This window comes from Plectropomus leopardus, chromosome 5, assembly GCF_026936395.1.
Source record: "Plectropomus leopardus strain MGB_pleo_1.0 chromosome 5, ASM2693639v1, whole genome shotgun sequence".
NCBI classification, from domain to species: Eukaryota; Metazoa; Chordata; class Actinopteri; order Perciformes; family Serranidae; genus Plectropomus; species Plectropomus leopardus.
The window spans coordinates 16,237,964-16,293,298 of record NC_142180.1 but is presented as its reverse complement, the minus strand read 5'-3'; the positions used below and the strand labels follow the sequence as shown (position 1 = coordinate 16,293,298).

The 55,335-nt window shown below is 38.4% G+C and overlaps 3 protein-coding genes across 11 annotated transcripts; 2 read left to right on the top strand and 1 right to left on the bottom strand.

The window, feature by feature from the left end:
• The first annotated feature begins 6,970 nt into the window (after window positions 1–6,970).
• dazap1 (DAZ associated protein 1) lies at window positions 6,971–32,739 on the top strand. 9 transcript variants are annotated; one of them, XM_088077611.1, is made up of 14 exons: window positions 6,972–7,126; window positions 8,799–8,839; window positions 10,974–11,140; window positions 11,705–11,770; window positions 14,162–14,269; window positions 14,502–14,550; window positions 18,972–19,054; window positions 22,511–22,658; window positions 22,829–22,861; window positions 23,454–23,624; window positions 25,328–25,492; window positions 29,649–29,741; window positions 30,196–30,243; window positions 31,853–32,739. In XM_088077611.1, the coding sequence occupies exons 1-14, from the start codon at window positions 7,095–7,097 to the stop codon at window positions 32,023–32,025; spliced, it is 1,377 nt and encodes a 458-aa protein (XP_087933737.1). In that variant the 5' UTR covers window positions 6,972–7,094; the 3' UTR covers window positions 32,026–32,739. The 9 variants fall into 9 exon arrangements, with proteins under 9 accessions (XP_042371349.1, XP_042371341.1, XP_087933737.1 ...); XM_088077610.1 differs by lacking the exon at window positions 31,853–32,739 and adding an exon at window positions 30,420–31,846; XM_042515415.2 differs by lacking the exon at window positions 31,853–32,739 and having other exon boundaries at window positions 6,971–7,126; window positions 14,165–14,269; window positions 30,196–31,846.
• Window positions 32,740–33,577: 838 nt separating this feature from the next.
• LOC121965223 (dipeptidyl peptidase 9-like) lies at window positions 33,578–49,556 on the top strand. The gene is made up of 21 exons (XM_042515384.2): window positions 33,578–33,755; window positions 35,674–35,764; window positions 36,611–36,855; window positions 37,449–37,561; window positions 38,117–38,290; window positions 39,077–39,245; window positions 39,351–39,461; window positions 40,305–40,433; window positions 40,933–40,994; window positions 41,083–41,183; window positions 41,821–41,998; window positions 42,650–42,809; window positions 43,426–43,505; window positions 44,212–44,382; window positions 44,950–45,085; window positions 45,335–45,480; window positions 46,234–46,380; window positions 46,895–47,047; window positions 47,419–47,561; window positions 47,711–47,822; window positions 48,302–49,556. Exons 2-21 carry the CDS (start codon window positions 35,709–35,711, stop codon window positions 48,392–48,394), a joined length of 2,679 nt encoding a protein of 892 aa, XP_042371318.2. The 5' UTR covers window positions 33,578–33,755; window positions 35,674–35,708; the 3' UTR covers window positions 48,395–49,556.
• A 1,875-nt stretch (window positions 49,557–51,431) lies between these two features.
• Window positions 51,432–54,854, bottom strand: LOC121965234 (angiopoietin-related protein 4-like). Its single transcript, XM_042515396.2, has 7 exons — window positions 54,293–54,854; window positions 53,897–54,007; window positions 53,655–53,745; window positions 52,845–52,958; window positions 52,425–52,520; window positions 52,049–52,333; window positions 51,432–51,936 (listed from the first exon to the last, which is right to left on the bottom strand). The coding sequence occupies exons 1-7, from the start codon at window positions 54,773–54,775 to the stop codon at window positions 51,758–51,760; spliced, it is 1,359 nt and encodes a 452-aa protein (XP_042371330.2). The 5' UTR covers window positions 54,776–54,854; the 3' UTR covers window positions 51,432–51,757.
• Between the last annotated feature and the right edge of the window lie 481 nt (window positions 54,855–55,335).

The window sequence follows — 55,335 nt, the reverse complement described above, 5'->3', positions numbered from 1 at the left end:
TGTTGGATAAATGTTATACATATTATATTATTAAAGAAGTTCAAACAACATAAAAACAAAAATTAGGCTTAAAATTAAATACTCTTAAGGTTTTAGTCATTATTGGCCCTTATTGATTTCATTAAAAAACTGGAATGGTTGAATGCCTCTGCAGACCATTCAAGTTACACTTAAGTTAAGTCCACGTCTGTGAAAACATGGATGCTTCACACACATCTCACACCCCCAGCAGCTCAGATCATCGATGCAGTCAGCACAGTTAAGATTAGTATGTCTCCCCTCTGTTTCTGAGTAATGGCCAGGGATGTGTTTTTGCAGAACACTATGATGTCACAGTGAAGTTGATCTTTTACCTTTTGGATATTAAACATATAACGTCATTATTTTATTGTTAGATATTTGTGTGAAATTTTAGTCATAATTAGCATATGAGGTCTTGACCTTTGACCTTCGACTACCAGATTCCTATCAGTTCATTCTTGAGTCTAAATGAATGTTTTTGCTAAATTTGAAGAAATTCCATAGGTGCGTTCTTTTGATATCATGTTTCAGAGAGTTGGAAGGACAGACGGACAACCTGAAAACATAATGTATAAAAATTGCAAATTAAAAAAAAGACACCTTCAAAGACTTCTCAATAACTCCTAAAACTTACTTGATGTTCATCTCTTCTGCTGCCCCAACATTACTTTAATTTCCCTGTAAAGACAGCATCATGTTTCAATAGCAGTTATCACATATTCTCATGGACCAGTTTCGTTACTTTTTTTGTTACCTTCTAAAACATCATAGATGTTCAGGAGGGCACAAACAGCATGCGGTTTATCATACTGCATCTTTGTTGTACTCTCACATAATTATCTCAAGACTACTTTCTTTATCGTGTGACCTGTTTCATCACAGGTGCTCTTTCACCGTTTCCTCAAATAACATGCTGCTGCCCTCAGCATTTCTCCACCGCTCAAACTAAAGGTAACGTCCAGCTGTGAAGAGTCAAAGGGCAGAAGGAGGTTGTTTGTTTATTAAAGATCCTTATTAGCTTTTGCATTGCAGCAGCTTTTCTTCTGAGGGTCTACAGTTACATGGTGACAATAAAAAAAACAACACAACACAACACAACACAACACAACACAACACAACACAACACAACACAACACAACACAACACACAGACAACACATCATAATGCATGTCTGCTGTGAACAACAACAATATACAAAGTTTAACACAGCACAGCTGAAAGAAAATAGATTTGTCTCCCACAGGTCAACCAGATAAAAATCCCTCATTTCATTATCAGTAAGTTCAGAGTTACTCTGTGTTTTTCAGCTCACATGCTGACAGATTTACTGATAGAACGTGATATAACTTTGGTTATTGTTTAAAAATAAATCATTTAAGGAACTAAAAGCTTCAGGAGAACTTACAGAAAATTTGTGGTGAATTACTAAATTGGCCATGTCTTTGATGAAGAAAATCGTATTATATATGGATTAAGTTTAACAGACCATGTCCTCCCATCTAAATCAAATATTTCTAGCTAGTCTAACTGCAGCAAAAGAATAAATAGCATAAATAAATGTTGGCTTTACGTTGGAGCTCTCCACACATGCTAACAAAACCCCATTGGTTAAATGCTTATATTGATATATTAATGTTATGTTATATATTAATATGGAAATTTCACAATTTCTGTAATTTTATAAGCTTGATGTGATCAAGGACACTCCTGCAATGTTAAAGGTTTTTTTTTTCTCCCCCCCAGACACATATTCTCCTTTTTAGTAATGTAGAGTTTTAATATCCTTTCTGTCATTATCTATGCTTATCTTAAAACTAAAGAAAAAAATCATCACAAAAAATTTTTAACCATCCACCAGGTTTATAAAACACTGTTTATGGTTAAAAACCACATTACACATTCATGTCTTGTCAAATTTTATGAAAATTCTTTCTTAACCAGAACAAACTGGACATCTGCCCCCTGGTGGTGGTTACTACAGGTTAAGACAGGATTTGATGGTTGCCAAATCCACATATACCTTGACAAAATCAAAATGATCTGTTGTATGGACTCAGACTACCAACAACCAACACCCCGAATATTATTTGCAAGTTCAATTTGAATACCAGATATGCCCACCGCTCCCTTATGAGCACTTTAAGGCGGCATACAGGATGTTGTATGTGCTACTATGGAGAAAAAGTATTAAGTCAACAGTGAACATTAGTAAGATTTCAGTTTCCAGTTGTCCATAGCTATACACTGGATTATTGAACAGTGTTTAAGCCGTGATTTTTGTGTAACGCTGTGTTACATTTAAAATACATTTGATATTGAGGTTACCACATTTTTTTTTCCTTTTCAAATCAACATCTTGCGGGATAGGGGTTATCTCCAGATTGCAATATATGCAGGAAATACCCAGTCATATCAGTTCTATCAAGCGCCTGAAAATAATTTTGTTGTATTCACACAGTAAAACAAACATTTATAACTTCAGCACCCATTTAACAGCTTATTAGTGTATTCATGTTAACAATATGAAATACATAACATGCTTTTTTCAATGTACACTAGCTGCTATACTTTTACATTTTGTTTTACATTTTATTCTGTAGATCATTTTGTTACAGTACATACAGTAATCAGTTTAGTTTCGAAGATTTTTTCAAAAGTGTCAAAGTGTGATCTGTGATATCTAGACAAGTAATTAGGATACTGTTTTTTAAGAGATGTTGATGTTGAATTTTTCACCACAAACAAAATGAAATTTACCTTCACTGTATGTGGGTGGCACCATGAATATCAAAGATGGCTAGATAATGCCACAAGTGAGAGATTGATTTCTGTGTAAGGTATGCTGACATCTTTTATGGTGGCATCTCTGTTACAGAATTACTAACAGTGGTGACTTGACATGGTAACCCATGTTCACCGCGTGGCAGATTGTTGTTGAGGGACAGAATTTGTATAACACATGTTGACCAATTAACATACATGTATATTGTACTGATTCTTATATTGCTGTTTTCAACACAGTGGATTTGGTGCCATTGGTGCAGATTTCTGGGGAAATCTGCCAGATTGCTGTGCAGCTCACAACAGGAAGAGGGTACTTTTTTTTCTAAATCCATTGAAGTTTAAACTTTAGATACAATTTCTGACAGCGAAAAGGCAGTCTGTGACTCTATGCAGTGGTGGAATGTAACTATGTACATTTACTCAAGTACTGTGATTAAGTAGAATTTTGATACACTTGTGCTTTACCTAAGTATTTCCATTTTATGTCACTTTATATTTCACTACATCTCAGAGGGAAATTTTGTACCTGTATTTATTTGACAGATACATACGTATTAGTAACATATGATATTGAAAAAAAAATTTGCTTATATGATGTGATGCAGTAATAGATTTAATTTACTAACTAATATACCCAGTGGTATACAAAGTGTCTAAAGTTGGCTCTACATTGACAAAAATAATTGAAATGCTCTTAGATGTATTCATAAGTGATAAAAATAAATAAATAATTCTATATAATTCTGTAATAAATGAGCTTTATTTGGGGAGTACTTTTACCAAGAGACAATTTTATTTTTGCTTTTACCTAAAGGGATAAAAATACATATTTTTCCTCTTACCCGTCATGCTATTGATCAGTTCAGATATTATCGCCTTAGAATGAATCATTTATACCTACATAGCGGGACCTCTTCATTGTGTCCACCATGTAACTCTAAGGTGGCCCATCATGGACAAACCAAACACTGGCTATAGATAAATTCTTGCATTTGCTCATTGGCTGTAGTTCTCCTACATGCATAATGACACACTGGAGAGGTTTCAGTTTTGCAACCTCACCACTGGGTGCCACTGAATCCTACATACTGGACCTTTTAGCTAACTCTGATAGAATACATGCAGTGTTAACATTTTATTTTCTTATTGTATATGGTCCCTTACAAATAAAATACATATCATAAACAGAGTTTAAAAACAACTAAGACATAAAATAGTTGCTAGCAACTTAGAGGACATCATGCCTCCTCCTGTTCTATTTTGACTCTTTATTATCAATAAGAGACCCATTTTAAGCGAGTTGATCTCCTCTGAGGAACATGATCAAGCTTTCTTCCCCAAATACACTTTAATTTGAAAAACCTTGTTTTGATGGACTCCAGTCCCAGTGGAGAGTCTGTTATAAATCTTTACACACTGATGTGTGACCTCATTTTGTCCTCTAAAAATGACAATAAATAGATAAAGAGAAACAAGAAGACTGAATTAGAGGGTGAATCTCATTCTGACATTGATAGTGCCCACTGGGAGCTGTGCTTAAGCCCGGGGAATACTCCAAAATGAATACCTGCACTCATTTTCTACAGTTATTGCATGGATTAAGCTACATATTGGACTCTGCATATGCCTGTAATGACACACTAATTATAAACAGGCAGACAAACAGATAGCATATGTATGAATGTGGTGGTCTTGTTTTTGCAATTAAGCGGTGACATAATATATAAAGATATTATCTTAAAGACCGTGCAAAGCCAATTTTAGTAGATTTGCTGCCATAATTGCCAAGTTTGTGCCAGTAGAGGCTGATATGAAGTTTTTTTTCCCCCCATTTTGAAAAACATTTCTTTACTAAATCTGACATGAATTGAATGCAGGCATTGTTTAACCATCAGGAAGTGTTTCAGCATTGAATCAATAAAACATCTATGATAGGATGTTACACTATTCAAAAACTCAAAAGCGCTTCCCTCCAAAACACAATATGAGTTTGTGGAACACAGTTTTACCCTGAAAATAAAAGCCTTCCTGTTCATGACACAAGAAGCTAAAATGTGACTAAATAATTCAGTCCGGTGTACCACTGTAAACTTAGCTACTACAAATAATAACTGCAAATCAAAAAGAGAGCAAAGTAAAGAAAGTATGATAAGTAAATAAGATTATTCACAACCACAAAGGAAAAGCTATTTTCACTGGTGGAAAAAGTAAACCAAGTAGCATTACCAAAAAAATACTCAAGTACAAGTAAAAATAAAAATTGAGACGTTGTCAGTAACATTTACAAAAAGTATCAAAATGAAGTACTTCTTTTGTAAAGTAGTTTCCAGTTAGTACTCTTATTGTGGGAAGATTATCATTGATGCATTAACATGTTGGACTTTAATGCTGTAGTAACTATTGTTGTGCCATAAAAATTGTGAAATAAAAAGTATATATTACTGAAATGTCATGGAGTGTAAAATAGGCTAGAAACTGAAAATACTAATGTACAAGTACTCAAAATTGTACTCTAAGGTCCAGTGTCTAGGCTCACTGTGGGTAATGTGTGTAACAATGAGTGAAAATGTGATTGTGTAAATGTTGTATAGTCAGTTTCTTTATTCATTATAATTCTTCATCATAAGTCTTCATATCTCCCTCTGGAAATAAAGTATCTTAGTACTACTGTGTGCTTGTGGCTTGTTAACACGAGTACAGTTTTACACACTTTGTATTGTGCAGGACTTTCAGACTTCAGTCGCTCATGTCCTCACATGCTATTTTTAAGAAAATTGGTAGGCATTGTGCCTGAAAGGTGTTATTTAATCACACCACATTATGTGTCACCTCTGTCACTTAGATTTGCATTTGGTGATTTAAATGTTACTGTTTAATGCTTGTCACTTCACTTGTGAGGTGTTGTATTAAGTCAGCTAAAGAGTGGCTGTCATGTGATCATCTCAGATCAGCAACAGAAATGTAACGGGTGGATGTGCAAGAATTTGTTTTGCACATTCATGCCGACCAGAGGACATCGCTTGATTTTAAATGCTGTAATTCTTTTTAGGATCCTTGCGCTATCACTCTAACTAGTTACATGTAACTAGTTACTCCTTAACACTGATGGTAGCTTTTGTGACATATTCTGTACTCAGTACTAATTACTAACAGCAACATATATTTTTCTCAGAACAATTTATAATAAACTGGAGTGTTAAAAGAACAGTTTTTAAGGGTAAAGAAGATGTCAAAGTCCATAAAAAAGCCATCAAAATAGAAATTATTCATAAAAAAGATTCCTGGTAAAGGATCCCCCTGGACCCCCCTACTGATATCTGGGCTTAGGCCCTCAATGTCTTCAAATCCTAGAAATTTTTCCTTTTAAAAGCAATTTCCTGATAGGAATAGTTAATGAACTACTGCTGTCAGTCCGTTCATACTTTAACTTGAATAAATGTTGTTAGTTACATTCGACCACCATCAATTACATACATTTCACTATTTTTGACTTTCGTTTTAACTATAGTTAATACATTTGTAATGCTAACATTTGTGAAGTATTCTGTTCTGTCCTCAATTATAATTACTAACAACTACTAATATTTTTCTCATTGCAATTCATGGTTAATCTGGAGAGTAAAAAAAACAAGTTTTCATCGGCTATTAAGAAGCCAGAGTGCATGAAAGTATCAAAAAAGAGCTTGTTCATAAAAAATAAAATTAAAAAAAAAACATCCCCCCATACTGATGTCTGGGCTAAGCCCCCGGTGTCATCAAGTACTAGAATTTAGGAGTTTAAAAACAATTTTAAATAGGGAAAAATGTATGATTATTATTATCGTTATTATTATTAATAACTATTTTATCTAAAAAAAAATGTTAATGTTATGTTATATCATCTTCTAAGAATGTATATTCTTAGGTTTTTTTTCTTTCCTTTTCTTTTTCGCTGAATTACAGATAATTTTCTTGTAACTTCTTCCCATGTTTTGAATGAAATCAAGTCAATTTGCACAAGTTTCAAAGGTTTAAAATAGTAAACGACAGTGAATGCGGACCTTTAAAAATAGTGGAGAGAGTGAGTGTGCGCCATGGATTTAGTTCTAACACACATGTAATGTCTGCATGGTGCGGACTGGTTGGTGTAATGTTCCTTTAAAGGCCGCTGCCCCCTGCAGCGTCGTCATTGCGCAGAGCAGTTTGAACCAAAAAGCGGAGTGACCTTCCTCCGCTCTCAGTCTGAGAGGGGCAGCACTGAAGCAATAAGCCGGTCACAGCTCCTACAGCCCCCCGCTCTAGCCTCAGAAATGAACAACAACTTAGTCGGAGATGAAGTCGGGTAAGATCCATTTAACAACGCTTTCCACTGCGGCCGGGTGAAACTGTAAACTGCATCGTAACTTATAATTAGCGTGCTCTCGTCTCAAGCTGTCATCTGACAGCTAACGTTAGCTAGCAGGCTAAGCTAGCCGTAGTAACTTAGCGAGAACGCTAGCCCGAGAAAAGACGGCCAAAAAGTGAAAGTAGTCACCAAAGTAGCTCAGTTATCAGTGGTATTGCTTACGGTAGACTGCACCATGTTTGTCTGGCGTGCTGCCAGTTAGCTTGTCACGGGAATGTGTGAAAGTGTAGTTACTTATTTCAGTGTTGTTTTCAGTTAGCACCCGAGCTAGCATAGCTAACGCTTGCCAGCGAAGCGAAAGTCTCCTCTTCTTGACTTCGTCAATGCGAGGACATTTAGCGGACACTGCTGGAGGATGGAGCATCCTCGTCCGCAGTAACCCTCCACTTTTACCACAGCCGCTATATTCAGCACCGATATGTTTCAGCGGGGATCTTAATCATTAATAAACTCGCTAACTTGGCTAGTTTGATATTAGTGCCGCTTTAACTGCCGTTAAACTTCCAGTTTGGCAGCCGGCATCAGCAGCTCACCGCTCCGCATGCAGGGAGCCGAGCAGCCGCTCTCCGGTTCTTCGCTTCGCTCTGACTGGAGCATGATCGGGGTCTCAGTGTAGGAGGCTGGAGCCGGGGGTAGACAGTAGCTGCTCCTGGACTCAGTTTGTCAGCTGAATGCTGTGTTAGCTTGCTAAACGCTATGGCTCTGTCCCGGGGTAACTTACGTGGCAGGAGGTTCATAAAAGGACCGTTATTGTCGAGGCCACTGCAGTCAGTGTTAAAAAACCAAAGTGACACCTACGACCAAGACTGGACCATGAAATGAGTCACATCAGATACCCGCATTTTAACTGAGGCTGTGTGTATATTTCCCTGCGCTGCACCAGCTTTGGTGGCAGCGTTGCCTCCTGTTGTATAATATCTGTGTACTTAGCTGTTCAGTCAGCTGTAGCGTTGTTATGGCTCTGAAACTGTGCTGTCAATCTACACTGTCTGTGTTTTCAGTATTTTAAGGCCTCTGGACAACCAAAAATGTCTCCATGCTTGTTGTCATTCGTTTTGCTTGTGACTTGTGTAATAGTTTATAAGGAACCAGCATTGGTTTTCATTAATATAAAGAGCTTTTAAACAGATGCTTCCACCTGATTTTTCATCACTTTTAAGTCACATAATAACCTGTTAATCAGAACTGAACGAGGGACATATTATTCACACAGTGCACCTAATACATGGAATAATCTGCAATGACACTGTACTAAACGTGGACACTCTTCCACCGTTACCGCTGTTTAAATGCCTATTTTAGATTTAGAGTCTAAATGTTTAGAAGTAATTCTACTCCATAACGTTTATTATCCTGTATTTTTATTTTTAACTGTTATACATTGCTATTATTGCTTGTTGTCTTGTATGATTTTTATTTATATTTTAATTGTTAATGGTTTGCTTATTGATTGTTTTTAATGTCTTTGTTTATGCTCAGCATGATTGAAAATTAGGGTCTCCCTCAATTGATTTCCCGAGTCTTAAATAAAGGTTTAAATGAATAATTTACTCTTACTCAAAGTGATGATCAATGACTGACTTAATGGCCATTCATCTACTCTTTTCAGGAAACTTTTTGTGGGTGGATTGGACTGGAGTACCACACAAGGTAAGTCACACTGTTTAACCTGTAAAGGATCATTCACTTCAGACACACCGTGTTGTTAATTAATGGGTATTTGTCAAGGTGACACTGATGTAGCTGCATAGATTTGTTGTCAGGCTGGAGGATCTGGTTGATAGCTTGTTGAGACTTTGAATCAAATATTAATAAACTCTTTTAAAACTATCAGATCATATTTAGCTATGAAATGCAGTGTAGAGCTTGGCAATACTGCCAAAATACAAAACTTAAGTATTGTTACCCCTGACTTGATGCCAGTAGTGGTATCAGTATATGATCATTTTTCATATGACAGTTGGTGCTTTTAAACAGTAATTAAAGTAAAGGAGCATGGTATTCTCTCTGAGAGAATCATTATTAACGTGGCTGTTATGGTCTAGCAGATATAGATAGTCTTCCTTATTTATTATTTGATCAGATATTGCTTAATTATATTACTGTTTTGTTCATATTAAATTTATAATAATTTGACATTGTTACACTAACCATAATTTCAGATGCAATCAAGTGTTGCATGATGATGTTGATGTGCTGGTATGATGCAAATCGGACAGTATAACATCACTGACTGATGCATATTAATATTCATAAAATATCAAGTCATGGTATTGATATCCTTTTTCACTGCCCTGCTATTTTTGTTGTCTTTACGGGGGGTCGGGGGGCAGGGGGTCTTTAGGGAGAGATAGTGGGTCAACAGCATATTCCAGATAGAAGTGGCATACATCATCTGAAAGCAGGGAACCATAAAATTAATTTGAGATGCAGCTAAGTGTTGTGTTTCAACTTTTTCTAGTCATAAGTGTGTAATACACATGTTAATTTGGTTAGGCGCTCATTCAAATTTTGAAAGTTTAGAGGGTGTAGGTTGGACTTATATTATTGCTGTTCCCTTGCTCATTATGTCTCATAAGTTGCAAAAATTTCCAGGTTGATAACATGCATTACATAGTTACTGCTTTAGAAGTCAGTCTGCTACAGCCTGTGAAAGACAGATGTTGGCCGAGGATGCCAGCCTCCTTTAGGAGTGGACGAGGTTGATATCACGGTATGATGTTAAGTAGAAACGTATTAATACAGTGAAACAGCCCTGAAGAAAACTGCATTGGTGCAGCTTTACAGTTTATTTTTTGAGTGTCTGTTTTTGCAGTGTATTCATGCAAATATTCCAAGAAGTGTCCTCCAGACAGTGTTAGTTGATTCTACTTGTGGCCACTGATGCTCTTTATTAATGCAGTTTTTCTGTGTTTGGATGTCGTTGGGATTTTTAAAAATATTTCCTCCCTTTTTATATTGCATAATTACTGATGTTGAGTTGCAAACACAGGAAGTGGAGTCTACATTATGCAGTCTACATTGGCTGTGCATACATATCCCCCTCCCCAGATTTATCCAGAGATGGTCTAGATTGTCTCAAGCCCTTTACTGGCTCATGCTTGGTTAGCCATTGTGTAACTTTGAACAAGGGATGGTCTGTGCTAACAGCACTGTTAACATTAAGATCTGAACTACAGCACTGTGAGCTGGTTTCCCTAGCCAATGCCCAAGGGCTTCCCTGCAATGAGAAAAGCAATTACGATAACCTCCAATGTGGCTCCTCATTTGTTCAAACTTGCATGCTTTGCTTCTGTGGGCGTGTGCAGACGTTATGGTAGTTGGGTGTATATTTGGTGCTCTTTAACATGGCAATAGGTCAGTGCTTTGTCTGCTCTTTAGGAGTGCCAACATGTGAATCTCGAATGAATGTTGTGTTTTTACGTTAAAACAAAGTTAGAATTCCCTATATTCTGCCATGAAAAACAATCAAGGTCACTGAATGACGTGTAGTGTTCCCTGTGTAATATCATGGAGTGGTGCTCATGTTTTTTTTCCCCCTACACCTGTTTGGTCCTAGTTACAGTTTTAGTACAGGTGGAAGTGCTGAAGATATTTTCTTAGCATCATTTATCATAATGAAAGCATGAGCTCTAGAAATCATGACTAAACGTCTTTGTATTCACAAGGCAAACGGTGCTGAGTTATATCTTTCATGATAATTCCACATTCGCAGCATTGTATGTTTCTGTGCTTGTTTTTATGAAGCACCACTGTTATGTAATTACTTTCTTTCTTTTCTCAGAGACACTTAGGAACTACTTCTCACAGTATGGGGAAGTAGTAGATTGTGTCATCATGAAGGACAAAACTACAAATCAGTCGCGAGGCTTCGGCTTTGTCAAATTCAAAGACCCCAATTGTGTACGGACAGTGCTGGAGACAAAGCCGCATAATCTTGATGGGAGAAATGTGAGTATCTTAAATCAAAGGCGCAGATAGACAAATCAACCCCAGTAATCTGCCTGCGCTTTGTGTGAGCAGTGTGGGAAAAAACGCATACTGTGTTTCGCCACTCTTGGTAGTTAGAAGTTATTCAAGGAGAAGCACAGTTCTGCTTTAGGTTGTACTTGCCTGCAGACATTAGTACAAGCGATGCACTTTGCAAAATGTTGACATTTGTTTGCCCAACTAGGATTACCTGTTTAAAGTCAATTTAGCAAAAGTGGCAGCTAAACCTGGATTTATCTGAGATGGGTGAAAAGAAATGAGCGGTTTTTAATCTTCCTTGCTGCATTAATGCATTCGTAAAGTCAGCTCATTATGGATTATATTTTGCCACTTTTGTTCTGTTAAAGGAGGTGGAGAAAGGCATAAAACATTTTTGGCCGCATAGTCAAATTAATGTCAGTACATTTATTTCATTGTGATGTCAGGCAAGTAAATATACTGTAATGGTATCAGTGATGAAGAGCATTTGAAGGTGCCTTTTTATTTGAGGCTAATGTCAAGCATTTTCTCTCTCTCTACTGTCAGATTGACCCGAAGCCTTGCACTCCCAGAGGAATGCAGCCTGAAAAGTCTCGAACCAAGGAGGGCTGGGTAAGAGGAATCTGATTTCTACTGGGAAGGCTATGCTAGGTGTTTCTGCTGGAATAAGACTCAGGCCGTCAGTCTCTGCATCCCCTCCTCCTGAGGCTGGACTCTTTTTTTGTGGGCCACAAGGAGACCTTGAGCTTCATTTATAAAAGCCGTTTGACTTTGACCTACATTTTTTTTCTTCAGAGAGTGCAATTTAAAAAAATGATCCCAGTGTGAAGCCATAATAATTTTTTTTAAAGATTATTCTTTGGGCTTTTAAATGCCTTTATTCGACAGGACACTGTAGCATGAAGAGGGGAGGGGGGGGTGACATGCATCATAGGGCCAAGGCTGGAATCGAACCTGCAGTCGCTGCAGCGAGGACACAGTCTCTATACATGGGGTGTCCGCTCTATCCACTGAGCCGCCAGGCGCACCCTTCATAACTTTGATAATGCTAGAAATTACTTTGGTTTGGTAAATCAAAGAAGCATTAAACAATTAATGACTTGTAATGACCTCTATTTGTAATTCAGGGACTGCAACAATAACAGCAGATATTTGGTACTGCTTATACTGGCCGAGGATTAACGCATGATGAGGTCACATTTTCCCAGATCAAGTGTGACTCATGAAGAGGTCATAGGCCTATATCACCATGCTGAACACTTATGCATTACTTTTTTATGTAGAACATCATTTTGAAAATTTGTTCAAAATATTCTTGCTGTCTTAGCAGAAACGTTTTTATCGTAAAACACAAGTAGAACTAGGCTAGTGTAGTATACAAAATAAAGTGCTGCCCGGCTGCTTTTTATTTATTTTTAGTACACCAGCATGGAAGTTGGCATCGCTCTGGTTCCATTAAACTGACAAACGTTTATAATAATTAAATGTTCTGTCCAGCAAGATAATCTTCACAAATGAACACTTAAAGCATAAATGCAATCACATTAACAAAAAAGCTAATGTTTAGCTATAAATGAACTACACCATGATGGCATGACTTAAACATCGCCAACTAAGCTTCAAACGTGTAATATGATTTTGTGTGCTTAGCTCTTCTACAGAAGCCTTTCCCTCAGCATGACCTGATCTAGCTAGTGGTCAAAAGTGCGAATGTGAACACAACTAGGCTGTAGGGCGGACTAGTAAGCAGGGTTTATAGTAGATGTTTTTACATTTTTAAAATGACAAGGATGTGCATATGCTTTAAAGAAGCAGGGATGCACTCTGTATGTCTTAATGGATGGATAAATGGATCCATCCATAATTAAAATCCTAAATCTGTTCTGTATAACAGACATTTGTAATTAAGCTGTTTTGCGGCATATCATATAGGTCACACAATATCAGGCTACTTAATATGCTATAATGAATTTATTTTTTATTTGTCATATTGTCCATTGGACATTTTGTCTGTTGGTATTTTCATCTGCTGGACTACTCCACATCAAACCAGCACATGCTGGCTAACATAAACCCAAAAATGAGCAGAGTTAGGGTTAGAGTATCCGTGTTGGGTTTGATGACATTTACAATCCCCGACAACCTCAGTAGTCTCATCTAGCTACTTGTTAGCATCCATTTTTTAAACATATGTGAAAGGCTTTAAAATTTAAGGAAAAAAAGTTTATTTACTGATTTATTTTATATCGTAGAGCACAACATGAAAATTTCTGAAGCTTGTGTTACCCACAGATCTTATTTCAGGCATCTAACAAAAATGGCATTAAAAAAAACCCAAAAACATTGACTTTGTGAAGAGGGAACCTGAAGTGCGAAAATGCTAACTTAACTCTTGGTTTTAGGAGTCATTCCTGCAGCACCTCATTGCTTTCAGCAGTGAATTTTTAAAGGCACAAATCTCTGCAGCAACTTGGGTAATTTGTGGTTTGATCAACAAGCCACTGCAGATCTATTATGGTCATTTTGTCCCTTTGGGCAGCCAAGGTTTTAGTTATTGCACCTTTGCAGTCCATAAAACATTTTTATATGTCATATATTTGGCTTTAGGCATACATTTTAAGTCAGAAGCTTTTATAAATGAGGCTCGTAGCCTGAATGGTTTTCACTGACTTTAAGTAGCTGCTGCCGAATGTTTTCCTAACAAAGCAGAAGATTTAATTGTTAAAAATCATTGTTGTAGGCAGCCTTTAGCCTTTGCAGCATGAGTGCAGTGCACAGCAATGGTGAAATGCTTAGTGGTTGAGAGTAAGTGGAGGAAGCCGTGCTCTCTGATCTGTGGAGACTAGTGTTTGCATTGACATGACATGTTAAGAATTATACCCCAGGGCAAGAGGAGAACCTAATTTCTTCTGCACTGTCTGAATAGATGATGGCTAACTGGCCCCTTCCCAGAGTGATCCTTTAACAGATATTGAAATCCATACACTCCCTGTTTTCTTTCAGAAGGGCAGCAAAGCTGATAGCAATAAATCAAAGAAGATATTTGTAGGTGGAATCCCCCATAACTGCGGCGAGCCTGAACTCAGGGACTATTTCAATAGATTCGGAGTGGTGAGTATTGCCAAGTGCATAATGCTGTTCATACCGTCATTAATACTGCTTGAATGGATGTGACATTGAACAGGGTCCATAATAGAGTATTTAAAAAAAATTTAAAAATTAGTGGGACGGGACTGGATAATTAATTATTCGTTAAAACTGTGGCAGAATATTTAATTTGTTTAAGGACAGACCCTGTCTAGTTTTCTAAATGGAGCCACTGTTTCCTTTTGTCCCATTCAAGGTCACAGAGGTGGTAATGATCTATGATGCGGAGAAGCAGAGGCCCCGAGGTAAAAGCTGATCCTGTTTTTTCTCTCCCCTCTCCATACCTTACCATCTTAAATCTCATGACAAACTATTCTGGCCCAAAGAGAAACAGTCCATTCAGCCACAGATATTCAATTCAATTTAAACACTGTAACCCATAACAGGAATTTTATGTGTGGTGAAGACACACAATAAATCACAAAAGGCATGCTGGATAAAACCTCGAACAAAGGCATCACACTGTACAATCAAATGGAAAATCTGACTTGACATTTCTAGAGGTGGAATGAAAAGCTCAGTGAAATACAAAATATACCTCTCTCCTGTGAAATACATGAAATTATTAAGCAGGCATTATATGTAATGGTTACACATTTAGCCATGCTACATGTATGTAGCATGCCCACGTAGCATAATGGGTTCAACCTTTGTCACATGCTCAAATGAGAGTGTTTTCACAAATTGCAGGCTGTATGATTTGGACTGATGCATTGTCCTTTATGACCTTGTGTGACAACATGAGTCTGCTCCATGGACACATTTCTACTCAGTTAAATAGACAGCGCAAGAAGAAAATTTAGCATTAGTCAAGAATAATGGTTAACAACAGACTGGTTTTAGCCTCGCAGGGTTTTCACTTGGGCAGAAATACTAAGAATGGTCAACTTTAAGAGCACCTTAAGGTTTCCTGGACTTACTACATGAGAAGTATTCCCGATGGGGTGATTACGATTACTACATCAAAACTCGTAACCAGTATGGCACAGAGGCACAGAGGGCCCTCATACATGTGATGAAACCTCTGAGGAAGACTAGTCTCATTTAAACAGATTTGTTTAAGGATGCATGAAGAATTTCTAACTTCTTATCTAGTAGCATCTCCTGTGTCAAACGTCTTAAAACAGTATGGCCATATGAATATTTTGTGTATTTGCTTTATTGTAATTGTAATTATTTCCTCCTGTTCATATTGGCTGTTAAAAGATAACCTTTCTAACATGTTTTGAGCCTAAGCGATGCACCAGTGAAATCCAGTGTCCTCACTCTTTGTAAAAATTATTTAAGTGTTTATTTTAAGTTTTTTAAGACTCTTAACTAACTCATCTCTTACACTGGATCCCCATTAGGAATGGATCCTGTAAAGGCCAGTATGAACAGGTGGAATAATTACAACAAGCATAACCTGTTTTAATGTTCAAGTGGGCACCTGACTATTGTTTAAAGACAGACTTGAAAAATTATTAACCTTACCTTGAGAGGACAAATACTAGTGTTGGCAAATTACAGAAAAATGTGTGTCACAATTTTGCTTGTATTGTTAAAGTAAAAGTCCATCTTCAGTGAATTTTTGGCATATTGCTCTAATAAATAACTTAAAAAATGAATTAAAAAGCAAGATCTGATCAATCTATTTAAGTTTGGCAAAATGCAAATTTTAAGCTATTTTAACCATCAAAGATTAACATAAAAAAAAGAAAAGCTAAATTTCAGAAGTGCCAGTTTGTCCTCACAGTTGCCTCAATAGCAAATTGCAGTACAGCTTCAAGATGTGTCATTATTTAGGGAGTGCAAGCCCTGAAGTACTAGTGAATTTCTTCACTAAAAGGTTGTTAAAAGGCGTGGAAAGGGAATGACTAACCAAAGGGGAGGAGGCAAGTTGCAGAAAAGTAGGTGCTCCAAAAAATACAGTACTTCATCATAACATGCAACTGGCATGTTGAGAACAGTTTGAGTATCTAAAGGGGGGATTTGTCCTTCAAAGAGGCTGGTTTCAGCCCAAGCGCTGAAGGTGAATATTACATTGTTATCACCAGAACAATGGAACCATTTTAAAAGGTTTCACTTTGCTGCTCCAAAAGTCTCTTTAACCTATTTCCTGACAGTAGAGCTGACAGACCTTTAAAGTCTCAGAAGAATTTGTCCATTTAATCATAAATGTAGCATGGATGGCCTCACTGGGAATCAGACCCTGTGCCACTGGCAGTGTTGGTGTCAGACTCTGCCCGCTGAGTTACAATCACAGCTGTTTCATCTGCGTTTGTCCTACATAGCAATGATGCAGCGGCCACCGACCCACAACATGTATTACTGCTCTCCCCCCAAAACCCCCATACATTCTCTATTGGGAGAAACCCAGAATAGTTTGTCATTGGAATTTAACATGATGTATTGCACCAGTAGTAACCATTACATAATCTGTAATAGTATAAACAGTTTCTTTTACTAAAACCATTAGACTTTCAACATTGGAATAAGTTTTCTTTGCCTTGATTTAGCTGTAACTGATACATGTATCTTAAATGGCATAGTATGTGTTTTCCCATATGTAGAAAGTTAAGTATTTTTGTAAGTAAGCCCTTTCTATTTTTCTTTCTTCTGTCCCCCTTCTCCTTGTGAATGGTTTGAATGTGATTAACAGTGTCTCTTAAGATTTGTCTTTTCTCCTTTAGGTTACTGTGCATTGACTGGTAGCACAGAGGTACAGGCCAAATGTAAAAGTACCTAAATTTATTAGTTGGTCAAAATGGGGTGTGTACAAAGTTGCATCAAATTGTGATACTGGCTGAAGGCTTACCTAGTTTCTGTGATTAGAGGGAAGTCGTTTGTTGAGGAGTTGCCCCCATAGTTTAGCAGCAAGTGAAGTTGTAATTGTTAAATCGGTTTGATTGATGACTAATAGGCATCGGATTTTGTCTTAAGAGTTTAACATACTGTAATCACACAATTATTTCTATGATTAATAGATTCATTGAAGAAAAAATAGGAATTGTTGCACTGTGTCAAGAAATGAGGTGATTGTACAAAATCCCATGCTCTTCAAAGACAGCAAAAGTATTTGAATAAAAAACAGTAACTGTGTGGCTTACTTAATGTAGAAGTTGATGGTTCTGTACAGTGTGGCAGACTGAAAAAGCGTCCGAGGCACTCGGATTGTTATTAGAAAAACATTATTAATACAGAGATGACAATGCGTGTCAACTTTAACAGTCTATATCAGTTTAATAGATTGATTTTTTGGTGCATAAATTGTATTTGTAAATTGTATGTATATTCAGTTTATAATCATAAAAAAGTAAAATAGAAAGAAATAGAAAAAAATGTATTTAATAAGCCAAAAGAAGTGATTTTTGGTCGTGTAATTTCTGTGTAAAAAAAAAAAACAACCCAAAACACATGAATAAATATTTGATTATCAAAGTTGTTTTGGTTCTATTAATGACAATATCAAATTATTTCCCGGTTTTTCGTCTAGTAGTCTGAGCAATAGTCAGTCCACAGTAAGTTTTATTTTCCTGTCATCAAACATTTTTAAAAACCAGTTTAATCAGAAGTTGAAATCTGATTTGAGTAACAAGTCTTTAAATTTTCAGTTTGAGTGTGACCAAGACATGTTGCTGTAACCGAGACATGTCAGACTCTTTGATGTGTCAACTTGGTATAAATTTAGATGAAGGACGGGCCATTGACAGATGTTATTAATAGCAATAGATCACGAGGTTTGGGGATGCTTGGCATGATACTAGAGGTCTCCTAAATCTCAGTTGTCTCGCAGGGCATTTAATTGGATTCAGGTTAGGTCCCCAAGTAGAGATGTGCACACAACCCAATTCTGCCATCGTGGAAAGTTAATCAAGTTGAAAGTAGATCACTGCAGCATGCCGCGGCCTGCTAACGCTCTGAAAAGTTCTGCTAGAAATAGTTGGATGAGCTAACTGAGCCGAAATGTGCCAGAAATGTCTCACTCTTGTTGAAGAACTTTGTATATCCTCCATGAAAACTCTTGATCAAAATCAGCAGCTCGTCACCTTGGAAAACTAGTTGTGGCCTATATCTTTGTGTTACCATTGTGAGCCAGTATTTTAATTGTCCATTGTAGGCTTATCCTTGCTGACTCAAAAGTAAATTACAGAATTTGGGAAAGCTTGGAGAAAGCTTTAGGCATTTTACAGTTTGTGTTTCTCCATGTTTTTGTGATGCATTAACAATGGCTGCTGCGAGTGTGTGCTCCACAGCAATATACCAAGGGACAGATCAAGGTGGGGTTTGGATGAAACGGCATGAAGTAACAAAACGTAGTATTGGTTCAATTGGCATTTATTAGTGTTAAAGGGTGGAAGATAGACATCATTGACCTGTTTTATGTGACATTTCACATCAAAGCGATTGCTGCTCTCATCATTCATCACGTTTAGCAGTTAAGCAGTCCTGTTTTGTCATCTTCACAAAACATTTCCCTGCACAGTAAAGAGAAAAGTTTCCTTCAATCCCCCAGGCTTTAGTCTTGGATTTGTGTTGTTCTGCAAGTCTGCGACATCATCCGAACCCCAGGAGCCTCTTGCTCAGTCTTGACGGATCCTCACTCTGCTGAAGCCCAATACTGTTCTTCATCTTGTGTTGTCACAACCCCCCCTGCTACCTTGATTCACTCTTGGTCGTTGGCTAGGTTTTGGATTTATTACTTTCGAGGCCGAACAATCAGTGGACCAGGCTGTCAACATGCATTTTCACGACATCATGGGCAAAAAAGTGTGTAGTTGTAGTTTTATTTTACCCTTAAGATCAAACAGAGGCTTGGGCGACGGAGTGAGAATTATACTATGATGTTGCTTTATTGGTTCATTTTCCAGTGGCTTCCTCATTAGTGACTGCAGCATCATATAACGCAAAATTATCTTTTAACATCTTAAATTTATCAGGCCACTAATTCATTTGCTCATTTTATTATTATTATATTTTGCTCTCAACATGTATTACCCTCACACTTGTTGCTATGACTTAAAGTTTCCAGAAGTACAATGATCCTTCATTAACGCTGCTATCTTACAATTTCTATAGTCGCCTAAGGCTTTGTTTAAATTGACCACTCCTTTAGGATGTCTAAAGTGCATTAGATTGTACTTAAAAAATTAAAGGGACATAATATTTGTTGATATCAAGATAAAACAAAGCACAAACAAAAGAAAAGATAAAAAGCTTCAAAGCTCAAAGAATTTCTCTGAATAGAAAACACCTAAAGGATTGGTCCAATCAGTTCTGTTTCTTTTTGTTTTCTGATATTTTGTTGGCAGGTCACTTACACGTCAACATGTTTTTTTTTGTTTGTTTCTTTCTTTTTGGGGTTTTTTTCTTTTGAAAAGTTAAAGAAAAAGCTCAACTCAGTGACCTCAGTTGAAGAATCTCCACACTGTGTCGTTCAGCTCTCTAGATAAAAAAATGACAGTTCTCTGTGAAATGCTGCTCAGGATGAGACACGAGTCGTACAATAATATTTGCACGTCACTTCTTAGTGTTTGTTTTAACTCAGTGGGTGTACCAGATGGATGGGGTTTACTGCACAAAGGCAATTCAGATAGTGTCAGGTAAGCTGTCCATCCGGGAGGAAACTATAAAAGCATTATGATGTTGCGTTTAAGATACACCTCCTAACCCTCTGGCATTTCTGTTATTGTTCTTTTGCATGTGGCAAACACCACCCACCTGGCACATCATCGAGTTAAACAAACAATTAAAAAAATAAAATACGACATGGCACATATCTGTCTACGATTGGTCTTGACACTAGGGTTTTAAAAGCACTTTCATAGCTCTTATTCATTAACAACCCTTTCCCCAATAGAGACACTTTGTAATTAGCAGCTTTTAAACCTCTCTATAGAGATACCAGAGGAGAGACACTGTCTTCTCTCTGCCCTCAGTAATTATTTGTGGGCATAAGAAAATGATCAAAGTCAAACAGCGCAGTCAGTCATATCATATCATCGCATGTATCGTGTTTCTGTACTTGATCTTTACATGGTTGCATGAGTGTTTAAAATATTTGAAGGTCAGTATGCGATACTTGACACTCGGAAGACCTCTGTGCATATTTGTGGTTTTTAACTCTCTTTTACAATATTGAAGCAGAGTCAGTGTTTTGCTGAGAAGTGCTAATTTTTGTGGTGTTTCTGCACTGAATAGAGGAGCTGTCTTGGGCTTTTATTTTAGAGTGGACAGTAGATGGATGACAGGATATAAGGAGAGCGAGAGATGGTGAAGGATATACAAACAAGCTCCCTGGCTGGAAGATGATGTGGTTTGTTGTCAGTACCTTAAACCACCTGACCCCCCAGGGTCTAAACAAATGACAAAATCAGATTGTTTTGGTGTCTTAAGGGCCAAGTCATTTTTCCCCTGAAGAGAGCAGCAGACAGGTTGTTTTGTTTAGACGAGTACATGTAATAGTATGTTGTTGATATTGAGTAGAATAACTAGACATTTTTTTGAAATTTCACTGATTATTACATTATATAGATTAATTGAATTCCATTTCTTCAGTAAATGATTTGGCCCAACCTGTATACTCTCCAGTGGTACCCGCCCCCCTCGACTTTGCCCTGGTTTCCAGCAGGAATCAAGGCTTGACTTAATCCATTGTTCTTGACTTGACATTACCTTACGCGGGGACTTGAGGGAGGTGGGGAGATATGAGTTACAAAATTAGAAATTGGAGCACATCAAACTGTGGAACAAATCCCAGTTCTGCTGTTGGGGACTGTACAGAAGTCATGGTATCCATCACTCCTAGCTGTGATGCCCACGGGAGAAAAGTGCTCAGGTAGCTGCCGGCGGCGGCGAGGCCACTGCCGGAAACATGTGCATGTAATTAGGTCGACAGAGAAGGAAGAGGGGAGGCTGGGGAAGGTGGCAACACCTTAAAGCGGGGAGGAATTTGTGATTCGTTTTCCTCCTGCAAGGTGACCCCAATAACTCAACCCCTCAGTCTATTTCTGGTCGGCCCCCCTTAATCTCAGCCTGTTTCTTTGCTCTGGTTAAGTGTTGGTTGCTTTGCCTAGTTACAGGAAGGACTTTTTTGTTTTTGGGGCAATGGAATGAAAATTGACCCAAGGCGTTTGACTATAATGGCGATGGATGTTACTTAATTACCATGTTTAAGTAATGTAATGGATCGAGAAAGTCAATTTGCAAAATGTTAAGGCAGTTACGGTGTAAAGATAGTGGTTACCAAAGTAATAGGGCTTCTTTATTATGCTAACTGAATTATCTTAAACATAGCTTAAACCCTTTGGAACTTGCAAATTGGCTTGATTTTTGTTAGAAACATGGAACGAAGGCAGTGAGCAATAAAATAGGAATTGAGCCCAAAGTGTAGCAAGAGATTCTTAAAAAGTACAAGAACATTTCCTGAAAATAAATTAAAATAAATAAATAAACACAATTTTTTTTAAAAAAGGAAAAGACAAAAGCTACAAAAGTAACTTTAAAAAAAATGGAAATGCTTCAAAGGTTAAAATCTCCATTCTTGCATTTGAGGGTTTTGGCTCTGTTAAGAAAGTGTCCTCCGGCAGCAATTTGACATAATATTGAGGTCAAAGTGTATCATTCACTTGTACTCAATTGAAAAAAAATTTGACACAGTATGAAGATTCAATTTTAGATTGACTGAAAAGAATGTTTATTTTTACTATCTGCATGTTTACCTTATATATCCTGTTAGATCTGAGATACAAATTTCTCTCTACATCCTCCCCCCCTCTAAATATTATTCCAAATAAAATAAAAATGAGATTCTTAATAAGCGTTAGCCGGAGAAAGGTAAGTCACGACCTTCCATTAGATGTCTTTATCATTATTTAGGACAATTCATTCAAAGAAAAGAATAGGTCTATGTTTCTCAGGTGCAGTTTAAGATTATGTAATCTGGAGAAAATGTGTATCATATTCTCTCTTTGCATTATAATTTTGGCCACTATGAAATTCCCATTTGATAACTAGTACCTGAGACACATAGCTGCACATGGCTACACAGTAATATTAACTAACATAATTGCCCCCCATTATCCAATTTACATAAAGTGAAATAATTCAAACTGGCCCAAAATGTAGACATAAAATAATCAGTGGTAGGACAGGTCTGTTTAGGTTAGGGACTTGGTGGACCTTATACTGGTGTTGCCAAATGTGCCCTACTTGTCCTTTGTCCAGGTGGAAGTGAAAAAGGCTGAACCTCGTGACAGCAAAGCTCCTGGCCAGCTTGGCCCGGGCCAGTGGGCACCCAGGGGTATCTTGAGCGCAGCTAATGGTTGGACGGCACAGCCTGCCCAGGGCTGGCAACAGCCTTATGGGGCACAGGGTGAGTGGGAGCAGAACGAGAGAGGAAAACATTATAGTAACCGATTAAATGTGTTTAACCTGCTGCTTTAACATTAACGTTGTTACACTGTCTGGTTGAATGTGAAACTGGATTCTGTGAACATTTCAGTTACTGTCCCCAGTCTAAAGTTATTTTTTCTCTTCCTAAAGGAGTGTGGGTGTCGACTACCGGCCAACCCATAGGTAGGTGTTTGATCTCCACTTGACATCACACAGAAAATATCTTTTCTTACCATTTTAGAGAATTAGTTGTTTCTCTGTATGTTGCATAACTGTGAATTGATCTGCAGATAGATTTTTGTGACTTTGCCATGCGATCACATGCTTATTTTGAAACACTTGTGTCACAGAACTGGGCTTACACTCTGTTGGGCCAATAGCTGATGACAGTTAACAGCACGTGTTATCACTGATTCATAATGGCTGAGGCTGCTGATAATTTGCTGCTTGAGACAGATGGCAGCCTTGAATAGATTCCAGCCTCCCTCTGCTATTGGTCAGGCTCGGTTTCATATCACCACCTCCGGGTCAACCTGCAACGCTCACTGCAGCATCGGTCCTGCGCTCTCTCAGAATATACTTCAGTTTTTTATTATTATAGTGATTATTTATCAGTTTCATGTCTGTTTTTCAGTTCGTTAATAAGAGAGATTCAAACTGATCTGCGCTGACACTATAATTTTTTCATAATAACTGGTAATGTCTGTGTACTTAATGCAAGACATATTAATTTATATAAAACATATATTTATGCAAAAACATTTCTATAAAATAGATCTCTTCTGTGTTGGAGCAGGCGGGTATGGACCCCCGTTGACAGCAAGCCGTGGAACACCCACACAACCTCCGTCACCTTTCAACGCATTCCTGGTCACGACCCCGGCGGGCAGCTTTGCTGCACCTCAGGGCTACCCTCAGCAGGGCTACAGCACAGCACCTCAGTTTGGTCAGTAATACTAACACACCTACTTGTTACACTTTACCTCATGTACCTACAGGTAATATAGCATATGTCAAGTAACACTGTGAACTAGAGAATGACATAATGAGTTTCTTAAAACAGTTATTGATTTTTCACTAAGATTACAAAGAGTCCGCGGTGTTGAAACTATTTACTGCTAAAATATGTTCTCATTTTTAATCTCCATGAGTTTTCTTCTTCAGAGTGTAAAAACCTCACAAACTACATTTAGATCATTAACATTGAATTGGGTGTGTAAAATGTGTTAATTGAATGTATGTGAGGTTTTTCAGGCAGCTTTGCTGTTGCTGTGGTCAGGGAGGAACCTCCACCTTATCAGAGATGGACAGTAGGGCTTCAGCTATATATACTACATGTCATGCTAACAGCTTGCATGCTTTAACTCTAGTCAATCAGACGGAGCCCTCGTCGTTAAGCAGGGTCCAACAATAATGATTGCCCAATTGCCTGGGGCCAGGAAAGAGTTAGGGTCAGGCCAGTTCTCTAAAAAGTGAGCGAGTGAACGAGCAACATTACAGTATCTGTTTCATGTTGCAATAAACAGTTAGGCAAAGTTGTCCTCGATCCTGATGTCGGTTCATGGTTTGTTTTTGTTTGTTTTTCTTAAATGCCTCCACGCTGCTGATAGCTGTGGTCAGAGGGATTATGTTTTCGGGTTTTCCATCCGTCTGTCCATTCATATGTCTGTCTCATTCTTGTGAACGTGATATCTCAAAAACACCTGGAGGAATTTTTTTTCAAATTTGACCTTGCGTCCGTTTCATTCTCGTGAACGCAATATCTAAAGACTTCCTGTTTCTTTACATTTGGCACCAGAGTCCACTTGGGTTCAATAATAAAATGATCAGAATTTGGTGGTCGAAGGTCACTTTGACATCATAAAACATGTTTTTGGCCGTAACTCAAGAATTTGTTTGTTAGAATTTCACACAAATGTCTCATAGCATATAATGATAAAATGCTGGCATTTTATATCTAATGGGTAAAAGGTCAGATGTGACATCATAACGTTCTGCAAAAGCACTTTTCTCGCCATTACTCAACGTCATATCTCAGGAACAGAAGGGGAGACATTTGGTCGGATACTGACTTGGTGACACTAATCTTGGGTGCCACCTTGAAACTGTGCTAATTGTATAGATCTTCTGTGCTGTGAGGGGAAGATGTGTGTGAAGCATCCATGTTTTCACAGACAAGGATTCAAAACTACAACTTGATTGGTGCATGGATGCTTACAAACACGTGGTGGTAATTCTAGTTTTTTTGAGTTTCAGTCATTGTAAAATTTGTCTTAAATATCATTCTGAGTGGCATGAAAATGTCTGATTCTTGCCTTGAGCTGTTTCCCTGTTAGAGCATTGTAGTCACAGTTTTATCCAGCAGCTAATATTTGTGAAAGACATGTGGATGTAAAACATGTATTCTTGAGGAGAGATTTGGTAGATTGACTTATACACTGAGTAGTGGTGGTTTTTGCAAGAAGATGTGTTGTGATCAAGTGAGCTGACTTGACTAGATTACTTGTGGAGGGGATTTTACATTTAACTCAGGGACAGCAACACTGGGGTGACCAGGGTCAACTGGTCTAAGGCTTTTTGTTCTCATACATACTAAACCATCTTTCATAAAGCAACGGTCACAGTAATGATCTTATCACTCTCCAACAGGTTACAGTTTTGGCACACCCCAAGCAGACCAGTATGCTCCACAGGTCCCCCCTCCGCCCACAACTCCAGGAACTGCACCTCTGGGCTTTGCCCCCGCCACCACACCAACTCAGGACTTGAGCAAAGCTCCCACTGGGCAGCCTGACTTTCCTTATAGCCAGTATGGTAAGAAAAGCATTGTGCATTAAGCAGTTTGCTGCCCCTGTTCTCTCCCATTTGGTTTTTATTTACCCCTCAGCCCTGCCCATCTCCCTGGATATTTTATTGGGTGCAACTATAGCTCATTTAAGTGCATATCTACAACCCTTAGACAAGCAGGAGCTTGCTCTTGGTACCATTTAGCTTGAACTGCTCCACATGCATACATGCTTCTTGCATACATGAACCCTCTGGCTCTGCCGTGAAGATACTGCTGAAGTTTCACCATATCCAGGAGTCTTCAGCAGTCATTTCTGTCGGGTTTTTCCAGCTGGGCTGTGGATTGGTAAAAAGATTGGTAGGTCTTGGTAGGTTTGAATTAGATCATCCTGCCTTGCAATGTTTTTTTTTTTTGTTTTACATTTTTATTTTATTTTGATTTTTCAACGGAGTGCAATCTTCTCCTGACTGACTGTATTAAACATTTGACTTGGTTCAAATATTCCTACCTTTTAAATTACTCCCTCCTACATCTCCTCCTCCTCCTCCCTGTTGATGACTTTGCTGGCTTCTTTTCCTGGTCTTGACACGATAGCCATAGAAGAGCAACAGCATGAAAATATAATACCCCTCTAACCTTATTTCTGGAATTAGGCATGTCCAACCTGCCAAGCTACCTATCAGAAATGTTCATCAATTGATCACACCGGAGCTTTGCATGCTTCTCTGCAAAATGTAAACTTTGACCCTCTGCCGTGTGGATAATTGCAGATATTAGTTAGATTCCTGGGCAGATCGGTGTTTGACTAATGTATCTGTAGGTTTTGCTTTCTGGTGGGTGTCTTTGTGGTCTTTGAGCTGGACTGTGTTCAGCCAGGATAATTATTCCTCCTGGATTGCGACTGAGCTGGTAAATTCTTGGCCAAATTTCAGTCAGAGTGTAGAAAATAAGACATTTCATAAAGCCTCTTACAAAAAAATATGATATGCCTTTTTAATTTCTTTGTGGAGGTAGCTTCTCCAGTGACACTGTCTACACTCATGAAGACAGAGATACTGTGAAAACTAACCAGCATCCATGGAAAAGGAATAAGCTTCATTCAACATCCACCCATTCAGTCACATAAGCACACAGATAAGAGTCAGATGTTCATTCAGAAGCTACATTCAGTTTTTTGGCTGGCTGGTATTTTATCTTCTGACTTGGCTTACAGCTGCTTCACACTGCTGGATCTACATTTAAAGCAGCCATGTGATCGCTGTCAGTCAGAACAGGCGCCCATCTTGTTCAGTGTTTCCTGCTTGTGCTTATCTTCCATCCAGCTTTTTGCATTTAGTGTGCGCTGCCTGTTCAGGCACTTAGTCCTGTAGACAAAGTCAGCAGGAGCAGCACAGTCTCACAAAGTTTTTGTGAAATGAGCAGAAAATCAGAAACGCTGATTATGTTGTGGACACAAGTCACACAACTCTACCATGAAAGTTTATGTGACAATAGCAGGAAGTGGATATATTTTTTCCTTTGTTCGATTTGTAAATGGTTGAGGTTAGCCAAATCAAGTTTGTTTCGCTCAAGTTTATGCGGGGCTTATGTGGAGTCAGGGTGTTAAAATAATTTGGTTCAAGTAAATGTCAAACCAGTGGCTTTGCATGTAATTATTCATGGATTTTTTTCTAATGCATACCATATATTTTGACGGATTGCTACCTTCCAGGCAGGCACTGGCCCTACATTTGTTATAGCACCAAGTGGGAACCTCCAAGGCTGAGAAATGAAGCCAATACACAGTGTTTAAATGCCAAAAAAAGGCAAACTTTATAAAGGCCCAAAGTTGCGCATATTTGAGGGTGGGCCGCTTGAGTAACAGGCTGTCTGAGAGGTGTCGCAACAGTGTATATGTCAGATCCAACTCTTGCTCCTCCACAGCTTCAGCCTCTTGTCCAAATATGGTCACTTCTGGCTCCCCAAAAAACAAAATGTTGACAGCCAAAATGCTAAACTTTATACAGTGTATGTATAGTACACAATGTTCAATAAAAACTTTGACTTTTTTGTCAAAACCCTTTAATATAAGAACTCTGTTACATCTGATATTTAAGAATTTACTGAAGAGCAACAAATATTAATTCATATCTCAAAACTCTTTGGCTACGGGTCTGATGACAAGCCTCTGGGGGCAATGGCCATATTTCCATGGATCCAGTGTAGCCAGCAGGTATCCAGTCCAAACTTCCTCTTTCGTGTGCAGGTCATTGCACTAGGGATGCACAATTTGGGATTTTGTGCTGATATTTAATATGCAGATACACAACAACTCATTTGGCCGATAATGGATATCGATATATCTCCATTTTCCCCTACCTAATTTTAGTGATCATCAAGTCTATTCTGTTGTGTAATTTACATCATATTATGCACACTCTTATCATGATAGCCCACTAACAGATGGAGACATAAAATACAGTGCTTTTCAGTGTATGTAATATTCATTCACTGTGCAAAATAAGAAAAATACTGTAGCTTGGGGTCGGTGTTTTGTACATGTTATCTTTGTCAGTTAGAAAAAAATAGTGGTTTGTGATATCGGCAGAAATCAGCATATTGGCTGATTCCGATATATCATTATAAAGCCAATATTTGCCGATACTGTTGATGTACAGATAGTATTGTACATTCTTAGAATTTGGCTCATCTCTAAACAGATGTCTGCATATGAATGCAAGGCAATTAAAAAAAGTCAAATCATTCTGAAAAGATTGCATTTGGGTTTATTATTGGCCAGTGCATTCCTCTTCTTCATACTGACTGTTTAGATGCTACTCAGACATGAATGGTCAATACTACTTAGACTGCAAACAGCAACCAGAACACTTCAGATACCAAAATCTTGTATGGTTGCCTACAGATTCTGCATACATATGCAGATATCTGTCTATAGAGATTAACTTAACATTGTCGCTTCAGTTATGCCCATGTTGGTTTTACTAGATCTTTTTAAACAGCAGACTATAGCTTAACTTTTAGACATTTAAATTACTTTGAATGTTCCACAAAATCCTTTGATGTCACACTACTCAAAATTGGGGTTTCACAAGTAACCTTAAGTTTTGGAAATGATCAATGCTTGCAGTTTGAGCACACAGAACAATTCCGCAATGTGTCACAAAGATAAATCAAGTCAAAGTTTATTGTGCCAGCCTCGTGAAAGTAAGGAAGGTAGGAAATCAATCTAGAAAATAGGGCTGTCAGCGTTGGCATGTTAATTGCAATTAAAGTCCGTTCATAACGAGTTATTTCTTTTTAATTGTGTTAACTGCTAGACAATGTTCCTGTCTTTAAGAGGCTGTCTTGGGCTGAGTTTAAAGCTAGAATGATGATACTGGTATCACATGAAACCAGAAGACTTAAAGGAATCCAGTGGTACTATGTCATGCTAGCTTCTCAGGAAAGAGGTTATATAATACTTAAATTTAAGATCATATTCAGCAATGTAAAAACAGCATGGTCATTTCACAGGGGTCCCTTGATCTCAAGATATCTGAATGGGTATGGGTACCCATGAGCCTTCCCTTTACAGACATGCCCAATTAATGCCTGTCCCATGCTGTTTTTGCTGTCATTTGATTCTTAATCGAGACAATCTGGGAAAAATTGCTTTACCTTGTCAATATGGACTTCATAACTGTTTTGTAATGCAAAATAATGGAATTAATCCTGATTTTAAAAAAATATTGTTTGACAGCCCTGCTAAAAAAGTATGGCTTTCTTTGGAAAAATGCTTGTGGTGTATACAAGTCATGTCTTATGGACTACAACATGCAAAACCACTGGTATGGCTCTTCTAGATCTGGTTGCTTTCCTCTGGCAATATTTTTGTGGTAGGATAACATATTGGTGACATTACTTACATCTTAGCATATCATGCACATTTCACAAAATTTCATGAGACCAGGCTGGCATGATTTAAGAAGTCAGGCGTGCTGGCAGATAGCTCACACACTCACACTCCATTCTGTTTTGACTTCCAGATGAAGCTGAGCAGTGATGCCTCTCCAAGCATAGTGCAGACGCAGTAACTGAGTATAAATGTGCAGCTCTGTTAGCTCAGCAAGGGGGGAACTATGTTAAGTAGTTGGCCAGCAGTATCTGGGTTCAGTCAACCTGGTCTCCTCATCTCCCTGATAGGCTTGGGTAACTACCCTCAGGACCCCTCTGCCTACGGACCAACGCGTCCTTCTCACAGTTATGGTCAGGATGAGCAGGGAGGATATAGTGCAGGTAGGTGCCAGCATCGTCTTCTCCAACCACAAAGGTAGCATTTGTTCAGTACTGTAGTGTTTATAGAGCTGCAACCTGGTTCTTTTCTTTTTTCTTTTGCTCTGTTTCGTATTTTGCATGTACATTTTGCATGTACATACAAATTACTGTGTATACTCTTGTATAGTAAGACACAGCCATCGACTGCCAGCTGAGTGGATTTGAAAGACATTTACATTGAAATTTGGCTTTCCTAGCTCTAAGCAGTCATCCCCCTCAGCGGCTGTGTCTTCACTATACCAAGACTCACCATGTCCTCCTTTTTTTGTCCACTCTCTCTGTCCGCATTGCTTTGCAAATTAATAGAAGGATGATCTAATTGTCAGAAAATTTGTTCATGGTTCAGTTGTCTCTATGCATCAGCAGTCCATTCACCCGTTGTTTTTTCCCCCCATGTACTGTCTCCACATTATAGCTAAAGGGATGAGAGAGGAAAGAAGATTTAAAGGACGACACAATGGCAGTAAATTTCCAATTCCTCTCAGATTCTTCTGTCAGGTGGTCTTGTTGGGACCCTATTCTTCAGATATCTCATTTTCGTTCCGTTCATGGAGCACCCCAAAAGAAATGTTTCATTTTCTAACTTTTCCTGCCTCTTTCTCTTTCTCTGTCTTTCTATCTCTTGTCCTTTTATTCCAGTAATTTGTAACATCCCCCTACTCCAGTATTTTTTTTAGGGATATTTCAGAATCAGTGCTAACTAGATGTCATCACGGTACGAAAATAACCGGTATGTCACTAGAAAAGATTTAGCTTCAACTGGTTTTCATATTTCAGCAGCCATTTGGTATAAACCACTGAACTTAAAGTCCCCTCGGCTCGGACTGTGGCTGGTTCCTTTAGGATTTCACCAGCCATTTTTCTAGGCAGTTTTATTTCCCTCCCTGGGTGTCACTTTGGTTCCCTGTCTGTTTGCAGGGACGTGGTGCCATCCAGTGTCTGAGCAGAAGAACATTGTGCGTGTTGCACTGATCATCAAAAGAATCTAGAGAGTGTTTTACTCAATGAAGCCCCTCAACGCTAAAGAGGGGCAAAAATCCAACATGAAACCTTTTAAGTCTTGCTATAAAAAATATAGTAGCAGCAATGAATATTCCATCCTTGGTCCTTTCAGTTGTTTGGTGTGTCACATTTTATCAAAGACACACCTGAGAATTCTTATATAGATCTAGTCATGATTTCATTACTGCGCAAAATAGGAAAAAAAAACAGCCGATGAGAAAATGCAGCCTGTTAAACTATCCTTAACTACCAGTTATCAGAAAAAAATTGAGGGTATTAAAGACTGGTTATGAAAAAAACGTGGTAAAATAGGAACATCAATGATAATAAAACAATTTTATTTATATAGCACCCTTTAAAAAAAGAGTTGACACAGTGTTTTGACAGACAAAGAAAAAGCACAGTACTCAGAAGAAAATATGATGACAGAAAGCCAAACAAAAGCAAGACAAAATTAATATTAAATAATTTTAAGTAAAAAGGAAAAAAAAATCAATAAAAGCAATCAAAAGACACCATTGCACAAAAGCGTGTCTATAAAAATTGGGTGTAAGAAACGATTTAAACAAAGTCACGGATTCTGCGAGCCTTATCTCCTCAGGCAGGACGTTCCAAAGCCGAGAAGCTAAAGCACGGTCAACTTTGGATTTAAGCCTCGACTGTGGAACAGCCAGAATGTTCTCACCTGAGGAACTAAAGCTGTGAACTGGCTCGTATTGGATCAATACTTCTGCTGAGGGTCAGACCCAGATGTGCTTTAAAAGTGATCAGTAAAATTTTAAAATAAATTCGAAATCGAACACTGAGCCAATGAAGAGAAAAAGGAGTCAGCTGTGATAATAGTAACTGTTTTGATGTGACTTACTAATAGTTCCAATGGTTGATAGCACAATTGTTGTTTACCAAAAATGAAACTGGATAACGGTGCATTTTTCCTTAACATAAAACAGTTTTTTTACTTAGTGATACTTTAAATGGAGTAAGACTTCTTCCTAAACGCTGTGTGGTGACCCTGACATTAAAATCCTCTCTTCTCCCTCCTGCTCTCTCTTCTCTGTCGTCCTCCTCAGGGTACGGGCAGGACCTGACAGCCTTCAGCCACAGCTTCGCAGACCCCAGCCAGCCGACAGCTTCGTACGGGGCCCCGACAGCACAGCCCGCTGCTGCCCCCCAGCCTGCCGCCACTGCTTTCGGCAGAGGGCAGAACCACAACGTACAGGGCTTCCACCCGTATCGACGCTGACGGCCACCTCTGGGCAGGGCCGATGTGTAAAGTTTAAAAAAAAAAAAAAAAAAAAAAAAGAAGTCAGGGAAATGTGTGTTCTTGCTTAAAAGCAAAACTGGAGTTCTGGATAGTTCTATGGGAATGTTGAATGCACACAATTTGTGAAACAGAAACCTTTGTGAAAGCAGGGATTCCAGTTAATTCAAAACGGGGTCTAAAGAAACCCAGGTTGTTTTTTTTTTTGCATAACTTAAAGAACGTTCAGCAGAAAGAAGCTTTTATTCCCCACCCCCAACCCCATGTTTTATAGTAGAACTAAACTACTTTGCAATAATTTTGATTGTCTGGTCAAACACTAGCACAGAGACTTTATGTAAAGAGACTTGCATATAAATATGTATATTTATGGTGGACACAAATGAAAACAGGGTCTCAAGTTTCCTCAGCTTTAAATTCTAGGGAAAAATGTTTTTATTTTTCATTTGGTGTATTTTGTTTACTTTCTGAGCCTTTAAAGTTTGTTTAAAATTGAGATTATGAATATATATATTATACACAAACTGTGCAATTTTTTAAAAAGAGAATTTTGTACTATAAATGTACACTTTGCTTGTTTTTTTATTTAAAGATGTAGACTTCCCTCAGGTGGCTCTTTTGGGTGCATTTTTTGCACTTACGCAAAAAGAAAAAAAAGGACAAATTATTACAAAAATAAATGTTTTAAGGAAACGGTGCTTGTCCCATATGTTTTGTATTTGGTTGTGGATGTATTTGTAGATTGATAGGAAAATTATAGCCATCTTTTTGATGATTGATTAACCCTCTGAAACCTTGAGCGACATCACTTTTCTTGTGCTGCTGTCAGACTCTTTTCACAAATAGATTTCTTTCAAAAATATGGGAAAAAAGACATCCGCAACTTAGTAAGAAATGTTCCACAAACTGCAATAAATTAGTAGATTTAGAAAATTATTTACAAAGAGCGAGAGCGAAAGCACATTTTCTTTTTTTCTTTTCTTTTTTTTTTTTTTTTAGCAATTTTAGCTAATTTTTTGGGTAATTTTCTTTGCTTTGTTGCTATTCATCTTTTGATATTGTAAGTTAAAAGGGAGTTTTGGACTGGTTGTAAGCATAACTAGACATTTTTAAATGCCACATTTGGTTCTCAACAATTGTGATGGATATTTCTTTTCACTTTAAAGAAATATTTGTTTGACTCAAAGATTCATCGATAAATAGAGGAGGTAATTGTCCAATAATTCCCAAAGAAAATAATCATTAGATGTAGCCTTAAAGTCAAAAGAAGAGCCATTAGCACAATGTTTCTGGGATTAAATTTAAATTTAAACATGTTGAATCCCAACAACATTCAGATGAGTTTAAGAACATTTATAGAAACCACCACGGATTTCGGAATTCTTTCTGTTATTATATATTTATATTCCCACATAATAGCACGAGGGTTATTTCTTCTGTAAATTTCGAAAGTGAATAAAAAGAAATAAAACCTCTTCAAGCCGCTTCAAGCAGAAAATAAATAAAACTACAAACTTCACATATCACATCCGGGTCAAAGGTCTTCACTTCTAACGTTTGATTTCACAAGCTGCTTCCGCGTCGTTAGCATATTGGCATTAAGCTTCCCGATCTATGGAAAGTAGTTGACTTCTCTAATTTTTTCAGACCCTGACCGGTGTTTCCAACAAGGACGTCTCTTCGACAGCAGGAGAGTTTTTTGAGCTGAAAGTGTAAGCTGTAAATGAATGAGTGTTTACTGTTTCGACTTGTTTCCGTTTTGGTGTGTAAGCTAACGAGTCACTGCTTGTCGCTAATGGGCGGCTAACTGGCTAGCTCAGAGCAGCGCAGAGTACACGGAGGGTTTCAGCTGTCGTGTAATCTGGGTTTGATGGGTTTGACGGGGAGGACACACTCGGCCAGATGCTGTCTGTGTTGTGTGAAGCTGTCGGTCACGTTGTTTGACGTTAGCCTCATTAGCCGATGTGGCTCAAAACGGAACTATTTATTGTCTGTGTCACAAAATTGATTGTTTTTACGTGGATGGCAGGAAGCATTATTTATGTAGCAACAGACTGAGAGGATGGTGCTACGGGTATTGTGCTAAAAGTAGTTTTGAAAATACCACGAAGGGGTATTTATGTTCATAGTTGATGTGTCCACGATAAAATATCTTAAAGTGAGGCTTGTCAATAGAGGCACAGAAATTGGGCACAGACTAGGAAAATAAACAAACTTTTTAACAATGAGTCAGCCTTTATCCCATTTACAGAAGCTTGTTTTTGTTAAATCGACATCTAGATGATGTAAATATATACAAATATATATATATATATTTGTGTGTGTCTGTTCAGCACTTAAAATAAATAATAATGACAACGACAATCCATAGTGCTTCCTACACAGCAGGGGTGACCAAACCTTTTTGAATTGGATTCAGATTGGATAATGTAAAAAAAAATGCCTGTCCCATTATATGGACAATGGGAAAAAAATCGCATACAAATTAGACAAATGCGACTGTCTGATCTTCCATTAAAAATTTATTCAACTATTCACTGCTCCTGAAAGCTGTGGTGCTTTAACTGTTATGCTTCTTTCTTCATTTGTTTGCTTGTTTATCATATCTGTATGAAAACACACCATTTTCGCCAGCATAGTTTCTACATGGTGCACGTCTATAAACTGTATACTGTAAACCTGCCATAAGCAGAAAAAAACTGAGAACAGTTATGTCTTGCTCACTTGTTTAACCAACATTGTGAAGCAGGCCAAAGCCGTCCAGGGGCCACTATTGGCACCCTGGTTTGGACTTTGGATATGCCTGCCATACAGCATTAAAAAAAACATTTGTAAGACTGTGTATATCAAATTAGACTACAATGAAGTAGAATAAAATGAAGCAAAATCATCTGTTTTAGTCATTAAGTTTGCCCATCTCACTTCCTTCATCAGGGGATGGAGTTTGATCAGTTGTCATGATGTGACCTGGAACTTTAGTCATGTGATGACACGTTGTGGCATATAGGGAAAATGAATGAATGAATGAATGAATGAATGAAAAAACAAATGAATTCAAGTTTTAGTCATGTTTCCTAACATAAATCACTCAAATCATCATATATCAAATAAACAAGTATATTTGTTCTTGTGGCAGACACATGAATTGGTTGAAGGCTGCAGCTGCTGTTGCGTTTTCTGGGAATTAACTTCTATAGAACTTGCACTTCATTTTGGCCTCAGGCAACAGAACAGCCTATGGTATACAGTCTACAGTAAAATGTGGAGGGACCATGTAACATTTGCCACAGTTATGATACAAACGTTGAATTGTCAGAGTCATGCAGCTAAGTCACACTCGGTGAGACTTCATGTCAGGAGCACAGCTGGAAGAGTAGCGGATGTCGGCTGAGGAGCAGCAATTCCTCCATGAAGCAGCACAGAGACATCTGCCCTGGACGGGGCCGTCACTTCAGTAACAGTTTTACTGTTGGTAGCATGTGAGCTTAGCTTAGGGCAAAGTCTAGTCTTCCTTTTAAATGATTTTATTGTCAGATAAAGTGCTGAAATAGCCTGAAATGTGTTTTGACTATAAACAAACCTCTCTTTTGGACATCTTCAGTTCTCATGTGTTAACCTGGTTTCCTGCAGGGTGTGAGGTCTGGTCCAGGGTAGTTGAACAGTTAATGCACAAAGTAAAGAGGCTGAAAATTGAAGACAGAACAGAAGACGGCCAGGAAAGGTATGGGACATTTTTACCCTCACAGCTGTTTGAACCATATTTATTTGATTTTAATTTTCATTCATTTTAAAGTTTCATAGTGTTTGTTGCAAAATATTTGAAAGTTTCTGAATGTCAGAAATTGACCCTGAGGACAAAATCTGTCACTTGATATATAAATACTGCTGTAAAAATGTATTAATTGAAATTAGGTATTTTGTATGTTAAAGAAGATCTCAAGCCTACAGAACCCATAAGGCGATCATTTTTAAGTCACTTCTGAAAACATATCTTAAGAAAAAAGTCCTTTATTACTTTTTATACTTTTATCTGTTTTATCTGCTTATTTCTTAAATCTTATTTTATCTAATCTTATTGTTATTTCATTCTTTGTGCTTTTAGTGGCCTAATTTTATAATGATGTGTATATAGTCATGTTGTGAGTCTGTACTTTAGCACAGCATTGTCTTGAGCTAAATGCTAAAATAAGCATGCTAACATGCTTATGAGTAGCAGGTAATTATTATCATCTTTACCATCCTAGTTTAGCATGTTTGAATGCTATCATCTATGAATTATCACAAAGCACAGCTGAGGTTGATGTTATCGTCATTAGTTGTGCTCATATTTGATCTTAAACCAAAGTGTCGCAAGTGCAAATCTTGACCTGCTGGTGGCACAAAATGAAAAGTAAAGGAATCGCAAAAATAATCAGATGAGCAATAAATAGTTTGGTTTCTGTGAGAACGTAGGTAAATTAATCTGCCCACACTCAAAGACATACCCATATTTGGCACTTTGCTAGAGTTACTTCCCCAGTGTGATTTACTGTAGATGTAACTGACCAGTCTGAGTGTCTGTCCACAGTGTCAGACTGGCACTGGCAGACATGACCGGGGTGGACGAGCTGTCGGACAGCACAGAGGTGGTGGAGATGGAGGACGTGAATCCCACCCAGTTCCAGGTGGAGAAGCATACATGGGATGGCCTGCGGAAGATCATCCACAACGGCCGCAAGCACACAGGCATAGTTATCAACAAGGCTCCACACGACTTCCAGTTCATTGCAAAGGACGAAACCAGTCCGCACTCCCACCGCATCTACTACCTTGGTGAGCTTGAGAACCTGAAAGCTGATGGCTGTCATAGTTGTTGAAATATCTATTCATATGCAGACAGAGTCTGAAATAATACATGCTAAGTGCTAAATAATGTAATTTTCTACAATAAATGTCAAAAAATGACACGTTTTCAATTGGGTGCTTTTAGTGGGCGCTGACTTGTTGGCCTGCAGATTCAGTTGCTTCCTCGCAGTCTGTTAGAAAGGCAACATGCTTCTGTGAATAATCTGTGGATACAGCTGGTGAGTCAGAGCTGCCAGCCTGCAACTGTTTTCAGACTCATTTGATATCCACAGAGCTGCAGTGGATCAAGTTGGTGTGTGCTGGAGAAAACCTGAAACTCAACTAGGAACACCATTTTGCTTTGTACCCATCTTTCTGCTTTTTCTGTTGCAGCTGTAGTGCAAAGAATCTCTGCAGAATGGTTGCTGCTCTTTGCTGCTGTGTCTCAAGCAGTTAGTTGTAGTGTGTGATATCATTTCCAAAGCTGTGTCAAGTGTCGTAATGTGCAATACATAGAGTCTGTAAGACCTGTACCCATGGCAGCACGGTTGTTGACTAAACAAGCATTTATGCTCACACAGGAATGCCTTATGCCAGCAGGGATAATGCTTTACTCTACTCAGACATTCCCAAGAAGATCCGCAAGGATGCGCTGTTGGTTTTGTCATGGAAACAGATGCTGGACCGCTTTCAGGTGAGGAGGATTTTTAGTAAATTCTGAAACTTGTATGTGATTTTTAAGAGTATTATAGTTAAGAAGATGAATATGAACCAGTCTTCTTATAATGGTGTCTTTGCTGTTGAGTATAAAAGTAAAAAAGATTTTAAACTTTGTTAATATAGCACTTTTCAGAGACATAGGTCACAAAGAGCTTTTACAAAGGCAATATACACACGTACAAGAAAGATAACATGGAAGATTAGGTGACTACCCAAGCCATGTAGTTGAAATTGCAAAATAATTTTGCACAGTTCATTAAAAAAAAACAACTGTTGTAAATCTCCCCCTAAAGGTGGTATAACTTAGACTACTTGATTTGATAAACAGTTGTTCCTGCTGACGAGAGAGCGCAGGCTAAATAAAGAGGCTTTATTCATTAATATATAGTCTTTCTCTCGTTTAATTTACTGTAATAATGTTTTCTCACTCTTTGTTTATTTTCCATGCCCTGAACAAACTCTCTTTGATTTTGACCTCGCTCGACCAGCATTGTCACGTTGTGTGTCCTCCTGTATCCCCTGACCTCAGGCCAGCCCTCTCCACGGGGGCTTCTCGCGGGAGGAGGAGCTGCTGCGAGAGAGGAAACGTTTGGGGGTGTCTGGCATCACCTCTTATGATTTTCACCGACCCAGCGGCCTCTTCCTGTTCCAGGCCAACAGCAGTCTGTACTACTGTCGTGATGGTGGAGACAACAGCCTCATTGTGAGTTAAAGGACAGTTCAGTAAGACTTTCATTGCCACACAGCACAGAGTGACCCTTACAGACCGGCAGGGCCTGATAAGTTTGCTGACTCAGTTAATGCAGGTCTATGTCCCACACATGATCTTAAGTCGATGGTGCAAATACATTTAGGGCGTGTCCAACTCTGTTTTTGCTTGTTAAATGGTGCATAATCTGGGCACACAGGAAGGTGCAAGGGCAAAGTATATTTAGTCTCTTAAATGATCACAGGTTTGTCTTGTGCCACAGTGTCATCTCCCATTCCCTTTTCAAAGCCTGTTATCTAAAACCCCCAAATTAATTACTTTAAGACCATAGAGCACAGGGAAAATTAAGCAGTTTCTCACATTATAAATGCTTGAACATGTATATTCTGGTAATTTTTCCTTTAAACATGACTTTCATTGTTGATTTATTATCACAGTTATTGCTGTTAAATTGCACTGTTAATAATAGTTTAATAACAAAAAATAGGATATGTTTAGCAAGAATTATCCTACAAATTCTCTTCGTATTGTTTTGCAAAGCCTTTTTAGAATATTTTAAATTGTTTAAATATCCAAACAAACAAAAAGAAACAAAAACAGTCTGTCATCAGCTTTTTTAAAACTCTCTATTGGTTTAAAAATAAAAGAAAAAATAAAAAAAAAATCTCGTCTTGGTCAGACTCTAGAGTAGAAAATGAATTGATGTTTTTACATCTTTGCTTATTGTTAATGACAAAGTGTGGAACTATAGCAGCTGTGATTTTCTCTCTGTTTGTACAGACGTCTCCAATGAAGCCTGTCGAGATTAAGAGCCAGAATTCAGGTACACGCATGGACCCCAAGATCTGCCCTGGGGACCCCAACTTCATCGGCTTCATCCACAACAATGACATTTGGGTGACCAGCATTGAGACGGGCGAAGAGAGGAGGCTCACCTTCTGCCATAAAGGTCAGGACTGAGGAGGTCACATATTCCACAAGAGTCTTACCTGGTGGTTATTTGGTACTTGGTACTTTTACAAAATGGTTTTATTTTTCTATGTATTCATTTTAGGTGTTGATAACCCAAAGGAGGACCCCAAATCTGCGGGTGTAGCCACTTTTGTCACGCAGGAAGAGTTTGACCGGTTCACTGGATACTGGTGGTCACCAGCTGCTCGTGAAGGTGAGTGAGAAATAGAGACATAGATTGTTTTCTTAGCAAGGAGGCTTATTATCAACAATCATTATAATCATTATATTAGTACTTTCAGATAAAGATTCATTTTACTAGATGTATAATAACTAGAATGTATTTATGTAAGACAAAGTGCTTGAAAACAAATGCAAAAAAGGGTATTTAATGGACCAGTTGTAATAATAACAGTGAATTTAATCATGTCATTGAAACTGTCTGTGAACACTTCAACACCCACATAAAATAATGCACAAAACATTGATGGGCTGAAAATTAAAATTAATATCGTACAATAAGAGAGACAAACCTTACCACCAAACTCAAACATCAAAGGATTTCTCTGAAGAGAGAGACAGAAATGCCTCTTTTTATAGTTTTCCCAAAAACAGTATCTGGTTGTCTAAAATGTATAGACTGCTTATCAGCTGAGCAGCATTTGACTTCCTCAAAATAGAATGAAACTTGTATAATCTATGAATGAAACACGAAAACACGTCGTGTCAGCAGATCATATGATTTCATCTGACTTGTTTTTCAGTCTTTTGCATGCAATCATGTAACTTCAGTATGACCAGTGTTTGAAGTTTCAGCATGAACAGAAAGTATATTAATCCATATTACAAATATTAAATGAATGTTTTTATTCAAGTTTAACATTATAATGAGAATATTTTTACTTAATCTTTAGTGTACCTTTACAGTTGTGTAGTTTGTTTCAGGAAGAATGTCTCTAAATTATTCTGAGACCTGAGATCTGAGGCCTGCTTGCAGTTTTCTGTTGTGAGCAAAGCCGTCTCTGACTGCTTTTACTGGTCTCTCTCTCCGGTTCAGAAGCAGACGGTGGTAAGACGCTGCAGATTCTGTACGAGGAGGTGGATGAGTCTGAGGTTGAGATCATTCATGTTCCATCTCCAGCTTTGGAGGAGCGTCAGACCGACGTCTACAGATACCCACGTGCAGGTACACACAAAAACCACACTAACTTTTGATTTATTTTACAGACACATTGTTTCCTGTTTTTGCATGATAATAAAATTTGCAGCAGGCAAGTTTATTTAAAGGTGCCCCGTGGAGTTTTCTTGCAATAAAATTAAAGTTATGTTCACATTAATTGTTACCGACCAAAGTAGTGACAAACAAGTTGAGTGCACTTCTTGTCTCGTACAACAAGCCGATTTTAAAACCTGCATGGTCTCCATCCGTGTTTAGTAGGTGGCAGTCTTCTTCTTCACTGCCTTTGGTGATGCAATGATGGTGTTCTGGCATGATAAGAAAGATAAGATATGAGACTTGCTCTAGAGCTACTACAAGTTCAGAACTCCACAGGGTACCTTTTATAATACTGTGCATGAATGTGTGTAGCTCAGTGCAGCATGATGCTCTAGACTTCTGTTAATATCAGAAAGGTTTCATTTGTGTTTTTATGTTTGTACGTTACTTACTTCTTTTTTGTTTCCAGGCAGCAAGAATCCTGACATAACTCTCAAAATAGCAGAAATCAGGACCGACAGTCTTGGCAAAGTGAGTGCTTGTTCAGTGCCACGATAGATTACTCGAAAGTTCTTCAAAGAGATGTTCAGACGCCAGCTTCTTGTTATGTCTCCCTCAGATTGTCAGCACACAGGAGATGGTGTTGCCTGCTCCCTTTACCAGCCTGTTCCCTTGTGCCGAATATATCACTAGAGCCGGATGGACAAAAGACGGCAGATAGTGAGTTTCTTCTCTATAACATAGAAAAATCACCACCCATAGTTTTAAAAGGTTCTGGTCACAGGCTCCAAAAAAATCTAAATGACACTGTTCAAGGTTGCGTACTGTTGGACACGCGTGATAAACCTTGCAGTGTCCACAAAAAATTATGTAGCAAATTTTCCAAACTTGCCTCAGTCTCATAACAGTAATGGCAATTTTTCAGTCCGTCCCCTCCTGGATTCAGGTAGTCTAAATTTGTCGTCATCAATCATAGGGGGAAAAAAATAACTGCTACCTGACATCAAGGCAAAAATACACAACATTTGACCAAACTGCTGTTTTTAATTGCTTGACTTATGTTGGACAGAGAGCAGACTGAGGTACTAGTAGCATTACAAGACAGGACGAGTCGGGGCTAGTTAGTTCATTTCAGCAGATATCTCTGCAACACAATACAACATAGACATCTTTGACATAACACCAATACTGTTAATACTTCATATTCTTTTGGTAATATCAGTTTGTTTTTTACTGGTCTAAACTAAAATTCTGGACACATCTTTTAACTCAATCCAAAACCCAGACCTGAGTAACATAGAGTTAGTGCGCTGCGCATGCTCGTACCTGTCACAGCTCTCCTCTTTCTGTGCGTCAGTGCATGGGTGGTCATGATGGACCGACGACAACAGAATCTCCAGCTGGTCCTGCTCCCCCAGGCATTCTTCATCCCCGCATATGAGGACGAGGCCAGTAGGCAGAAGAGCGTGGAGGCCCTCGGAGACGCCGTCCATCCCTTCATCATCTACCAGGAAACCAGCGACATATGGATCAATGTGAGGCTCAACACCACATCTTTGTAAGGCCAGGGGTCAATGTTAATTTTTTTTCTTTTGCCAAGTTGGCAAGTTCAGAAATCTACTTGCCCAAGTCAATTTTACTTTCCCCTAATCAAACTGTTTTATTATCAAATAACACCAAACTACAACTAAAGGTATCCGTTATGAAAAATGCCCCATTTCATCTGCCTGGCTCTCAAACTTGTAGCAAACTGTTTCCAGGATAATTAAAATGCTTGCTTGTGCTTTTCTTGCAAGTGCCTGATCAGTATTGTGCTTGTGCAATTTCAGATAAGAAGGGGTCAATATGGCTCAGTGCTCAGGTACCTCCATCATCAACTGCGGAAAAAACAATGTTTTAAATGTTGCTAGATTTACTGGTCCGATGTGGCTTTTTACTTGCAGTCCAATCCTTATTGTTGGACTCTGGAAGGCTCTGTTTAAAAAAAAATAGGTTTCTCAATACATGTCTGACTCAGATGTGATGCTTTCTATCACTGTAAGCAGCATTTAGTTAGTTATTTGTCATCTTTGAGCACCACTTTATGATTTAGCCCGATAAAATGGATTCATGTTTAAAATCTTGCTAAAATAGTGCAGCTTTTACTGGAAATGAAAACATCATGACTGTTTTATTTGTCATTTCAGGTCCATGACATCTTCCATCCGTTCATCCAAACCAGTGATGATGAGATCACCTTCATCACAGTAAATGAATCAAAAACAGGTTTCTGCCACCTGTATAAGATCACCTCCGTGTTACAGCGGGGCAGCTACAACTGGGCCAATGGCTACACACACTCTGAAGGTAACACCATCAGCAAGCACCCAGATTCACAAATTGTTGCTTTTTTTACACACATAAAACTTTATCAACGATAAATACATCATTTGCAAAAAGGATTGAGTAGCATTATCTGGGCCACATATTACAGGAAATAATATCAGCTATGTAATAAACACAATGTGTATGTATCTGTCAATAATGTTAGATATAGTAAAAAAAAAAAAGCACCCATCACCATCTGTTACACAGATATAATGATTCAGTCATAGTCATAAGACACACACACACACACACACACACACACACACACACTCACATTTGAGCAATACAGTACCAAACCAACTTGTCCAAAAACTCACAATGCATTTAACTAGTTTAAGTTTAGTTTCGAGTAATAGGCTGTTGTAGTTTTTGACTGAATTTCTTTTTTTCTGTAAATAAATCTAATCTAATCTAATTCTCTCATTTCAATATGACCATGTTTCTATGAGGAATGTTTCCACCACTGTTGAAGATATTAGGTCATGCAATGGAAAACTGTTTGTAATAGGGTTAAGTCATTTAATGTCTCTTGTTTTGTCAAAGACGTGAATTGATCCATCAGTTTATCCACTTATCTTCACTCCTCTCTCTCCAGATGATTTCAAATGTCCGGTCAAAGAGGAGGTGGCAGTAACTAGCGGGGAGTGGGAGGTGCTGGCCAATCACGGAGCGAAGGTAAAGCCCTGCCTACATTTCTCTTTAAGTTCGCTGACATTTAACTGTATCCAGAGCAGCACTAATGATCAACCACAACCAGCTCATCAAACTGAGATGTGAATAACATTTAACATCTGCTGCATGATGTAGTTTATCTCAAGGAGCAAAGCACAACAAAACAGGCAGAGTTAACGGACTTCAGGTGCTTTTGCAAAAAGAAGTTAAATAAATTAAATTGTTATGAGGTCTTATTAATTTGGAAAATGTACAAAAACAACAAGAGTGTGAAATTTGAACTGAGTCAGTGTACATATGACTGCATATTTTCTGTAGACCAAAGTTAAGCCCCTATTATATCACATACTCATAACTGTCAGTGTAAAGAATATGACAAAAGAAATATCAGTGTAAAATATACTTAAATAAACTCTTGCAATAAAATTGCAGACATTCAGACTATCACAGGTTATACTGAACCCTGTTTTTAGGCTCCATACACATATAATCCTAGCTTTGTAATAATAATTTAAAATAATATGTTTAATGGGAACTTGTAAAAACAAAATCACCATCTAAAAACAGAACAAATACATGGATAAAAAGAAATTTAGGAGGAAATAAGACAGGTTTGTATGGTAGCTGAAGCAAAATTATGATGAAACCAACTTGAAAACAAGAAAAAATGTTTCTTGTGTATTTTTCTTGCCCTGTGTTGCTTGTGCAGCGGTCATCCAGTCCTCAGATTTGGGTGGACGAGGCAGCGAAGTTGGTTTACTTCCAGGGAACAAAAGACTCTCCTCTAGAACATCACCTTTATGTTGTAAGCTACGACTCGCCGGGGGAAATCGTCCGACTCACCAAACCAGGCTTCTCCCACAGCTGCTCAGTGAGCCAGGTATCCCAACACACACACACACACACACACACACACACACAACCTTGTGTTCTGGGATAATAATCAAGTAGTTTTGAGTGAAGTTCTGCACCTTTAAGTATTAGTGGGACCTTCTCCTTAACATTTTTCTCTCTGAGATTCCACTAATAGCTGATTAAAAAAATGTATCATTTGAATCTGTTTTTTTTTAATGAAGTGTTTTACAAATTTAATAGATTATCAGGACATCACTCGTCTTTTATTTTATATCAGTCTGTCATTCACCTCTGATATAATAGAGGTGTCTGATCACAGCTACAGCCTGGAAAACCTGAAAGAGACATAAAACTGTACTTGTATTTCTTTATTTCTTTTTATTTTAATTGTGTGTTATAAGTGTTCCAGTTTTCTTTCTGACACAATTATATAATGTAATTCTATGTCATAAAATATTGGCACAGATTATCATCCATCAGCACCCTCACCCTTGTTGTTTTGCATGAAGGTATCAGGTGAGTTCAGCAGTATTATGAGTTAACCTGCACATTGTTTAATCCCTTTTTGTGGTGTTTTTTGTCTCCTATGCAGACCTTTGACTTGTTCGTCAGCCATTATAGCAGCTTGACCACATCACCCTGTGTCCACGTATACAAACTGCAGGGCTCAGACGATGACCCGTTGCATAAAGAGCCCGTGTTCTGGGCAAGCATGATGGAGTCTGCTGGTACTGAAAATAAACAAGTTTGTTTATAACAGATAAAATGTTGTCTGGCAGCTGTGAAAGTTTCCCCTTTCAGTTTGTATTTCATCTGTGTGTCATCTGTTCAAGATCACTCTCATACCCAATGATTTTAACTTCATTTAAACACTTGACACTTATGTTCATTTCCCTAAATGTATATTCTCACCACATTATATCACATCTATATGTATTTATTTATTTATTTTGTGTCTGCTGCTTTTCTTTTTTCAGGTTTCCCATATGAATACACTCCTCCAGAGATCTTCAGCTTCACAGGGAAGTCAGGTTTCGAGCTGTACGGCATGTTGTACAAACCGGAGAATCTGGTCCCCGGCAGGAAGCATCCCACAGTCGTCTTTGTCTATGGGGGTCCACAGGTTTGATCTCCTCTGGTGTCACACTAGATTTATGTCATGTTAGACTGAAAAGCTATAAAACAAGGAAAAATGTGTCTTTTTAATATTTTTTTTCATCTTATCACACCCTGCATCCCAGCAGGATGTCACAAACAGAAGTTGGTATTAAGATGGGCACACTTGGTGTCTGTTAAGTGTTTAACACGTATGCATGCTATCGGTGCTATGACTGCACAACAGTTTATCAGAATCTTAATGAACCACCACTTTGTCCAGCAGCTGGTTTGGGACTGTCTTGTTGAGTGATACATCTTTTTACCAGATTGTCTCTAACTCCTGCTTTATAAAATCAAAAAGTTGTAGAACAACAGCCCAGACTTCAGGTTAACTTTAGTATTTTTAAATCTGGTCCTTCTTTTCCCAAGGCGTCGTATCCAAGTGACTAATGGAAAAATCAATTTTTGAAATTGGTCCAGTATTGAGCAGGAGCACTGCAGTGGGCCGTGGTAATTTTAGCATGCATTCTATAGAATTTCACATCTAACAGGGTGAATTAAGGGTTGTTGTTTTTTTTTTCAACCAAACCAGAGCCTCCAGAGTTACACTTTAAGACATGTTGCAGATTTTTAGACATTTGGCTGATCAGCAGGAGAAACTGTCAGCAAGCAGTCAGGCTTTTGCTTGTGGACACTTTAGCAGGACATGTTATTTAAGAGCGACAGGGAATCTTTTTGCTAAAATGACATTGCTGCAACCGTGTTTTCTTTCTTCCAGGTCCAGTTAGTGAATAACTCTTACAAAGGAGTGAAGTACCTGCGGCTGAGCACGCTGGCGTCTCTGGGCTACGCTGTCCTTGTCATTGATGGACGAGGGTCCTGTCAGCGGGGACTCAAGTTTGAAGGAGCTGTAAAGGACAAAATGGTATATATCAAATAAATCTTCTGTTGGGGCGCCCTGTAGTTCACCTGGTAGAACGTATGTAAACAGGCTTTGTTTTCGCTACAGCAGCCGCGGGTTCAACTCCAACCTGTGGCCCTTTGCTGCATGTCATCCCCTCTCTGTCCCCATTTCAAGTTTGACCTGTCCTTTCATAATAAAAAATAAAAAATTTACACATTTTACTCATATGTTTTTAGAGAAGAAATCAGTTAATTTACTGATAATGAAACTTGGTGTTTTATAACCTAATTACAATACAATATTATATGCAGCTTGCAATGACGCATACTGAACAGCCTCTACCTTATACAGTCATTGCATGGCTACTTGAATTTCTATGTAATGGTAACGACAGAATTTAGTCACTTTTCCCCGGTGTTTATGTGTTTTAGCACTTTTTAAACTTTTGTTAATCCCTGCATGTGTGCACATTGTCTGTAGATTGGTGGTGAATGGGTGTTAATGTCAGGTTACCTCTCTGTTTTCCTCCTCTTAGGGTCAGGTGGAGATTGATGACCAGGTGGAGGGTTTGCACTACGTAGCTGAAAAGTACAAGTTTATCGACATGAGTCGTGTCGCTATCCACGGCTGGTCGTATGGAGGCTTCCTCTCCCTCATGGGCCTCATCCACAAACCTGACATATTCAAGGTCAGAACTGCTAACGCTTGGTCATTTTGCTGATGAACGATGAGCAGGAAGTGAGCAAGTTGGAGACTTAAAACATGATGAATCCTTCAACAGCAGAGAGTGTAGATTAGAAATGTACACAGTTGTGGAAGTTAAGACCTTTTAGCCACATAGTTGCTTCATTTACCATTTTAACTGCAGTACAGTATAGAAGATATTTGGCTTTTTCATTCTTTTTTATAAGCTCTGGTGTTCTTTCAACCTTTTTTTTTTTAGTGTTGATATCGATTACAGTTGTCAGATTATTTAAAATGTGAAAAGTGTGTCTAATGACTCCCTTCTTGTGTTTTGTTTTGTTTTTGTGTTTTTGTTTGTGTTGTTTTTTTTCCCAGGTTGCCATTGCAGGAGCTCCGGTGACGTTGTGGATGGCTTACGACACCGGCTACACAGAGCGATATTTGGACACGCCTGAAAAAAACCAGAAGGGATACGAGGCTTGTTCTGTCGCCCTGCATGTCGACAAACTCCCCACTGAGTGAGAGCCTACATTTAAGAACACAGACATTAATGCTCTGAATTTAATGCCGTTTCTGTTAGCCTTAGTATCAGTTTCATTAAACCTGACATGTTTATATGTGAACATGAGAAGAGAAACTAAAAACTCAGTCACTCTCTTTAACGCAGGCCCAACAGACTGCTGATCCTTCATGGATTTCTAGATGAGAATGTGCACTTTTTCCACACCAACTTTTTGGTGTCTCAACTCATCCGGGCAGGGAAGCCATACAGCCTGCAGGTAGGAGGATTTACTCATTGATTTTTGTTTCTGTTTGGACAATATGTTTTACACATTTTGCTGAAAAAGAAGCTGATTGACTGCATATTTCAAAGACAGTTATCTTGTTTCGCACATTTTCAGTAAAGTTTTGATTGAAATTGAAGTCATTTTGAAACATGAAATGTTGTTTTTGTTTAATTTGTCATCTTTCTGTAGACTGCTGACACAAAACAAAATTTAGTTGTTCATAACATAATAACGTCTTACTTGATTGGACAAATTGGAATAATAATTCATCACTGCCTTCGCGGTTCACACCTCCACGTCGACCGTTATGAACTGATAATAGACACCTCATCAGACATTTTTCCTTAAATAAACTACAGCTGGAAAGTGCTTGAAAAGCTTGAAAAGTGCTTGAATCTGACTTTGGAAAAGATATATGAACCCCGATGAAAGAGTTTTGCTGATGATCAAACATGTTCTTGTTTTTCCAGGTTTATCCCAACGAGCGACACAGTATCCGATGTCCAGAGTCTGGAGAACATTACGAGATTACGTTGCTGCACTTCCTCCAGCAGAACCTCTGATAAGCCTCTCTACACACTGACCTCCCCTTCCTCGCTTCCTAAACTCTTTTCTCCTCTGTCCATTTATTTAAACCTGCATCTTCTTTCTCTTGATTTTATTATATGCTGAATGCAAGCTATGCCAAACCACATCACACCTCAAGGGTTTTTTTTCCAGTCTTAAAGGTGCTTTTAGCATCAATAAACCATGACAATATTAATATTTCAGATTTTAGTATAATCACCCTTAATGAGACTATCACAGAGAGAGAGAAGTGTAGTTTTCTTTATGCTGTGTTTGATAGTGGAGGGAAATCTGCTGGAATGCTTTAAGCCTCAAAACAAGCAGAGGGCGCCATTCGCCCAGAACAAACAGGACTGAAGCTTCTGAGACTGAGGTGATGGCACACAGTGGAGTACAAAGTACAAAAACAATCACAATGACTTCGATGTTTAAAATGCTGCTTGTTTTGGCAACGCAACAACTACAGAAGTTGACATGCCGCGTACAATTTTCTCTCTTTTTTGTGCCGCTACCTTTTTTTATTTAACTGCCACTTTGTTTTTCTGGGACCCAACTATAAAGTTATTTTCCTGTGTCTGCGAATAAACACTGGAGTGAAGTATGTAAACGTAAAACTCTAAAAGGGCACACAAGCAAGCTCTTAACCCTCTTTGTCGTATGCTCTGTGCCCTCATGTGCTCTCAAAGATGATTTTTTTAATGTGCTATGCCATACTTTGGCAGATCTACAAGAAAAGAAAAAGTTACATGCCACATTTTTATTGTGTAGTGTTAAAAACATTTTTATGCATTCATAAAAGGTGAAAATATGTAGCAACCTGTTGCTGTTTCACTCATGTGCTTTCTTTAAGTTCCTGGGGAGCTTCTTTTTCTTCTGCTGCTGCTGAGGACTTTTGCACATATTACATATATTTGCCTTGGTGCCAACAAACTGACTTATAAGATGGTGTATGACACAAGTGTTGGCAGTCTGAGGTGCCTTGCAAGAGTTAAAGAGCGCCTGCTCGTATAGTTTATATCAGGGAATCTGTCTGAGGACCTACAACAATAAAATGCCTTGTCCCTTGTGCGTTTGATGACCATCTATATGAACTGCCACGACATGTTCATGGTTAAATGTACTCTCAGATATTGAAGAAATAAACAGAAGTGAACAATCTTTTTCAAAGTCAAATGAAATGTATTATTTTTCAAAGTATTTCAGGTATTCAGCAAATACTACTTTAAAAGTTAAGGCAATTTGTAGATAAGCAGTGTCAGGCATTTTGATATATTTTGAAGCTTGGGGGATAAAACAGAAAGTGATAAAATGGCAACATAAACCAATATATAGAGATGATCCAATACCATGTTTCCCTTCCCAATACCAATTCTAATATCTGACCTTGAGTATCATCCATTACTGAATATTAATCCAATGCCATTGTGTAAAGATAAATAAATAAATAAAATAATAAGAAGATTTATAAAAGCTGTATAATACTAACCCATGTCTGTATCAAGAAGCTAAATTTGAAAAAAGATGAAGTGGAGGCCCCTTAAAGTACATTTTTAGATCACAGTACTTCAGAGATTTTCTAAAAATAGTTAAAAGAGGACTTTGATCTTTTATATGTAACTGCTGAACGTGGGGCTTGAAGCTTATTAATAAATGTACATCAGTATTAGACCGGTGCATAGACTTGCACACTCGCCTAAACCTGATCCAGCATTGTAGTAGCAAATTTCCACTAATGGTATCAATATGTTGGCAACCAATTTAGTTTACCTCAGTAAATAAGCCAGATTCATAGAAAATGAAAATATTTTGTCAGGAAGAGTGAAAAAGATTCATGAGCACAAATCCTGAACACTGACAAAAGTCAAATGTACTCACGCCAAAGAAATACATTTACCTCAAAGACCTTTAATATCTGCGCTACATGAGACTCCATCATCAGACTCCTGATTCAAACATAAGAACAAACGCTCAACACAAATATGAATTACCTCATACAGCATTATTTGGTGTCTGAGGTTATGGTGGAAGGCAGCAATTAACTAAGATTATTTAAGTCTTACAGACTAAGTAGTTGTATCATTCCCATAGATTTCCTGTAATGCACACAGATAAAACAGACACAACAGAGCCATTTCACAATTATAACACAGAAAATTAGCTGGAAACATTTCACTTTAGTTGTTTTTCATTTATCTACCTTTGATACATCTGCATGTTTATCAGCAGTAGTTTCAAACAAACCCAAGTTAACGTTTCAAAACACACTCACAGGATATCTAGGAAAAAAATGAAAAGCTCCAGAGAGTCATTAATTCAAGATCAAGCTGTTTATAAAATCCCAATGTCAACCATATAACTACATTGAAACATGAACTTTTTAATTCTGATGCCAGACACACCAAAATTACATTTACGTGTATTTACTTCACGAAACTTTGAAATACGAAGTAGAGAAATATATTTATTTTTTAAAAAAACATAAAAAGCTCAGATCTCCTCTGCATACAGCACCAATAATGCCCTTCATCAGTTTATAGCATGGATACTAAACTTGCTTGCCCTTTTGCACTTTTCGAAAATGACAGGAGGCAAGGGACTACTTCATAAACGAACATTAATAATCAATAGATATGAATAATAAGCCCTGGCCTCTGTCAGGGAGTCTGGGGGATCCTCCTGTGGCACCTTTTGATAAACCAACTTTATTGAGATGCTTTCATGCAGTGTATCACCTTATTTCAAATCAAAGTACAAAAATTATTTTCCATTGTGAATCAAATTACTTTTTTGTGAATTAAAAAAAATTGTATGCAACCTGGCACCCGAACTGGCCCCCAGGGCGTAAATTGAGTGTCACAGGTTTATTGAACTGCCTTATATCTCACAATACACAATTTATTTTGAACTCTCTAGAGACTCATTGTGAAATGCTTTATTTGTTAAAAGGTGCTTTACCAAAAACGTGCCTGAGTTGCTGAGCCGTCGCCGTGTTTGCGTGCTGTGACACCTTCAAGCATGAACAAAGAACCAGGATTTACTAAACATTTTAAAAACTTTATTTCAACACTTCATATAAATGAAATATAAAATGCTTAAAGTGTATACATGTTGAAAATAATACACTGTACATTATCAAAGTAGAAGTATTTAAAACACTTACAGCAAATATTACAGAATAAGATAAGGAACCCTTATAAAGGGAATAAAGTTACTGTCAATATGACTGAACATGTCCACTGAGACTGAGTGATCGTATGGCACAGCATAGAAATATCTGATGATCCAGTGCGTGATTGCAGGGATCAATAATCAGTTAAATACAGTTTCTGTTGTCCTCTGTTTGAGACAAACTGATGTGCTCATTGCATTGTGGCGGGGGCAATCTTCAGAAGAGTGGTCTTCACAGAGTTGTTTTGTCCCTTTGTGGACGTCCAAAACATCCTTTGTCTTCTGGACTGCTGTCGTCTGAGCGCGCTCAACCTTTTGGGATATTTGCCGTTGAGGTTTGACTCACCACAACTACTGAACCACCAACCACCTGAAACAAAAAGAGCATTTTTAAACAACTTATCGTTTCTTTTTTTGCTGTTATGAAGCCGCTCAGAGAGATTGAGTGTGTCGAGGTTTTGGGGTCAGTGAAGCCGTCCTACCTGAGAGCAGTTCAGCACAGTTGACGTCTGCAGCGAGATCATTGTCTCTGTCGGCTGTGGAAAAAGGAAGACCGGATTCTCCGGTCGTCATTATTCTCTCCTGGACCCCAGATGAAGACTCCTGCTCCAGGTGGAGCGTGAACTTCTTCTCTTCTCCGTCAAGTTGGAGTCGATAACGAGCTTCCTGCTTCTGCTGTCCCGCCCAATCAGAGAGCTCCACCTGCAGGACGTACTGGCCTTGTTTGGTGAGAGAATGGATGTTCTCCAGGCCCAACCAAAACTCACCTGAAGGGATGAATGTAGAGATTAATTTTTTAGCACTGAGGTGAAGAGACAGATATTTCTATAGCGTTTTTTGAGCTGAGTTTATGCTCACCATTCAGGTTGCCGAAACCGTTCTTGTAGCTTTCCCACAGCTGGTTGAAGTTCTGGGATCCATCGTAACGTTTCTGGATCACCGTCCATCCGCCATCTGCAGAGAGAGAGAAAGAGAGGAGGTTAAACTAAAGAGGCTTATGACATAAGATACTTTTAAAAAACTGTTTCATTTATTGATACTGTGTTGGAAAACTTTATTCTTCGTTGACCAAAACGTGAGAGCCGTTTAAATGTCATAATGCTGATCGGTATAACCCTTCAATCTAAAATTGGGGCCCTTTGTTTAGTGTTTTTACTGCTGTTTTAAACATTTGTAGATTTGGATAAAAAAGTTTCCTCGCTCAGCCCTCAGCAGTGTAACATTGTTGCATTTAATTAAAATCAGACGCCCTTAACAGAAAATTCCAGTTTGACTCACCTGTAGTCATTTCACAGAGGACGTTGAAGGGCTGAGAGTTCTCCGGCTGGATTGTGTAGACACCGCTGGCTCGCTGCCCTCCTGCAAACAGCTCATGACAGTCTCTTGCCAAACCTGAGAAAACAAAAACACAGAAAACTTAGATTAGTTGAGCTCAGCAGGCTTGATTTTGGAAATTAAATTCAGCATATGTTTAAAAAAATAGCTGATTACTCCTCGCTTTTATGTCACTTGCTGCTTTTTTACAGCTTGTGTTATAGCTTGTTGTGTTTTTGAAAAGCTGCTGTCCTCATTTTCTCCTGATCTTTGGACTGAATGTGAGCTGCTCTGCCAGCGTGTCATGTATTATAAAGTCAGGTGCAAAGGTGAACTTTATTTTGGTCTTTGGTCACTTGAGGATACATTAATCCTCCTATGGCTGCAATCACTGCTATTAATCCTGTAAATTTCCTCTTTTGTTGCAAATTGTTGAAAACTAGATGACGCTGGTTTAGATTTCACAACTGTTTTATGCAATGTAATGTGGACGTGCATTTATGAGGCATTTGTGTTTTACCTCTAAATACTTGTTTGTATAGGTTTCGTACTTGAGGAGAAATGCCTACAAACGTGTGGAATGAGGGCAGAGTAACTCATCAGTTCATTTTTCTATGGCAGCTTAAGTTTTCAGCACTCAAAAGGTCAAACCTCTCACAACAGCTACCATTCAAAGTCTTTTCAACCTCTTCACTTCTTTAGATTTTTTTTCTTCCCCCCGTAGTGACTTTGTCTCCATCACTTTGAATTTTTTTTGTTTTAACAGTTTCTTACCTGATGTGTCTTTGCTCTGCTCTGCAGGCTCTCCCCTCAGTGCTGTCTCTTCATCTCTCCGTCGGTGTGATTTTACTCTCTTGTGTGCGACCTGGTGGATCACATGTCAAGGTTTCATATTATGTAACATAATGTAATAATGTACATTAATCTAGCAGATGCTAAGGTACTCTTTTAGTTAGAGGGATCATTCTGTAGTCTCCTACAGTGTTTGGTGTGTATTTTAAAGTGGTGTTGCTCACCTTGCTCTGCAGTGTTTGCAGGTGCAGACTCTGCTTCTCCAGTTTGTCTTGCTGCTGCTTGATTTTCTCCACCAGCTGGTCGATGCGTCTGTTCTGAGCTGCCATCAGCCTCTGGGAAAATGAAATATCTCGTCAGCTTCACGGTATCATTGTGCAGTTGTTGGTTCTTAGTTAATGGAAGTTCTGGAGAGTTTTCAGAAAAGAAATGTTTGTTTTTTTTAATAAAGTACTGATTGATCTGGCTTTAGATCAGCTGTTTAGTTTATTTTTAAGATGTGTCAGTCTTTTAGAAAGTTGACTGATTAGTGTGTTCTCAGTTTTTAGTCATCTCATTGCAGAACTACTAATTATCATCAAGTAAGCTGAATTAACATGAGAGCAACATTTTTCTCTCACCTGGATAAACGAGACTCCTGTATGCTCGCTGTTGTTGCTGTCCAGTGTTGACTCTTTAAGCATCTCATTCACCTTCTCCTCCAGCCTGTCCATCCTGGTGTGGACATCCTCGCCCTGTGTCTGCACCTCCTGCACCTTTGCCATCACCTTGTTGGCCAGCTCTGCCACCATCCTCTCCCTCTCCTCCTCCTCCTCCTCTTTGCCTCTTGCCTTCAGAGCTTCATTTTGCTCCCGCTGCTTCCTCTCCAGTTCGGCCACTGTGCCATTGAGGGCCTTCAGTTTGGCACTGACGTCGCTCATCTGGATTTTGGTCTTGTCCACATGCTCCTTCAGACCCTGGCCCAGCTGCAGGAGCCCATGAGCCACCACATTCACGTCGTCCCAGGAGGCGTGTTTGTCTCGGCCAGGCAGAGCTGCAGGGAAAGCGGCTGCTGCGTGCAGCAGAATAGCCAGCAGGAGGATGAGTAGCTGAGGCATCTTCATCTTTTTGTCTGCTGAGAGTCTGTTTTAGTCAGAAAGCTGCTTCTGATCTCTCTGTCTCTGATGTGTGCTGATGAACAGCATTGTGAGGTTTTTATAGCCCAGTGCTGCAGCAGAGGTCTCCTCTGATTGGCTGTTGGATCTTGGAGGTGGGGACAGAGGGAGGTTGGAGGCGTGGAAAGCCTGTCATAGTGGTTGCTCTTTATGACAACCTGGACCATGATGTAATTCAAGGTCTGAATGACACATTAAAATCGTATTGATACAGAAAGGTGGCTTCTGTTTTAAGCTCAAAATGAGCTTTTTGACAAAAACGCTTGAAAGAATTATGCAGGTCTGCATCTGATTGGTAGTTTTTAGCAGGTGGAAATACATTTCATTATGAACCGTTACATGTAATTAATTTTTTTTCCAGCTGTGTTCCTTGTAGTTCATTTTCAAATTCTCAAATATTCTGTGTACTGTTGCAACTAACGAATGTTCTCATTATTGATACATACAATGATTGTTTCTCAAGTTAATTGGTTAGTCATTTATGAAATACCAGAAAACAGTGAAAAATG

Coding starts and splice junctions, on each gene's coding strand:
- LOC121965223 (XM_042515384.2), top strand. CDS start 35,709: ATGCACAAAGTAAAGAGGCTGAAAATTGAAGACAGAACAGAAGACGGC. Junction 37,562..38,116: donor AGATGCTGGACCGCTTTCAG/GTGAGGAGGATT, acceptor CCCTGACCTCAG/GCCAGCCCTCTCCACGGGGG. Junction 40,434..40,932: donor CTACAGATACCCACGTGCAG/GTACACACAAAA, acceptor TTTTGTTTCCAG/GCAGCAAGAATCCTGACATA.
- LOC121965234 (XM_042515396.2), bottom strand. CDS start 54,775: ATGAAGATGCCTCAGCTACTCATCCTCCTGCTGGCTATTCTGCTGCAC. Junction 52,521..52,844: donor CCTCTGTGAAATGACTACAG/GTGAGTCAAACT, acceptor CTCTCTCTGCAG/ATGGCGGATGGACGGTGATC. Junction 51,937..52,048: donor CTGTGCTGAACTGCTCTCAG/GTAGGACGGCTT, acceptor TTTTTGTTTCAG/GTGGTTGGTGGTTCAGTAGT.
- dazap1 (XM_042515407.2), top strand. CDS start 7,095: ATGAACAACAACTTAGTCGGAGATGAAGTCGG. Junction 7,127..8,798: donor TTAGTCGGAGATGAAGTCGG/GTAAGATCCATT, acceptor TACTCTTTTCAG/GAAACTTTTTGTGGGTGGAT. Junction 14,551..18,971: donor GGAGAAGCAGAGGCCCCGAG/GTAAAAGCTGAT, acceptor GTCGTTGGCTAG/GTTTTGGATTTATTACTTTC.